We start from the raw sequence: 57,577 nt of genomic DNA on the forward strand, positions 1-57,577 counted from the left end.
GGAGATCCACTGCTCTCTTCAAAGCTGTCAGACAGAGTCGTTCGCGTCTGCACAGGCCTCTGCTGCTTTAGCTGAGCCCTGTCCCCAGAGGTGGAGTCTACAGAGACAGGCAGGTTTCCTTGAGCTGCTGTGAGCTCCACCCAGTTCGAGCTTCCCAGTGGCTTTGTTTACCTACTTAAGCCTCAGCGATGGCGGGCGCCCCTCCCCCAGCCTCGCTGCTGCCTTGTGGTTAGATTGCCGCAGACTGCTGTGTTAGCAAGGAGGGAGGCTCCGTGGGCGTGGAACCCTCCTGGCCAGGTGTGGGATATATTCTCCTGGTGTGCCAGTGCACTTACAGCGCAGTATTGGGGTGGGAGTTACCCGATTTTCCAGGTGTTGTGTGTCTCAGTTCCCCTGGCTAGGAAAAGGGACTCCCTTCCCCCTTGTGCTTCCTTGGTGAGGCGATGCCTCGCCCTGCTTCAGCTCTCGCTGGTCAGGCTGCAGCAGCTGACCAGCACCGATTGTCCGGCACTCCCGAATGAGATGACCCCAGTACCTCAGTTGAAATTGCAGAAATCACTGGTCTTCTGTGTCGCTCGCACTGGGAGATGAAGACTGGAGCTGTTCCTATTCGGCCATCTTGCTCCACCCCCCTAGTTTTTTGTATTTTTTAGTAGAGACGGGGTTTCACCGTGTTAGCCAGGATGGTCTCGATCTCCTGACTTCGTGATCCACCCGTCTCAGCCTCCCAAAGTGCTGGGATTACAGGCTTGAGCCACCGCGCCCGGCCAATTTTGAATTTAAATGGAAAAATTATGAAAATAATTTAACATATTTTAATATTTATAAAACAGAGTACATCAAAATATGTTATATAAAATCTAATTATACATATATGAAAACTAAGCACAGATATATGAAAATTTATTGTAAATTCCTCCTATGTTTACATTGCCTATATGTAATGCTACAAAAAAGACAATTTTAAAGAGAATATATGTAATGAATATTATCTGGGATAATTAAGAAGATGAGGCTAGGTAATTTTATGTCAGCTTTCTTAAATGAGAGATCCTCTAGGAAATAGATTGGTATAGACTTTTTTGGTTGTTTGAATACACTTTAAACTGTGAGATGTACCCATCACAAGTCTTTAATTCAATGAGTTTAACTGCCACCCCAAACAAGAAAAATTATGTTTCCATTGCTAAGGAAGTTTCCTTATGTATCTATCCTATTGCTAATGTATCTGTTGCTAGACCTCCATGCCTCAAGAAGGCAATAACTTTCTAATTTTTACAGCCATATATTAGTTTTTGTTTACTGGAACATCAATTAAATAGAATCATGCATAATATACCCCTTTGTGTGTAGCCTCTTTCACTCCATATGGCACAGAGTTTCAGCCATATTGCTGCATGTATTAGTAGTCTGTTTCTTTCTGTTTGTAAGAAATATACCACTGAATGAAAATGCCACATTTTGTTTACCCATGACACTTTGATAAACATATTTTCTAAAATTTTGGGCTATAATAAATAAAGTTGCTATGAACCTTCTTCTATATTGTTTTCCTGTGGGTATATTTTTTAGATGACTAATGATGCTGAGAATTTTTTAAGTTTTTTTCTGTGTTGCCTTTTCCATATCATTGTCTATTTGAACCTGTTACATATTTTCTTTTGCCATCTTTTTGGTTTCAAAGAAATAATGTAACATTAGAACAATAGTAGCGTATTTTAAAATCAGAGATAATTAAGTTTAATTAAATACAATTTATTATTTATCTTATTTTGTAGTTAGTACTTTTTGAATCCTATGTAGGTAGTCTTAGCCTACCCAAAATGTATTACAATATCAGATGTGTTTTGTGGGGGAAGTCATGGGCTCTAGTTTTTATATTTATGTAAACAATTTTTGTAAAATTAATTTGATTATATGGAACACAATAAGGGCTAGACTTCATTTTTTCCCATACTGACTTTCAGATATCCCAGCACTATCTGTAACAACAACAACAACAAAGACTTTATATTTCTCATTGAATTAACCTGACACATTGGTGAGTCACCAAAACCTTATTTTCTGCTTGTAATGGTTTTAGCGTCTTTTTAAAGGTAGCGTGAGTCTCCAATTTTGTTTTCCTTTAAAAACTCTTTGTCTATTCCAGATACCTTACATTTTACTTTAATTTTAGAATAATATTATAGGTTTCTTTTAGGAAACATGGTAAAGTTTTGTTTGGGAAAGTATCATTCTAAAAATCCATTTGGGAGAATAAACATCTTTACAAAATTGAATACTTCAGTCCATAAAGATAGTATATCTCTCCATTTTTAAGATCTTTTTCTACTTTGCTCTGCAATATTTTGTAGTTTTCAGCATAGAATTCCTGTACATATCCTATTATACTTATTCTTCATATGTGACTTCTGATGCTATTTTAAAATGACATTTTATTTCATTTTTATAGTGCTAACTTCTCATATATAGATGTAACAGTAACTTTTGCTTGTTAATTTTCCATTTTGCTATCTTGCTAAATTCACTTAATCCTAGTAGGAATTTTATACACTCCATATAATTTTCTACATATATAATCACATTGTTTGTGAATGATAGCAGTTCTACTTTCTTCCTTTTACACATTAGTTCTTTAATATTGTTTTTTTTCCTCATGGCTTTGCTAAAATTTTTGGTAATATGTAGAAGTGGTGAGAGAAATATCCCTGTCTTATTTTTGAGCTTGGGTGGAAAGCATTCAAATTTTTAATACTCAGTACAATGTGGTTAGACTATTTTTGTAGATGTATTTTGTTGGATTGAGGATGTTTCAATTTCTTTTTGGGTTTTAAAGGGTTTTTATCAATTTTTTAAAGGATTTTTTCTGTATCTGTCAACATATCTTTCTTTCTTTAATCATATCTTGTTAAGTGTATGTTATTCTTTATACATTTGTGAATTCTGTTTGCTTGTGTTGTGTTCACAATTTTTACAGACTTATTAATGAAGCCTATTCATCTGTAATTTCCTTCTTCAGGTTTTGGTATCAATGTTTCACTAGCTTCATAAAATGAATTAGGAAGTGTTTTTATCATTCTCTGATTTTGGAAAGAGTTTCAAAATAAATTAAAAAATAAAAAGTTACAATGGAGAAATAAGCAGAGGACTTGAACTTGGAGTCCACGGAAAAAGTAAAATAAATGATCATTACTAACTGACGATATTTTAGCTTTATTAAGTGAGAAAATATATTTTATACTATCAAAACTGGTAAAAATTAAAAAGTGTAGCATTATCAACTGTTGAGAATGTATATCAATAGGAACTTTATATATTAGTGATGTGTGCAAATATTGGTACAACATTTTTTGTTTTAATTGTGGCATTATTTAGTAAATTTGAGAATGCATCTAATTTATTAATGCAGTTTCATAGCCCAACAAATTTTGAGTGTCTAAGCCCACTATTTTTCTTCTGGTGGCTTCCTGGCAAGCACTACTGAGTTATACCAGGTAGTATTTTCCACTATAACGAACTAGAAATTGATAATAGGACACAGGCTAAGAAAACCATGCCCAATAACTCTTCCTTTCTTGAAAAAAAAAGCGTGTCTCTGTCATTTGAAGAGTACTGAGCAGTGTTGTGTATCTTTATTAAACTTTTCTCTGTCAATGTGCTATAGCTAGCCTTATTATACTTTTGGGAGTCAGGTAATGGGACCCTCCTGAATTTGTATTGAAAGTGGCCTTTTCTTTGTTTTGTTTCACATGAAAATGATCTGCAGCACAAGTAGCCATCCAGCAATCCCTAGAAATTTTAGACATTTCTCAATCCCTTTTATAGAAATGTCAATGACAATCTCACAGCAAATCTTTATGGCTTGGAACAGTGCAGATTGCAGATAAGGTACAGAGTGCATTTTGCATCAGTGGGGTGGCAAAAAAGGTAAGACTTACTTTTTCTCCAGTAAAACTGTTAATTTACTGTAATGCCACATGAAAACTAACTACTCCTAGTACATAAGTGATTGATCCTCATTAACTGCAAAGTATTAACAAAACCTTGATCACACCAGGGAATAAATTGATACTTTCCCAACCATAAACACTGATATGTTGAATCTTGCCACCAGATTGCTATTTTATACAGCTGCAACATCAGGCTTACTCTAGCTTCCTAATCACACCAGGGTTGCTACTTTAACTAAATACCCTGAACTACATGGATACAGATAGAGGGAAGGTCCTATCATGTTACATTGCTATTGTTTCTTTCTTGATCACGGGAAAAGCAGAGGAAAGTAGATATTTGCATAACAACATACCATAAAGGATCTCTACCTCAAAATCAGAGTCCCTTCCTGGAGTCTAATATCTGTCCTTGTTAGCTCTGTGTGAATGAATGTAGGTTAAATTGACACTAAGGAGCCTGTACACTGGCTCTTGATCCAGTCTTCAAGAATTGTTGCCAACACAGTCTGTGCCATTTCTCTAGGTTCTGCTTGACCATTTCTATACTTTTTTTAAAAAAAGGTTCATGCTATTTAATATTATATAGCAGTTAAAATGAATGAGCCAGAGCTATATAAATAAACATACATGGATCGTACAACACCTATCTGTGGACAAAATCCAACTCACAAATAAATGTCTACAGTGGTATATGATCATGGTTTGAATGTTTGTCCCCTCCCAACCTCATGATGAAATGTAATTGCCATTGTAACAATATTAAGACATGGGACCTTTAAGAGGGGATTAGGCCGTGAGGGCTCTGTCCTCATAAATGAATTCATGTTATTATCTCTGGAGTGTGTTCCTTATGCAAAAGCTAGTTGGGGTTTCCTCCTCCTCCCCTCTCACCTTCCTTGCCTTTCTGTCTTCCATCATGTGAGGACGCAGCACTGAAGCATCATCTTAAAAGCAGAGGGCAGCCCTCCGCCCTCCTCATACACTGAATCCGCTGGTGCACTGATCTTTGACTTCTCAGCCTCAAGAAATGTGAGACATAAATTTCTATTATTTACAAATTATCTAGTCTCAGGAATTCTTTCATAGCAGCAAAAATGGAAGAAGGCACATACCTTTATAGGAATGTCACAAAAAATGTGGTATTTAATCTCAAAGAAAAAGCAATAATTTTTAAAAATTAATTATATAAAAGCGGGATAATGTTCATGCTGTCACACCAACACCTGAGAATGAAAATAAAATGTAAAGCTAGCCGGGCGCGGTGGCTCACGCCTGTAATCCCAGCACTTTGGGAGGCCGAGGTGGGCGGATCATGAGGTCAGGAGATCGAGACCACAGGGAAACCCCGTCTCTACTTAAAATACAAAAAATTAGCCGGGCGCGGTGGCGGGCGCCTGTACTCCCAGCTACTTGGGAGGCTGAGGCAGGAGAATGGCGTGAACCCGGAAGGCGGAGCTTGCAGTGAGCCGAGATCGCGCCACTGCACTCCAGCCTGGGTGACAGAGCTAGACTCCGTCTCAAAAAAAAAAAAAAAAAAAAGTACAGCTGTAGACAAAGGTCTCATGTACAAACAAAAATTTCTACATAAAATAACAAATAAAGTGATGCATTAGAGAAATGATGGACCACAATCACTTAAGCTTAAAGAAAAACGAATCCTTTAAGTTCAAAGGTGGAACAGATACATTTTCTTCTAAATGAATATAAGCATTTATAAAGAAACCCTAGCTAATGAGGAATCTTAATGGATGTATTTCATTGTGAGTCTAACTAGGGGTTAGAATTTGGAGAATGTTGTGGAAAGATAAGCATATATCCTGGTTTCCTATAACTTCTCAATAAAGCAAAATTATTTCTTGCAGCGTTAATGGAGAATTGAAACACATTTTTGTTGTGGGTTTCAGTGGTTTCAAGATTAGGATCCAAAGAACCTCAAACAAAATTCACTATAAGCCAGTAACACATTTACATTTACAACATATATTTGCTGTAATATTTAAGTTGTTGTATTGTAATCTAATTTCATAACCCATCTTTACAATAAGGTCTACAGACCTTAAATGATTTAGAGAACAATTTTGTGTAAAGAGCAAAAAATCTCTCTTACAAAGTAGAACTTTCATGTTGCCAAACCCAAAAATTTCAGTAAAAGAGGATTTTTTTTTCATTGACTCTGTATTTAAAAAGACCAAATATATTTTTGTCCAGGAGTTTAAGAATAGTTTAATATTAGAACATATATACTTATCATTCTTTACCATATGGGTCACTGGGAACTCAGCACAATCTCTCTGTGGAGGTACAAATAACAACAGCAGCAACAAACTTTAAAACACTCAAATTTCCAATAATACAATAATTAATTAGAGCAATTCATACAGTGAAATGCTATGTAGCTGCTCATTTACATTATATGTCTGAAAAAAGGGGGAAATACAAAAAATATAATGTAGAGGGAAAAAGCATTAGGAGATTAAAAGAAGAAAAGAGCACAAAACACACACAGTATAGGATGAGAAAAACTTTATAAAAACATTTATGTTTACATGAAGCATTTAATATCTTAAGGATTTTTAAAGTTGCTATTTCCAGATAAAGATATATATTTGATACTTAAATATCAGTAAAATTTAGATTTTAAGTTCAGTGTGATGAATTTTAACTTCATACTGAATTTAAAATCTTAAGGATTTTTAAGTTGCCATTTCTCCATAAGGATATATATTTGATTTATATATGTATATCTTTATGCAGAAATGGCAACCTTAAGGATTTTTTAAAATCTGCCATTTCTCATAAAGATATGTATTTGATATATCTACCTATCTTTATGCAGAAATGCCAACTTTAAAAATTCTTGATATTAAATAGTTTAAATATCAAAGATTTAAGTATTAAATATATTTTTATCCAGAAATGCCAACTTTAAAAATCCTTAGGATTATTTAAGAATCTTAAATCCTTAAGAATATTTAAATTATATACTCTTCTACATTGTGTAAGTTTGTATATTTTGTTATTGTTTTAAAATCTAAAAACGCACTGTCCTTTTAAGACTCTTATATAACATGTACATATAAACTTGAAAGATATGTGTTTCTATAAAAATAGAAGAAAGGCCACAGTATAGTTGATTGAAAATAAAAGATGAAGAAACACCGTCAAGGAGTGTTCAGAGCATGACATGGTATTCCTGCTGTGCTGATCTGACTGCAGTTTTACTTTCAGTCAATGTCTCCACAGGGATGCACCCAGTGATGAAGAATTTGCTCTACGTGGGGCATTCTGCTTTCCTGCTTTCTAGGTGCTGTGCATAATCTATCAAACCTTTGGTACAAGATCAATGTGAATAGCAAGGCACAAAATTCTACTCTGTTTTTTTCTATTGACAGAAAAAAATATATATTTACACCTCAGGAAAGTATTATTATTTTTGAAATGCTGTAACCCTTGTCTTGGCCCTGGTGATGAGATGTTACTGCTTTGGATTTTATAAACTACCATATCGATTGAAGCTGATGTCTTTCAAAGTAACAATTTTCATAGATGATTAAAGAACAATTTATTTGATTTGGTTTTGGACAGTTTGTGATTTTCTTTGTTTTTTTTTTAATAATTAAGAAATAATAAACTGGATGAAGACCTCATTATTCATTACTCAGCCACTTAACATATTTAATGCCATGATTAAAATTAACAGTGAAAGACAATTGTCCCATTTTGCCTTCTTTATCATAAAACCTCTTTATATTATGAGAAAGAAATCTCAAAAACTCTCATTTTTTTCTAAAATGAATCAAAAGAATTCATTTTCTTACATGAGTAAACAAAGAGGAGAAAGAAAAGAGATGACTGAAGCAATAGCCCAGTGGAACTGTGGCTTCAGGGCCTGAAGAGCAATAAAAATGGCCCATGTACACAGGTGATAAAAGCCTTTTTCATTCACCTTACCTAAACAGCATTGCACTTTGGATAACATCAACCAAAGAAGCTAACACTTGGCAAGTTCTAGGTACCATATGTCCTGAAAGAATAAGGATTTGCAAATAATACATATGCATTTAAATGAGTATTGAGTATTTACTATGTGCCAGATACAATAGTAAGTGCTTTGAATAAGACATTTCATTTAATTTTCCAAATGACCCTAGAATATTACATTATCATCTCCATTTTATAGAAGGGAAAAGTAAGGTCTAGGTAATCTTAGTACATTACAGAAAATACACAAAGAATTTATGGCAGAGCTAGGAATCAATTGTAGGTTCATGTGAGTCCCAAGTCCTTTTTCTTAACCAACCACTTACATTATTAAAACAACAAAACAACAAAAAAGAAATCTTTTTGCCAATATCCTTAATAAACATATATGCAAAAATCTTCAACAAAATACTAGCAAACCAAATCCAGCAGCATATCACAAAGCTACCACCACGATCAAGTAGGCTTTATTTCCGGGATGCAAAGTTAGTTCAACATATGCAAATCAATAAGTGTGATTCATTACATAAACAGAACTACAGAAAAAATAATTATTTCAATAGATGCAGAAAAGGCTTCCAATAAAATTCAACATCCTTCATTTTAAAAACTCTCAACAAACTAGATACTGAAGGAAAATACTTCAAAATAATAAGAGCCATCTATGACAAACCCACAGTCATCATCACATTGAATAGGCAAAAAGCTAGAAGTATTCCCCTTGATAATCAGAACAAGACGAGGATGTTCTCTCTCACCACTCCATTTCCACATAGTACTAGAAATCCTGCCAGAGTGATCAGGCAAGAGAAATAAATAAAAGACATCTAAACAAGAAGAGAGGAAATTAAACTACCCCTTTTTGCAGAAAATATGTTTCTATATCTAGAAATAGTGTCTGTCCCAAAACCTTTTTTTCTAGTAAACAACTTCAGCAAAATTTCAGAATACAAAATCAATGTACATGCATGAGCAGCATTCCTATACACCAATCATATCTAAGCCAAGAGCCAAATTAGAAATGAAATAGCCATTAAAACAGTAAAATACCTAAGTACAGCTAACCAGAGAAGTGAAGGACCTCTGCAATGAGAATTATAAAACATCTCTGCTCAAAGAAATCAGCGATAACACAAACAAATGGAAAAACATTCCATGCTCATGAATAGGAAGAATCAATATAGTCAAAATGACCATACCGCTCAAAGCAATTTACAGATTCAATGTTATCCCTCTCAAACTACCAAAGACATTTATTTTTGTTTTTGTTGCATTTGCTCTTGGGTCCTTGGAAATAATCAGCAGAGTGAACAGACAACCCACAGAATAGGAGAAAATATTCACAAACTATGCATCTGACAAAGGACTAGAATCCAGAATCTACAAGGAACTCAAACAAATCAGCAAGAAGTAAACAGATAATTACATCAAAAAGTGGGCAAAAGACATGAATAGACATTTCTCAAAAGAAGGTATACAAACAGACAACAAATATATGAAAAAAAAAAAAACATCACTAATCAGGGAAATGCAAATTAAAACCACAATGAGATACTATCTTCTGAAAGAATGATTGTAATTAAAAAGCCAAAAAAATCAATAAATGTTGACATGGATGTGGTGAAAATGGACCACTTTTATACTGCCAGTGGGAATGTAAACTAGTAAAACCACTAGAGAAAACAGTATGGAGACTCCTTAAAGAACTAAAAGTAGATCTATAATTCATTCCAGCCATCCCACTACTTTGTATCTACCTAGAGGAAAAGAAATTATATGAAAAAGACACATGAACACACATGTTTATAGCAGCACAATTTGCATTTGCAAAGATATGCAAACAAACTAAGGGCACATCAACTAATATGTGGATAAAAATGTGGCACATACAAACCATGCAATATTACTCAGCCATAAAAAGGAATAAAATAATGTCTTTTCAGCAACTTGGATGGAGCTGTAGACCATTATTCTAACTGAAGTAATTCAGGTGTGGAAAACCAAATACCATATATTCTCACTTATAAGTGAGTGAGCTAAGGTATGAGAACACAAAGATATACAGAGTAATATATTGGACCTGGGGACTCCGGGTGGGGGAGGTTAGCAGGGAAATGTGGGATAAAAGACTACAAATCGGGTACAGTGTACACTGCTCAGGGAATGGGTGCACTGAAATCTCAGAATTCACCATTAAAGAACTCATCCATGTAACTTAAACCACCTGCATCCCCCAAAAAACTATTGAAATAAAAATAAGAAAATCAGTAAATTGAAACTCAAGAATACCTACCAATGACATTCTGCACGGTTTTAGAAAAATATTTTAAAATTCATATAGAACCAAAAAGAGCCCAAATAGCCAAGGCAATTCTTAGCAAAATGGACAAAGTTGGAAGCATCATGGTACCCAGCTTTACAGTCTGCTAGAAGGCTATAATAACCAAAACAGCATGGTACTAGTACAAAAACAGAGACACAGACCAATGGAACAAAATAGAGAGGGCAGAAATAATGCTGTACCCCTACAATCATTTGATTTTTGACAAATTCAGCAAAAACAATGGGGAAAGGACTCTCCTCAATAAATGTTGCTAGGATACCTGGCTAATCATATGCAGGAGACTGAAACTAGACCCTTTCCTTATGCCATATACAAAAACTAACTCAAGATGGATTAAAAATTTTAACATAAAACATAAAACTATACATATCCAGGAAGATAACCTTGGATAGATCATTCTGGACAGAGAACCTGGAAACAATTTCATGACAAAGATGCCAAAAACAATTGCAAAAAACCCCCAAAAATATTACGAAATGGAACCTAATTAAACTAAAGAGTTTCTGCACAGCAAAGGAAACTATCAACAGAGTAAAGGACATACAGAATGGGGGAACATATTTGCAAAGTATGCATCCAAAAACGTTCTGATATCCAAAACCTCTAAGGAATGTCAGCAAGTCATCAAGCAAAAAACAGACAACCCCCAAAAAGGGGGCAAAGGACATCAGCAGGCACTTCTCAAAAGAATACATACACAGGGCCGATAAGCATGTGAAAAAATGTTCAACATCACTAATTATTAGATAAATGCAAATCAAAATCATGATGAGAAGCCATCTCATACCACCTAGAATGGCTAGTATTAAAAAGTCAGAAAATAACAGATGCTGGTGTGCTTGTGGAGGAAAGGAAATGCTTATACACTGCTGGTAGGAATGTACATTAGTTCAGCCATTGTGGAAAACAGAATGGTGATTCCCCAAAGAACTTAAAACAGAATTAGTGTTCAACCTAGCAATTCCATTATTGGGTATATATTCAAAGGAATATAAATCTTTCTGCCATAAAGATACATGCACATGTATGTTTATTGCAGCACCATTCACAATAGCAAAAACATGGAATCAACCTAAATGCACATGAACGGTAGACTAGATAAAGAAAATATAGTACATATCCACCACCATGTACTGTGCAGCCATAAATAGAATAAGATCATATTTTTGGCAGCAACACAGATGGAGTTGGAGGCCATTATCCTAAGCAAACTAATGCAGGAACAAAAAAACCAAATACCGCATATTCTCACTTATAAGAAAGAACTAAGCAACAGGAACACATGAACACGAAGAGGGGCATAACGGAGATCAGAGCCTGCTTGAGGGTGGAGGGTATGAGGAGGGAGAGAGTAAAAAAAACTACCTATCAGCTAGTATAATTATTACCTGGGTGATGAAATAATCTGTATATCAACCCTCATGACACACAGTTTACCTGTATAACAAACCTGCACATGTACCCTGGAACCTAAAATAAAAGTTAAAAAAATAAAAATAAAAATAAAGTGAAAGGATTAAACTGTTACGTGCAGGTAGTCATTGTTTAGTGAAATAATGTTTAATAAAATTATTCCTTAGACATGCTTACTTATTATTTATACTGAGTTCAAACATGCTAAATTAATTGTAGTGTTTTATTTTTGCCAATACAGCATGACTCTATCAATAAAGATATTTTTTAAAAGCCTCAGGAGATGGCATACATCATTTCTTTAATATCCTGATATTATTGGTTTGGGTAAAATGTACACTTAAAATGGAGACTAACATTTCACTGTAAATACTAAAAAATATTGTTGAATGAGACTTAATAGTAAAAAATAACACCAGTGATTACGAGAAAAAATGTATTTAAACTCACATGTAACTACCCACATGTATAAATTAAAATTAGGAGCTAAGTATTAAATAAATAATGGGGCTACTTTTGACAAATATTGCATGATAGAAGATGACTACTTTATGTTTACTTTTATATCTCAAATATGAAGATAGTGACTTTGCAGTGACATCAGGAATGTATCAAATTTTCTAAGGACATAGATTAATCCGTTTGTTTATACAATCCTGTAATACATGGGCTCGGATAACGAATCCTAGAATAAACACAGGCACAATTTGATAAATTGATTCTGTTCAAGTATGTTCAGTATGTTGAATAGGCTCTTTCTCACTGGTTCATACTTCTACTAACTGTTGGGTGGTGCTTCTGTCTCTCTATTCTATCGTATTGTTCTCTGCCAGGTTATCTGTTAAATATCTGTACACTGTGATGAAGTAGGTTTGGAGAATCTAATCTAATATGAACAGTGACTGTCATCTGGGACAGGGGAGCATTTAGTGTCCAAGAATCACGTTTTCTTGAATCTGACTGTGGTTTCTGAGAAGATGGAGGAAAGAAAACCCACTTCAGGGTTTCGGGGCAGCCATGAAAACTCATGCTAAACAGACCGAGGGTAACTTTACAGCTTTAATTAACAGGTTTTGGAATGCGATTAAGCATAGAGGTTTTACTCATAATATTCCTATAATCCTAGAGTAGCAAAGACAGAAGATGCTCTACTTATGAATATATGCCTTTAATAGAACCAGAGCACAATTTGTTGTTTCACGACTCACGAAACAGAGGAAATCTTTTCCTCTCTACATTCTCAGCCTTTGCCTATGTTTTGGCCTAAGATAAGCCTGTACTTTCCATAAAATAAAAAATACAATTCTATTTTGGTTTCCTCTCTTATTTTACCCCCACCATTATGCACCACAACTAAATTGACTGCGTATCTTATTCATTTTGTTCGTTTGTTTGTTTGAGATGGAGTTTCACTCTTGTCTCCCAGGCTGGAGTGCAATGGTATGATCTCGGCTCACTGCAACCTCTGCCTCCTGAGTTCAAGTGGTTCTCCTGCCTCAGCCTCCCTAGTAGCTGGGATTACAGGTGCGCACCACCATGCCTGGCTGATTTTTGTATTTTTATTAGTGACAGGATTTCATCATGTTGGCCAGGCTGGTCTTGAACTCCTGACCTCAAGTGATCCACCTGCCTTGGTCTCCCAAAGTGCCGGGATTACAGGCATGAGCCACTGCACCCAGCTTTATTCATGTCTGAATCTGAGCGTTCAACTCAGTGCCTGGCATTCAGTAAGTATTTGATGAAGGCTTCCATTCAATTCATTTTCTGGTGATCAGCTCAATAGGCATTTGATAAATTCTTACTGAAGCAATATATGGTATTGTATATATACAAAATATAGATAAAACAAAGTAACTTCAATTACCTAAAGATGTCTTATTTGTGTTATTTTAGTTTATTTTATTAGATTTTGATGATTATCCTTGTTTTTCTGGAAATTTCATAATTGGATATTTATTCATTAACTTGGTTCTAATTTTGTTAAGTCATATTTTTTCATTAGTAAGCAGACAGCATTTAAAAGAATAGACATTACTCATGGTCTTAAGATCAAATTTTATAATCCAATTTATTCATAAAATACCTGTGCCCAGTAATTATTTTGAGTAGTATTTATTTAAAATATTTTTGATGAATGATATGATGCTCCCAGTCTAAATTAAGTCTCAAAACAACATAGTGTTAAATGCTTCAACTTCCTTATTTTACAAATTTGTTTTCACTATATTAGGCCTTTCCAACCTTTATATGTTTTTAGAATAATCAATTTTTACAAAATCGCTACTGAGATTTGGTTGAGACCTTGTGTAATTATAAAAATCCTTTTGGAGAAAATAGACATACTAAATATGAAATGATAAAATGATAAAATTTATGAACACAGTATACCTTTTCATTTACTTAGTTTTTCTAAAATTTTACTTATGAATTCTTGTTTTTTATTGTAATCTTGTATTTTTTTGTTAAATTTTTTCCTATTTTGTTTTAATAAAATTGTAAGATGTGTTTTTTATTTTTAATTGTGTTTGCTAATATATAATTGGATTATTTGAACAGTGCATTTTCAGAGATGATGGTTAATGATCAATTGCAAATACTAATTTTGCAACACTATAGTGTATTTGTACAAGAATATTTGCCAAACTAATTCAGTGAGGATCTAATTGAATTATTGATACTGAGATCTGAAATAATGTAAAAACAATTGTATTAGTTCATTCTGACACTGCTATCAAGAATTGCCTGAGACTGCATAATTTACAAAGACAAATCATTTTAATTGACAAAACAGTTTAATTGACTCACAGTTTTGCATGGCTGGAGAGGCCTCAGAAAATTTATACTCATGGCGGAAGGGGAAGCAGGCATGTCTTATGTGGTGGCAGGCGAAAGAGAGAGTGTGTATAGCAGGAACTGTCAAACACTTATAAAACAACATGTAAAACAATTAGAGAACAGATGGTTTTTTAAAAAACAAATTGGCAGGTGATGGCTATGTACTTAATATATCTTTGGTTTAAGAAGACTGGAATAATGATTAGAGGCCAAAGAATCCCCAAAATGTAAATTGCCATTTGGATTCTACACGATTTATTTTCTTTGTCTTAGTATGTTTGAGATGCTTGTCTGGCTTAAAAGCTTTGAGGCTCTTGTTGGAGGTTGTTTATTTGTTTTTGTTTGAAAGAACCTGAAGGGTGGGAGAGCTTAGGCACTCTCAGATTCTGATTAGTTGTACGATTTTTTTTTTTTTTCTTACTTGATGTTAACTGAAGTTTTGCTGAATTACATGCTATGATTATCAAAGACTTCTTCCAAGTGGGAGTCCTGCCTGGAGATGATTCAGAAACTGGAGGAGGTATCACAGAATCAAGATGGATGGCTTTAAAAGCTGCAAGGATATGAGATGAAATGTATAGCTTCTAACTCTCTTAGCCTGGCCTACTGTACTAGACTGGAGAGGTGTCTGAAGAAAAGTGAGTATAAACTGCATATCACTAATTTTATCATTTGGCAAATGATAAGGCTCTTGAGCATTTACAGTCATGTTCAAGTTTGCTTCAGAAAATGTACTCTTAGCCACATCCATTGTTAGTGTGGGCCTGATGCAAAAGGCTGGTCTTCCAAACCATAGTTGCTTTCTTATTGCAAGTCATATGTAAAGCTTTCATCCAGATATGTGAAGCCCTGACACATGTCTTGGATTGCACCTTCGCTGGGGATCTCCGTATGTTGTGGCTATATTCATTCTCTCCTGGCATGGTCTGTTGGTCTGGGAAGGCTGCTGGAAGGTTGTAGCATTTGAGGAGGAATTTGTTTCCAGGGTGTTTTGGTATATTTATCAGTATGTGTGCATTTTTCCTCCTTGACTTTTGGTGGTGGTTATAGTAAATTGCAAGCTGAAGTTCTAATTGTTGGATCTTTTCATCTTTTGTGTTTATTTTATCTTTAACTCATTTTATTTCATTTAATAAATCTTCATTCTCATATACTTCATCACCAACTTCTGGTTCTGTACTAGATGGCAATGATATCTGAGTATCATTCCATGAACCATTTCCTTCATGCTGATGCAGGAGGTGTTTCAGCTTGAGTAACTAAGCTTTTACAAAGGTCCAATCCTGAACCATGTGTTGGAGGGTCATCTCATTCAGCATCACTGCATTTTCTGGTATGTCTACAAACATTATCTGAAGCTGGAAAAGGGGTGTCTCTCCATAGCTTTCAAAATGACCCAAAGAAGGTTCACTATAGGGAGAGCCTCCGCTCACATTACTTTTTCCATGGTAATCATAGCGGTTAGGATGACTGAGATGGTAGTGTTCTTGTCTACGCAACTTCTAGGGTGGCCTTTTCCAAAATTCTTCCTGAGGCTGCTGAACACTTCTGTCTGGTCAGTCAAAGCAGTTCATATTTTCATGCTTCACATTTTCAAGATGTGTATCATAAGGCCATCATCCTCAAATTCACATAATTCAAGATTATTCAAAATATCTATGCTGTTCATTTCATAGGACTCATAACTCCCAATTGGATAGACATTTCCAGTGGGTTCCAAGCCCTCTTCTTTCCACATGTATGTTCCATTACAGCTATCACATGGAGAGTCCAAATGAAGAACCAACTCTAAAATCTGTGTCTGGTAAAATCAAATTATTCCTAGAAGTATGTTTTGTATATTCACTCATGTTAGAGATGTTTATATCTATTTATCAGTTTCACTGAATGATTTTTCATTTTCCTTGAGAGAATCAGATATATTCTGGGGTGGTACATATTTTTCTTCTTTACATATTACATATATGTAATATGTATATTTACATATTTTTCTTCTTTGAGATAAATTTCCTCTAGAGTTATTCAAGTTCTGTTGAAGTCTTTTGCACCTATTAAATATTCTCTGAAGTCTTCACTTAAATCATTGTTATCAGAAGATGATAAAGGAGACAAGGAAATATTATTCACACCTTCACTCAGGTATCTATTTTAGCACCATGGTTCATGGTCTGTTCATTTTCTGTTCTATAACTTTCATTTCCATTTTATTATTGGTCCTCATTAGAAGCTTTATCCTTAGCCCAAACTGTAGCATAATCTTCTACACATATGTCAGACGCAGGTGGATTTTTATTTCCATTAATTGTGATCCATCAAAGTCCCAGAAACTTGAGGTCAGCTCGATTTCAGTAGAAAGAGATGAACCATCCAATAACCTAAAGTGAAAGTTGCACCTGGGCCATTGTAAAGCCAATTTCTTTACACCAGCAGCATAAGATCTAATAAATCCTTACCCCAAATGTTCACTCTCATTTCATATTTCTTATTGCTGATAGTTTCTTGTTAGCATACATGAGTGCAGAGGTACTCTAATGGATAGCTGTTAGTACTTACAAGACTGTAATATCTATAGCTCTAATGAAGGAGCGTGATGTGGTTATAGATGAAGGTGCAAGAAATGAACTCTGAATGGAATGTGAACAGTTGTGGGACCTTACCATTTTTTGTCACTACTAATATGCATAATATTGTCTGAGGATTGAGCTAAGCTTTTTCTAAAACTACTTCTAGGAGCACAAGAGTTTGCTCTAGGTCTTTATGTGCTATTGAAATTCAGTGGGTTTCCATAAAATCCATTCAATGGTGATTCTGGAGCACTGACTGAAGAATATAACATTCTTCCTAATAATGTGCCTTTGAAGAATTTACCCAAGTTAGATGGTCCAGAAAAAGTCCTTTGGTTTAACTCCTCTGCAGATGACACATAGTGGATGACTTTGCTAACTTTGATGTGTATAAAGAAACAGTTTTCAAATCTCCCTTTATCCTTTCTTTTTTTTTCAGACATTACTTGAATAGGAACATGTTTTTCAGGATCAATTAATTAATGGTGAATTTTGAGTCTTGTTAGGCTCTTCAGTACCTTGTGTACTAAGTCAGTATTTATTTGCTTTTCTCCAATTAAATGAATGGGATGATGGACAATCAGAGCCATTGTTCATTATGTAACTTTTGATGTTACTACTCTTAGAAGTTCATAATATATGAACAGGTTTCCCATTTGACATTGGCTGCACTGTACTTCTGAGAGATTTTGTTCAATACTTTGGTAACTTGGAATCCGAAAATGTCTTGATCAGTGTTTCTCCATCCATTACCTATGAGGTGCATTTTTTCTTAGAATTTAACATAATGTATAGGGGTGAAACACCAACATTCCAATATAAGATCACAAAGGATCTGTGCATCAATAATTTCCACACTGCTAAGGTGTAGTCTAGAAACGGCAACCCTAACCGGACGAGTAGCCTACCAAGATGAATTTGCAGTTATTGAAATAGAAACTCAAGCTTAGACAGGAAGGATCGCCTCAAAGGAGTTATTCTTTTCTTAAATTGGTCAAGAAAGTAGGTGCATTTAAATACACGTGTGCGCACACACACACACACAGATATACACACATATATCTACACACATAGATATAGAAAAGAGAAGGAGATTTGAATCCACAGCAACTGCGGGATCCACCCGTTTTATCTCAGGGTGTATTCTAGAGTATGTCTTTGTTTGGGCCGGTGCGAGGTCGTGCTGCCTCCTTTGCTGCAGCCCAGCTGCGGGTTGCCTAGCAACCTGCTATTGTTGCCTATCATGTTCAGGAGAACATTTGTTCCCGAATTATCATAACGTAATCATAATATGTGATCGAGATTAAATGCCAGGAGAACACAGGATTCCATTCTGTGTTTTCGGTCCGATGCATGTCTTAAGCCTTTCGTCAGACTGATTTATTTTACAAAGTAAGATTAAGTTCGAGGAATCTTAAGTATGGCTGAGTTCCAATACATGCACTTCACAGTCCTGTAAACTGTTTTCTAGGAGTGCTGTAACAACCTTCCACAAGCGGAGTGCCTTCAAATAAAAGTATTGCCTCACAGTTCTGGAGGCTAAAATTTCGAAAGCAAAGTATTGGCAAGGTTTGTTTCTTCTGGTGGCAAGGAGGGGGGATCTTTTCCATGCTACTCTCCTAGTTTCAAGAAGTTGTCAGCAATTATTGGCATTGCTTGACTGATAGACACATCATGCCAACCTGTGTCTCTATCACCACAATAAGATAGTGTTCTCCTCCTGTGTCTATCTGTTTCCAAATTTTCCTCTTTTTATAAGGACAGAAGTCATTAGATTAGGGCTCACCCCAATCCTTTATTGCCTCATTTTAACCTTATTTCATCGGCAAAGAACCTATTTCCAAATAAGGTCACATTCACAAGTACGGAGGCTTAGGTCTTAGACATAGCTTTTTGGAGACACTCTTCAATCCATAACACCTGAGGCCTCCTTGTACCTCAGGTTTCATGTGTACAGAATTGGGATAATGATCAAACCTACTGCACATAGTTGTAAGGAACAAATGAGTATATTAGTGTAATCTTCTAGATGTAGTCTCACATATATTAAACTATAACTAACACTAATTTGCTTTTCTTCCACTTTCAACTACATCCCTTTGGTCTACTTTTCATCTGCTTTTGGTTTCCCTAGGAACATAATCCCCTGATATCCCATTCTATGATTTTATTACATAAATGATCAGTTACATAAACAATCAATTGGTTGGTTTTTACCCAACCAAACTTTGCTTGAGGCTTAGATAACCTCTTTGTATAGGTAGAATTGCTTTCAGTGAGTATGAGGTACAGCAGTGTTGTCATGGAGTATCATGTTCAAATTGATAAATATTGTCTAGCTAACTGTTCAAATTTGTATAAATAGAATATGATGTATTAGATTTTAAAATAATACAAACATGTTTGGGTATGATTATGTTGAGAGAAAGGATATGTGTATCATCTGAACCAAGAAGCATCTCTTATTTTCCATTGTAATTTGATTCTGATCAAAGTACTTCATAAACACAATTCTCATTTTCATTTTGCAGTCCTTGAGAATTTAATAATTTGTTGCAACTATATTGCTAATAGTTTTAGTTTTGTAATATGTTCAACTTAGAGCATATTATGTAAGAATCAATTGCTTGGTTTTTAACTTTTAATTTTGAAATAATTTTAAATCTTTAAAAATGTTATAAAAAGTACAACTTAAAGTATAATAAAAAAAGAAAAAAGTAAAGGTTCAGCAGAAATTATGGTAAATGAAACAATTGGAAAAGCAGTGTTAAGCCCTTTTTAATTATTTAAATTAATTAAATCAGACTTTCTGCTAAAAAAAAAAATAGGTATGGAAAGAATAGGGTGCTCACATGTAGTCTTCACCCAGCTTTCTCTGACATTAACCTCTTCATGACTAATGCGATAGTCCCAACTAAGAAATTAATGTTGGCACAGTACTATTAAGTAATTATACAATTAGTTCGAATATCATCAGCTTTTCTTTTACAGTATTGTATGTCTGTCCTAAGATCCAATTCAGAATTCCTCATAGGATTTACTCATGTCACTTCAGTGTCCTCCAAATGACGGTTCCTCGAGTCTTTTCTTGTTTTTCATGACTTTGCTATTTCTTAATAATACTAGTAATTTTTTTTATTAAATATCTGTGAATTTTGGTTTATCTGATGTCTCATTAAGTTGAGATCATGCACTTTTGGCAAAAATACTGTAGAAGTGATATACCCAATGTACTGTATCATGTCAGGAATTATGATTTTCGGATTTTATTATTGGTGACATAAATATTATTTAGGATGGTGTCTACCAGCATTCTCTACCATAAAGGTACCATGTTTTCCTTTAGAATTGATAAATATTTTTGTGGAGATACTTTGAGACATTGTAAATATCCTCTCTGTTCATCAGTGGTTTTGGCCTGGGTGATTATTGTTGTGAGTTTCTAACGATGACTTTCTTTTCCCTAATTCCTTCTACATGTATTAATTGTACATAACTTTCAGGGAGCAGCTATCCCTTCTCCTTCATTTATTTACTTATTCAGTTTTTCATTTATATCCATATGGGCATATTTCAAAATCTGAGTTAGTATGTGGAGTGACACAGGCCCTAAGGATACTGATTTCAGTTTATATTATTACTGGAAACAAACATCAAAGCAAAATTATGTGAAGTAGAAATAGTGTGAATCTTTTAAGGAGCATCTTTAACGAGCTAGATGTGATAAATTCAACCTAAATAATTCATTTAATGATATTTTTTACACATAATAAAGTTACATTTAAAAGGATGCCATTATTTTACTGTATTTTGTTAAATCCAAGAGGTTTATTGCTGAGCTGTCTGGAAAATGATTAATAGAGGGTTCACCTTAAGGAATAAGAATGATATCTTCTTGTTAAATCTTGCAGAGTGTGGAGGAAAGAGGGCTATATCAAGCTTTTACAGTTTTCCACAGAATCTACTTCACCCAATGAGTAGATTACAAACGGTGAGGTCAAAAGAAATGTTGGAGAATATATGGCCCACTAAAAACTGCTTACTGTGGAGCCCTTGCTCTCAGTATGTTACCTGAAACTTCAGAAATCAAACCCTTCTAGAGGCTCTCAGTTAATTCTTGATTTATCTGTTTCCACTCGTACTAATTTGATCTTTGAAATGGAAAGTATCCCAATAATTAAAAGTATTGTAATGTTCAGGACCTTCATAGATGTATTCAAAAACAATGAAATATTAAGAATAAATGGTTAAATTATTTGATATCTTCCCAGTTAGAATGAAAGTCAAATTGTATAATGGTAAAATAAAGGTAATACTTTACATTTGCCAACGCATCAGATTTTGTAATGAACAATGCCATGAAGGATACATGATAATCTTACACTAATGTACTATTACAATACTTAGAAAATATTTTGTGGTTATTCTAAAATTATTTTCAGAGTAAAAATTGTATAAAGTAGAAAACTGGTTTCTATTGTCTGAACAATCATGACAAACTCATTCTAGAAATTTCAACTCTAAATTGTCTGATAAAGTGGTTTCTCATCATTATTGCGTTACTAAGTGGACACAATTTTGAGATGTTCTACAATCTTCTAGTTCAACATTTTTGTTTCTAATATATTTTTAAATTTTTAGGGTATTTTTGTATTTACGCAAAAATTGCAGAGATATTACAGAGAGTTCCCATATACCGCTACCCAGTGTCCGCTATTGTTAACATATTACATTGCTATGGTTCATTGTCACCACTAAGGAACCAAGATTAATATAATGTATTATTAATTAAATCACAGTTTATTCAGATTTCACTAGTTTTTACCCAGTATCTTTTTCCTGTTTCATGATCTCATCCAAGATCCCACATTATATTTAGTTATTATGTCTCTTTAATATCCTTTGTTTCATGACAGTTTCTTAGGCTTTGCTTGCTTTTGATGACCTTGACAGTTTTCAGGGATATGGTTTAGACAGTTTGGAGAATGGCGTCAGTTTGACCGTCTTATTTTTTTAATGGTTAAATTGTGGTTATGAGTTATTCGGAGGATGACTACAGAGGTGAAGTCATTTTACCACGTTATATCAAGGGTAAATGTTATCAACGTGACTGTCAACATGAAGGTATTAACCTTGATTATGTGGTTGAGATAGCATTCATTTGCTTGTACTTTGATTGGGTCTTAATCAATTGAACACATAGATTTGGAAACAACCAACATCTTAATAATCTTGGGTCTTCCAATCCATGAAAAAGACAGCCCCTTTCATTTATTTGGCCCTTTAATTTTTCTCAGTTCTAGTTTGGAATTTTCCATGTAGAGATATCGAACATTCAATATATTCAGAGAAATTTGATTTTTATGCTATTGTAAATAATATGTAAGAATTAATTTTCTAATTGTAGCAAGGGCATAGAATAAAATCATTTTTGTGTATTTACTTTGTATTCAGTGATCTTGCCAAATTGACTTGCTAGTAAAAATATATTAATACCTGGTAGACTACTGAGATTGAGAACATTTTTATTCATATTTTTGCTTATTGAATAACTTCTTTGTAAAAATTGCTGAGATATGATTGACATACAAAAAGCTGTACATATTTAATGTATACAAATGATGACTTTAGAAATAAGTATACACCTGTGAAATCATCAGCACAATTTCACAAATGTATCTATCACTTCCAAAAATTTCCTCTCACTCTCTTTTTTATTATTTTTGTGATAAGAATACAACATAAGATTTAATCTCTTACCAAACATTTATGTATATGATATAGTACTGGTAAATATAGGGACTACTATCTACAGTAGATTTCTAGGATTTATTCATCTTGCGTAACTGAAGTTTTGCACTTTTTGATCAACACCTACCTGTTTTCCCCTCCCCTCAGCTTCTGGCACCTGCTATTTTACTCTCTTGCTTCTATGGGTTTGACTGTTTTAGATTCCGCATGTAAGTAGAATCATGTGGCAATTGTCCTTCTTATTCTGACTTTCTTCAGTTAGTATAATGTCATTCACATTCATCCATATTGTCACAAATGATAGTATTTCTGTCTTTTAAAGATTTGAATAAGGTGCCATTTATGTAAACAGCACATTTTCTTTTCCCATTCATCCATCAATGAACATTTAGGTTGCTTCTGTGTTTTGGCTATTGTATATAATACTGCAGTGAACATGGAAGCAGATATCTCTTCAAGATATGTATTTTCAAGATGAAATTAAATCTCATATATATACATATATGTGTGTGTGTGTGTGTGTGTGTGTGTGTCCAGAAGTAGAATCTCTGGATGATATAGTAGCTCTACTTTCAATTATTTGAAGACTCTCCATACTGTTTCCATAGTGACTGAACCAATTTACACTTCCATAAACAGTGCACGAGGATTTCCTTTATATCCTTAGCAACTATTTTTTACAATAGTTATCTTAACAGCTATGAGTTGATATCTCATTGTGGTTTTGATTTGAACTTTCCTGATGATTAGTAATGTGGAGACCCTTTTTACATACCCATTGGTCATTCGTATGCTTTCCTTAGAGAAGCATCTATTTAAATCTTTTACCTAGTTTTAAATTGTGATACTTTTTGCTACTCAGTTATAGGAGTCCCTTTTGTATTTTAGATATTAACTCCTTTTTTTGGCTTGCAAAGATATTCTCTTCTTTCATAGGTTATCTCTTTGTTGATTCCTTTGCTGTGCAAAAAGTATTTTGGTTTCATGTAATTACACATGCATTTTTGCTACAGTTGCCTCTGCTTTTGTTATCATGTTCAAGAAACTGTTGCAAAGGCCAATGTAGAGTAGCATTTTTCCCGTGTTTTCTTCTAGGAATTTTACAATTTTATGTCTTACATTTAAGTTTTTAATCCATATTTGAGTTGATTTTTTGTGTATGGTATAAGTGTCCAATTTCACCCTTTTGCCTGTAGGCATTCAGTTTTCTACACCAGTGTTTCTTGATGAGACTATTCTTTCCCCATTGTGTATTCTTGGTTTCCTAGTGGAAGGTAAGTTGATTGTATATGCAAGAGTTTATTTCTGGGCTCTCTATTCTGTTTCATTGGACTATATATCTGCCAATTTAAATAAACATATGTACTTTTTCGTAAATATCTTGTAATTACCAGTGGGCACATTTTTTTTTCCTGTGGGGGTAATTTTGTAAAAGAATACTCTGTACACACACACACAAACATACATACACACACACACACACACACATAAATGGACATTGTGTTTCTTTTTTAGTCAATGTTATTTTGATGTCTCTAGGAACCGTAGTGGTATTTTCTCTTTCACTCCAAATATTGTCAGTTTTTAGTTTTTCTCTTTTCTCTTGATGAGTCTTGATGTAGACTTATCAAGTTTAATATCTTTTTTCCATAACTAATTCGTGACATTTCAAATTTTTGTTGCCTTTTACTGTTTCATTAATTTCTTATGTCTGTTACGTTATTTCTTCTACTTACTTTGCATACTTTGGCCATATTTTCTAGTGTCTTGCAGTTGCAACATAAATCACTGTTATTAAACATATCTCTTTTCTTATACAAGCTTTTAAATCTAATATTCTCTCATAGTTCTGCTTTAACTGAATTTTACCAATATTAATATGTTAAATTTTCTTGTCACTTAATTTAAAATATTTTCTTATTCCCTTTACGTGTTTTTTGTCTTATGGGTTATTTAGAAGTTGTTTTTATTTTCTTAATTCTCGAATATTAGATATTCTTTAGCTCTCCTAATGCTATTGACACCTAAACTTATCTCCATTTTAATCATACATCAGGCTACATAATTTCAATTTTTGGAAATAAATGGAAACATATGATTTGGTCAATATTGGTTAATAATACTTATCACATGAAAAGAACATGTGTCTGAAAGTTGTTGATTTAAATTCTATAAATATTCACTCAGGCAAAGTTGCTTTGTAGAACTGCTGACATCTTCTATACCCTTCATTCCTCCTGGACTACCTTTAAAATAACTAAAGGAAAAGAATATGTTTTTTACTCTTTTTCTATAGATATATATATATATATAATTATTATAGCTGACAGGTTTATTTTTGTCCAAAACTTGTCTGCATGTCTGAGAACTAAAAGTTTGTGTAAAGGCGGGGCACAGTGGCTCATGCCTGTAATCCCAGCACTTTGGGAGGCCGAGGCGGGCGGATCATGAGGTCAGGAGATGGAGACCACCCTGGCTAACACGGTGAAACCCCGTCTCTACTAAAAATACAAAAATTTAGCCGGACGCAGTGGGGGCACCTGTAGTCCCAGCTACTCCGGAGGCTGAGGAAGGAGAATGGCTTGAACTGGGGAGGCGGAGTTGGCAGTGAGCTGAGATCCAGCCACACTGCACTCCAACCTGGGCGGCAGAGAGGCAGAGAGAGACTCCATCTCAAAAAAAAAAAAAAAAAAAAAAGTTTGTGTAAGGAGTTTAGCTCAGACATTTGCTTTTTCTCTAATTTTGTATAACTTCAATCCAAACTCTAATTTATTCAGGGATTCGTGATGTATACAAGATTACAGAAAAATGTTTCGAAGTCTGAATTTACAAAGAGCTTTTCTCCTTTGTAAAGAATTGATTTTGGTTCTAGTTTAATGTTTAGAGATTGATATCAATAGAGGAACTAAATCAGGTGTTGCTGGGGGTCTGAGGCTACATTGATGTGACTGCTCAAACACATTTCCCTCCCTCGAAAACATTAGTATTGTAGCCACATATGTGTCTAATATAAAATTGATTTGTGTAGTCTGGGTTTAGTGTGTTTATTTCTGTTTCCTCTCACACCCAAAAGGTTTTTTCTCTTAAGGTCTAAAATAGAAAGGCAATGTAGTTTCAAAGTGTGTTACCATATATATGCACATTCTATATGTCTAGTCTTGTTTATACAATCCTTACAACAACATTATTGGGTGGATAAACAATCCTGCAGTTGCAATTGAGAAACAAAAGCTCACAAATATTAGGTAACTTACCTCAATTCCCACAGCTAATTCTAGAAGTCATTTATTTATGCATCACCAGAGTTTTTTGGATGACAGCAAAAAGAAAATTTGAAAAATAAGTTACTCTTGATGATGTCTTCGCTAATTGAATTGAATAAAAAGCTACGAATATTTTTGAACTTAAGGGAAATTGAAAATGCCTAAAAGAAAGAGGAAAGCTTCTAATTCTTTCTGAATAATTTAGGTTCACATTATTCTAGACACAGATCAAGTCACGGCTTCAAATTCTTTAATTAGTATATGTGAGTACACACACATGCAGGTTTGTGTATGTGGTTGGTTGAGTTTAGACTGATATTATTTCAAAGGAACATACTCTTTGAACCTTAAAAGAAACAACAGAAAATATTTTGGAAGGAACACTTCAGGTTTTATGTGGCTAATGCTCTGTGATAATAATAAGAATCATCTGCTAGCACCAAATAAAATTAACTACAACTTTTCAGACCAGAAGTCAGAAAAGAATCAAAACATGGAAATCCTTCTCTTTGTTAAAAGAAGGATCATGCTCAGTTGCATTTCCCAATCAACCCCTTTGCAAGAGAGCTGGCTAGCTTCAATTTTATTAGTACCATTAATAACCATGGCATGTCAGACAGGCTCTCAGCTATAGACTGATCTCCTGGGTGACTAGATGCCTATATTTTTAGAAAGCTGTGAATGCTACTTTAATTATTTAGAAGTTGGTTGGCTCACATAACTCTATCACACTTGCACGAAGCTTCAACATATTTAGGAGGATATTTGTTCCTAAGTGTATCTTAATGTCAAATTTATTCATCAATACTTGAATTACTCTAATCAATAATTTGTTCAGCAAAAATTTCAATCCTGAAAAAATAGATTATTTTCTATTGTTAAGTGCCATGAAAAATTAAGAATAAAATGTTATTCTCAAGCAGCTAAGCACTAATTTTAGCCTCATCTGATATTATCTACTGTCACTTATTAATAGAAAATATTAAAATTCTGTATTCTAATTATGTGCATCTATAGAATTGATCAAATTGTATATTTTCAAATATGCCAAATATTTTAACTTCCATGTTACATAGACAAATGTGATCAATATCTCATGTATATATGTATAGTTATAATCTTAGCATTCTTTTAGAATGCTGCAATAATTCTGAGGAAATTAAAGGTATTTATGAAAAGAGCAACTGCTAACTTAAGTTGCTATTGAATGGTTACAATTGATCCATCAGCAATTATTTAGTAAATAACAAAAATTAAGAACCCAAAGTGATTTTTTTTTTAATTGCATTACATTGAAATGTCATATCAAGTTATATTGATTCTTTCATTTATGTGTGTGATAGTTTTAGACCATGATATGGGTCATGCAGCTTTGCTTATTCCAGTCCTGAGACTTATACGGTACACCAGATGTTGTAGAAATATAAGGACCCATCCTCACTGTGCCTTTTTCTGAATTATCCAATCCACAGTGGGTTTGAGCATGATAACATGGTGGTTTTATTTTATAATATTTAGACTTTAAACATTTATTCAGCAACATGTAGCTAGAGTGTTATGCCTTCATTTTGCCATTTTTCTCTATTTCTACTTCTAGTGATCTATTTCTGGACATAAAGAAAATGTGGTACTTAAACACAATGGAGTACTATTTAGCCATAAAAAGATTTAGATCCTGTCATTTGCAACAACATAACTTTGGTTTTAAATGAATGCCTATAGTCTGCTATTACTAGAGTCTAGAGGTCTCCATGCATTTAGAGTTAGTCTTTAGGGATATATTGTCTATAATGCTGTGTGGAGGTAAATTGTCTGAAACCAAAGGTGGATCAAAGCAAGCCCCTTACTAAATTCTTTCAAGGACTCCCCATTGTTCAAGAGATCTATTATACAACATGGTGGTTACAGTTAATAATGGAGTGTATTCTTGAAAAATGCTGTGAGAGTGGATATAAAGAGTTCTCATGACAAAACTGATAAATACGTGAGGTCATGCCTATGTTGATTAGCTAGATTTTGTCATTCCACATTGTATAAATGCTTCAAAACAACTTTTACATGGGAAATACGTACAATGTTGTCCATTTAAAAAAATAAAAATGAGTAAATGTCACAAATTTATAAGAATAAAAATTAAAGATATAGGCTGGGCACGGTGGCTCACGCCTGTAATCCCAACACTTTGGGAGGCTGAGGTGGGCTGATCACTAGGTCAGGAGATCGAGACCATCCTGGCTAACATGGTGAAACCCTGTCTCTACTAAAAATACAAAAAAATTAGCTGGGCATGGTGGTGGGTGCGGGTGCTGTAGTCCCAGCTACTCGGAAGGTTGAGGCAGGAGAATGGCGTGAACCCGGGAGGCAGAGGTTGCAGTGAGCCAAGATGGCACCACTGCACTCCAGCCTGGGTGACAGAGCGGGACTCCATCTCAAAAAAATAAATAAATAAAATAAAATAAAAATAAGTAAATAAAAGAAAAAAAAATAGAGACCATCCTCTGTAGAGAATTGACAGCATCAGGGATTGTGGTTATTAGATAATGTCCAAGTATATACAGATTTTCTGAAGATTTTCTTTCTTAGAAGGGATGAAAGATGAAGTTCCAGCTACCTTCAAAAATATACCCCAAAACAAAGCCTTGCTTAATATAGCAAGTAGCCTGAGGAGCCTGGCTTCCTTGTTTCAAGCCTGAGTATACTGGCTCCAGACAAAAGTTCCCTAGAAGGCAAATAAATCAGACAGACCAACCAATCACTGAATCTGACAGCTTTACTATGATGTCTCTCATGATTTCCAGTATATGTATCCCTGCCAGCATTTCTGGCCTTCAGAGTCTATTTGATGTGTGAAGCTGCATTTCCCCCTTACCTTCACCTAGACAGGAGGGATAGACTCAGGAATTCCATCTAATACTCCTTTTGGGCCTGGATATCCTCCTTGAACTGCTTTCCATGTCTGCTGGAAAACTCGGCCTAAGTCCTGCTTTATTTGCAGGGATCACACTAAATTCTTGTATGTGCCCAGAAGCTTCAGGATCCCTATAGTCCATCCTATCAGCTTTACCCTCACCTGGACCCTGAGTTAGCCCAGTGGCTGGTACTGACCTAACTATTCGTAGTGGGTCTTTTTGCCCCTCACCCTTTACTTCCCCCACAGGCTGAAAACATTAAAATCATTTCCTTATCTTTTCAAGGGAGCTACCTGTGCTCTTCCTGTTGGCACTCAGCACTAAGAAACTCTCAGAACCACACTGAATCTGTACTTGTGATAAGCTTCAGAGATCCTAGAATCCAAGCCGTCTGGGGACAGTACTGATGGACAGGCCTAGGGTTGAGACTGAGGTTCTATGTCCTGGTGAATATTTTGTGTCGTCAGGAAACTGCTCTTTAAAGCATGGCAGTCCTATATCTTGGACAGTTAGCATGCTAGTGGTATGAGGAATTCCTTGCTTACTGAAGCCATAGACCATGCAGCTCCCTATCTACCTTATTGGGATTTGTCAAGTCATTAGTTCATACATGTCTTCCCACTGCTGTAGAAGAGCAGGAGACTCTTTGGAGTTCATTCTTTGACCCTAAAATTAATAAATGTATGACTAACCTTTTTTTTTTTCTTTTTGTAGAAAAGAAACCCAGATGTTCTTGGAGACATGGCTGCCCTGGAACTTGGTAAACTCACATCCTTTGAGGCAAGGTGAGATATCTCTTAATTCTTTGAGTTTTATGCAAAATTCCCAGGAATTTTTGCTAACTTGTTGTCTTACACCAGAAACCTCCTTTGCTCATAACTTGCTTTTCTGTATAATAGTTTTGCTTTTACATGCAATAATTTGGATCAGAATTTATCTGTGTCATTGCTATCAACATTTGCAACAGATATTTTTCCTTTCTCTCTCTATTTCTCTCTCTCTCTCTCTCTCTCTCTGCAAGGCTGTTTAATGGAATGTAGAACATTTATTGTCATCCCCGGTAAACATAAACTGCATGACGTAGCACTCCCTATCTCCCTGTTGTGACAACCAACAGAGCCCCAAGACATTGTCAGATGTTCTCCAGGGGGCCAAATTGTTCTGTTTCAGAACCACTGACTCTGATATAGACATCTGCTCCCTGCTGAATTTCTTTCCAAGTTTCCATTTTTACACACACACACAAATATTTAATGATGGTCATAAGTTATATGAAAATACTGTAAGGGTGACAGTGAGAGGTGCATAGTACACTCCTTGGCAAACAATGGAAAGGTTACCTCTTTGCCATTGTTTTGCTCCCAAGTCCTTTTTGTGCCGTTCTCTGCCTCTTAGAGAAGTCATCTCTTCCCTGCTTCTCTTATGTAAAATTCCATGATGCTGGTCCCTTTCTTTTCTCGCTCCAGGTTCCCATCTTCCCTCCAACAGTTTAAACTCTTCTTGCTTTATATCATATAGAGCAATTGGGCTTTCCGTACTCCTTACTTCAGCCTAACACATAACTCATCTGGAGGAGTGGAGATGTCCTGCTTTTAACATAGTTCTTCTACCTGCTAGAAAAAGCATTTGGAGTTATGTGTCATAAAACAACAAACCTTTGTTTTTAATCATACCACAGTTTATTCTCTTTATTAAGATTTTCTGATTTTTTAAATCTATTTTCTAGCTTTTCACTGAAATTGCTTTTGATTGACCTTTCCATATTTTTAAAAGCAAATAATACAGTGACTTATATTGATTATATATGTTTGTATTTGCATTTGTATGTATATTTGTGTGTATTATTTTCTCATGTTAGGAGGACATAATACAGTTATAATTCTAGCAGTTTTTTTTTTTTTATTAAGAGTATAAAATGCTGAAGTTAAGCATTGCATCATTTCCTTACCATATTTTCACACATTGTGCTGCTGATTCAAATGAATTAGCTTTGGCTCAGGACACACAGCTTTCTCCTACCCAGATGGTGATGCTTTACCAGAACAGCCAGGTTTTTTTTTTTTTTTTTTTTTCTTTCTTTTTTTTTTTCAAGACAGAGTCTCGCTCTCTCGCCCAAGCTGGAATGCAGTGGTGCAATCTCAGCTCACTTCACTCCGCCTCCCGGGTTCATGCCATTCTACTGCCTCAGCCTCCGGAGTAGCTGAGACCGGAGCCCGCCACCACGCCTGGCTAATTTTTTTGTATTTTTACTAGAGACGAAGTTTCACCATGTAAGCCAGGATGGTCTCGATCTCCTGACCTCATGATCCGCCAGCCTTGGCCTCCCAAAGTGCTGGGATTACAGGCGTGAGCCACCGCGCCCAGCCCAGACAGCTCTTTCATTTGCCTTTTTTGTTTAGTTTTGTTTCCTGTATCAACAGCTTCTCTGTTGTCTCTCTTCTTCACAGAACATACAGTTTAAGCCACATCCTTCTTTCACTTCTTCCTTGACTCCAGTAGAATTCTCTGTTTTAAAAATTTCTTCACAGATTCTAGCATCTCTCATGCTTTGATACGGCATTTCAGAATAACAGTGATTAAAAGATAATATTTAAAGCATAAGGACAACAAATACACCTATTTTATAAATCAGGGATACTCAGATCACTAATTACTAAGTCATAACAACATAAATACAGAAAGTAAATTCAAGCTAAATTAAAATATAATGTTTTTAATGATTGTTTGATAAAAATGGCACTGGCTCTGACAGCCAAGTCCTTATTGTCCACTGTAAGAAGTCAAATTAAATGTCTAAATTTAATAAATCACCAAATAATAATATAAGTAGTATTCTAAAACATAAAGGTCAATAATAAATAGAACAGCAAACAGATTCCTAAAGTTCAAGCTCAAATATATAGCTCATTGTTACATTTAATAAACAGATGAGGAAATTGCCTACAGTAAGTAAGAGTTAAGAGAAACTATGGAAAAAAAGCATAAGATGTACACAGAGAGCAGATGGCGAACAATTAAGAAGTAGTATGCATGATCAGTATATTTAAGTTTGAGGTGTATGAAGAAATAAAATATCAAAATGACATAATATTTTAAAGGAAATAATGCAATCGCTAAAATATAAAATTCAATTATGCATTCAATGATAGAAAAGCTACATTTACGAGAAAAGTAGTAAATTTTGAGAAGGGTATGAGGTAGTAAGAATGCATTATGAAATAAATTTTTAAAAACGAATGCAGTTTAGACAGACAGAATCTGAAACTATGAGAGAAGTTAAGATAAATTGATTACCAAAGGAGAAGCACTAACACTATTTAATTGAATATATAACCAGAGAAAGAATAAAATGAGGATGAAAGAAATAATCTGAGACTGCTTGCAGAATTGGTTAGAAACTGTCCTCTGCTTTAAGGAGCACAATGAATTCTTAAAATTATTTTATTTTATTGTTTACTTTTATTTTTTAGACAAGTCTTGCTTTGTTGCCCAGGCTGGAGTGCAGTGGCACAACTTTGGCTCACTGAAACCTCTGCCTCCTGGGTACAAGTGATTATCCTGCCTTGGCCTCCCAGGTAGCTGGAATTATAGGCATGTGCCACCATGCTCAGCTACTTTTTTGTATTTTTAGTAGAGATAGAGTTTCTCCAGGCTGGCTAGGCTGGTCTCGAACTCCTGACCTCAGGTGATCTGCCTACCTCAGCCTCCCAAAGTGCTGGGATTGCAGGCGTGAGCCACTGTGCTTGGCTTTAAAATTCTTAAATCTATTTCCAGTGACATCATCATGAACCAAAGTATAAAAAAGCAAAAGAGAAAGCTTTAAAGCAACTGCAACATCGAAAACAAAAACACATTCTGCCTTCCTCAAAAAGCTAACTCACACAATTTTTCAATTACAATTGTGTAACAACAACAACAGAAAGCTTTCATGAGTGAAAGATGTGTTCTGGGAAGTCAGCAGTGATGGTAGGGTTTAAGATTTTTCACTTAAACCTTCTTCTTTTTTTTTTTTTTTTTTTTTTTTTTTGAGACGGAGTCTCACTCTGTTGTTACCCAGCCTGGAGTGCAGTGGTGCAACCTCGGCTTACTGCAACCTCTATCTTCTGGGTTCAAGATTCTCCTATCGCAACCTCCCATGTAGCTGGGATACAGGCATACGCCACCGCACCCGGCTAATTGTGTATTTTGTTTTTAAGTAAAGACGGGGTTTCTCCATGTTGGTCAGGCTGGTCTCAAACTCCCGACTTCAGGTGCTCCACCTGCCTCGGCCTCCCAAAGTTCTGGGATTACAGGCGTGAGCCACCATGCCTGGCCCCACTTAACCCTTAATGAGTTTCCAACAGTCTGGGGCTGCATAAAAGTCAGCCAAACACTTGAACTTGCAGGTGATATCCAGCCAGGTCCTTCTGAGCTCTGCAGCTTTCTCGATGTTCTTCAGTCCAGGGTCACAGGATACCACACTCCAGACCACTCTGACTGCTTTTGTTGAGTTTCTACCTCACTTTTGATGAGTAATCTACTTCCTGTTAGCATCTGACAGGTCTCAAAAAGAACAGTATTAATCCAGTGGGAAGTGTGTGGGAGCAGGAAGCTACCTCCAGAAGAAATGTTATCATGATTCTCAAGCTTATTTCTTCTAGGAAAAACATTTGATTAACTTTGAAAGAGAAAAAATGTGAGGCAACTGTAATCATAAATCCAAACAGTTCTTACCAATCCAGCTTTTCCCCCTACCCAAAATAATTACGCATACCATGATCATGTTGTTCACTTTTATGAAACTACTGGTTAATCTGGCCTATTGGAATACTTCACTACAAATGAAAGCCTCTAGATATTTTTTTCTCTTCAAGAGTGAAATATTTCATCTACATTTTCAATGTCTGCAAAGAAAACTCTTTTAGGGACAATTCTAAGGGCCTAGTTTTTGGAAGCATCAAATATTTGAAGGGAATAAGAAGGCTTTGACTTAATAATTGTATTTGTAGCCTTCAGGACCCAGCGTGTTATTCAACACCATGATATTGCAGCAATCACTGTTTTTACCGAGCAGTGACTGGTGAAATGTGTGTTACTTTTTGTTTTGTGTTTCAGTTATTTTCCTACCAATAGTTACATGACTTTTTTTTTTTTCCCCCTGTACTTGTTTAATAAATACGTGACAAAGTTGAGAAGCATATTACCAGGATAAACTGTATTGACCTTCCTGTCTCTCTTCTTCACTAATTAATTTTTCGTTTGGTTAGAAGACAGGAGGGTCTTAAGACCATTGTCATTATCATGAGTTGGGTTTGTAAATGTCATGGTGAAAAAATATTAATATGTCAAAGATGTCTATTTTTAAAGTTGATATTATGGTTTAACAAGCCCACCTAGTGGAATATTTTGCACCATCATTTAACCACTAATGATTCTGAAAGTATTTTATATCCAAATGATCTTAGACCTTCTCTTAATGATCATACTAACTTACAAACTCAAGACTCATCTTGGAGCACACTGACTGAATATTGATGTGTGTAGCAAAGTGTTTACTTTCTTTAAATAACTAGCTTGGTGATTGTTCTCTATATTTCTAGCAGTCTGTGTAATTGTGCTTGTTTAGAGGAAGATTTTTCACATTGATACAGGAGAGGGGCAGGGAAGTGCTGGGTAGAGAAGGGCAGGGTCCCTGGCAAGGGCTCCACCCTCAGGCCTGGGCCCATGGTCCTAAGTGAGGACAGGCACTCTTGCTTTCATGCCCAAAAGTTGCATTTTCCAAAACCATTCTGGTCTGCTGTGCCCCCCATCCTGTGCCTATACAAACCTGGAAACCCTAGTGGACACACACACAAGTGGCTGGATTTCGAGAGGCACACATTGGCGGAAGAACACACCAACAGACACCTGCAGGCTATTGACTGTGGAACAATGTGGATACTGATTGAAATTCAGCCAAGGGTAGTGGGAAGAGATCCCAGACACTGAGAGGCCCAACTCCAGGGGAAGACTGCCTTCCCACTCCATCCCCCGTCTGGCTCCCCATTAGTCTGCTGAGAGCTACTTTCACCACTCAATAAAACCTTGCGCTCATTCTCCAAGCCCATATATGATCTGATTTTTCTGGTACACTAGAGCAAGAACCCTGGGATAAAGAAACCCTTCTTTCCTTGCAATGAGGCAGAGGGTCTAACTGAACTGAATAACACAAGCTCCCTGCAGATGGCTAAGCTGAAAGAGGACACTGTAATACAGGCCCACTGGGGCTTCGAGAGCTGTAACATTCAGCTGTAGATGCTGCCATGGGGTCAGAGCCCATGATCCTCACGACTGGCCCGCCTGCACGCTCCCCTTAGGGGCTGGAGCTCTGGGACACTGAACCAGCCAGCCACAGCCCCATCACATGCCCTGCAAGGGGGATAAGGGAACGTTTCTTGTTTCAACATTTCTTTTTTATTTTTGTTTTTAGGGCGATAAGATATCTTTCCTTCTGTTTACCCCTTTTCTCCTAAAATCAATGCAGGTGAGGAGGGTAGGTAAGGAGTGTTATTTTTAACCAGTCTGTTTAGGTATACTTGGGTGGGTGGGAGGGTTGTTAAGTATATTTTTATGAATCTTGCTTAATACTGATCATTAGCTCTCAAGCCCAGTCAGCAAAATGCTTTCATTTTTCACTGTATAACAATGACCCAGTTGAGTTTTTATTTTTTCTATTCAAGAAAAGTAAGCACAGAATTGGGAGTATTAAAATGGGCATGTGGCCTCATGTTAAAATGACTAAGTCTCTTAATTTGTATTTGTCCAAGACAGTCAAGATAAGAGGGAATATGCACTACCAGATTAACTCTCCCTGGACACAGAAACTGTGCTACAAGCCAGTCTGCCCTGTTGACTGCCATATTTCTTTTTGTGCATGTGTTAAGTTCCCTCATACTTGTTTCCATTGTGCTGACTACCTTTGACAATTGTAAATAGGAAATTGCTGTAATAGTGTTGATCCCATCAATTCAGTAAATGGGTAGAAGGAAACTTTTCCCCCAAACCTTTAGGCAAAAGTTGGTTTTAGTTTGTTTTTCTCTTTTGGCTTTCGCTTGAATCTGAAATGTTACCATTGCAGGCCACATTTGACATATGACAGGCAAAGAGCAGGTGAAGAATCAATGGAAAAGTGTTGGAAAAAACAAACACTCCTGTGTTAGCTAACAGACTTCTGAACATGTCACTGCAGTTCACAGAGAAGGCTGAAGAATGTAGCAAGCAGATGTTGTATCAGCTACTATAGCCTTAAAACAAAGTTGATGTCTCTTTGGACTTTAAAATTGTTCCTGTGCTGCTTATTTTATTTCTGTTTAGCCAAGCAAACAGGATAATTTTTCCATAGAGAGAAGAAAAGATGTACTACTTAAAGAAAGGGAATTAGATTAAATCAATCACAACAGGACTAGGAATTTCCAAAATATGACTATAGAAAAAATTACCAGTACTCACAAACAATGTACATATCCATGTGAGAAGAAGCAGAGGACTGCCACCAGCTCCCAAGGAACCAAAGAAGAAGAGGAGCACACAGATCAACAGGAGTTCACTGAAAACAGTGACAGGTTACAGCGATAGGCACTGATCTCATCACAGTGAAAGATGGGGAAAAAGTATAAATTAAAGTAAGGAAGATACTACTACAAGAGATATATAGATGTTATCGAAATAAGAATAATAGATTTTATCTAAGTGGAAAATGTAACAATAAAATAAAGAGTTAAAAAGAGGTGTTCTTTATGAAAGACAAGAGAAGGCAGCCTTACAGATCAAATGATGTAAATATGAATGTTGCCCAGGAATAATTGCCGTTGAGTCAGTTTTGAAATGGCTTCACTATTGAATGTGAATCATTAAGAAAGAAATTTACAGGCATCCAGCAGAATGAGAAACTTGCATAGCAAAGGGATTATCAGAAATATATTCATGAACAATTAATTCTGGAAACCAATAAAGCCAGGTTTAAAAATATATGAGGAAAGTATATATGAGTATTATTCTCAATCAAATTTTCCCACCAAGTGTGAAGACTGTGAGACAGCATTTGGAAATATTACAACTCATGTGTTTCCATATTGAGAAAAAAATAGTAGAATGTAAAACTCAGCTAACAAACTGTGCTATCAAAGCAAATATATCAGAAGTAGAGTATCTGTGGAAAAGAAACAGAAAAGATTATGAAAGTTTCAACACTGTGAAGATACTAATTTTTGCAAAATACATCTGTAAATGTAATGTATTCTCAATTAAACTATCAAGAGACATCAGTGTGTTCATGTGTGTCTTGAGACACATGAAATAGAAAATGCTATTTTTTCTCTTTTTTTTTTTTTTGGTAGTTGCGTTATTCATAACAGCTAAATACTTGAACCGACACAAATATTTATCAATTGCTACATGACTAGATAAATGTGGTATATCCATATAATGGAATATTATTCAGATATAAAAATGAATGAATATTAATACATGCTACAATATGAATGAACATTGAAAACATTATGTTAAGTGAATGAAGCCAGACATAGAAGGCCACATACTGCATAATTCCATTTTATAGGAAATGTTTCAAATAAGCAAATCTGTGAATAATAAGCCTACTACTGGTTACCAGGGACTAGGGGTGAAAAATGACTGCTATTAGATGCAGAGATTTTTTGGGAAGTTGATGAAAATGTTTCGGAATTAGATGGGTAATGGTTATACAAGTTTGTTAATTTACTATAAACCACTGAATTGTCCACCTTAAAATGGTGATTTCTATAATAATAGTTATATCTCAATTTTAAAGTTTTGTAAGATTTAAAAAGTCCTAGATTAATTCAGTTTGAGCAGATAAATGAGAAGAAAGGGGACAGAAAGGAAAATAAAATTGGCTGGCCATTCTTGATTTTACATTTAATTTTGTGTTTTTAAAAAACATGTTGCAATATGGAGCAAATGTTTTAATGATTTCTGCCTAATGAGCCTACCAAAAAGCAGGCAATGGAAAATATTCTGAAGTTTTTAAACTATTCTGATATTTGCTTGTGCTATTTGCAAATTTCTAAAAATTTTATATTATGTCTATGAATAAAGCAAAACTTAGAAGATCCTTGAATGTCATTTTTCTTTCTCATTATTTTTTTGAGACAGAGTCTCACCTGTTGCCCAGGCTGGAGTGCAGTGGTGCAATCTCGGCTCACTTCAACTTCTGCCTCCCAGATTCAAGCAATTCTCCTGCCTCAGCCTCCTGAGTACTATGGCCATGGGTGCATCTAGTTTTATATTTTTTTGCAGAGATGGGGTTTCACCATGTTGTCCAGGCTGGTCTTAAACTCCTGGTCACTCCCCTTGGCCGCCCAAAGTGCTGGTGTTAAAAACATGAACCAGTGTGCCCGGCCTTGAATGCTATTTTCATATAATATCTGTCAATACCGAATTGTTTGTTTAGTAGGGAATATTTGATGAAAATTCTGATGAAAATGATGTAAATAATTTTTCACTATTTTTTCTCTTTCATATTCCCTTATTGATAATATGGTTATTTTTGAATTAAAGTGATATTTGTTCTGTAAAGCAAATGTGGAAATGCAAAAATAGACAGAGGGAGAAATAAATATAAAAGTGTACCACCAAAACAACAGAAATCCATCTTACCCCCTACTACAGAAAGAAATGCGTATACATATATGATATCATCTTATAACTTCTCAGTGTTTATTGTCTGGAATTTTTTACACATCCGTTTCATGAATCAGTAAGTATTCTCTTCTAATGAGGTTGTAAAGGCTGTACAGAGCCTAGCCCAATGGACTATGAATAAATTATGTAAACTAATTATTTGCTGTAGGCATTAAGATTGCCTTCAATCTTCTAATATTAATATATGTATAGAGTGGTTCTTTATGCAAATTTCTTTGTATAGATATTTTATTACATAAAGTTGCATTCCACGCATTCTCCACTATGAAGAACAGTTTGGAGGTTCCTCACAAAACTAAAAATAGAGCTACCATATGAACCAGCAATACCACTGTTGGTTGTATACCCAAATGAAAGGAAATCAGTATGTAGAAAAGATACCCGCACTCCCATGTTTCATGCAGCACCGTTCACAATAGCTAAGATTTGGAAGCAACCTAAGTGTCCATCAACAGATGAATGGATAAAGAAAATGTGGTACATATACACAATGAAGTACTATTCACTCATAGAAAAATAAGATCCAGTTATTTGCAATAACATGGATGTAATGTGAGATCATTATGTAAAGTGAAATAAGCCAGGTACAGAAAGACAAACATCACATGTTCTCACATATTTGTGGGATCTAAAAATCAAATCAAGTGAACTCATGGACGTAGACAGTAGAAGGATGGCTACCAGAGGCTGAGAAGGGTTCTCGGGGGCAGAGTGTGAAGGGGGAGGTGTGGATGGTTAATGAGTTAAAAATAATAGAAAGAATGAACAAAACCTACTATTTGATAGCACAATAGGGTGACCATAGTCAATAATAATTTAATTGTACATTTAAAAAATAACTAAAAAAGTGTAACTCGATTGTTTGTATCAAAAAAGTAAGTGTTTGAGAGGATGGAAACCCCATTCTCCATGGTGTGATTATTTCACATCGCATACCTGCATCAAAACAGCACATGTACCCCATAGATATATAGGCAGAATATGTACCCACAAAATTAAAAAATAAAGGTATACTCTATAAGTGGAATATTTTTTCTTAAAGTGAAGCAGCCTCATTGTCTGAGGTGACACCTGAGGTTCTTTGTCTCATAGCCACAGAGACCAAGGATGGGGATACACAAAGGGTGAAGTTAAGAGCAGAAATTTAATAGGTGAAAGAAAGAGAATAGCGTCTGCTACAGAGAGGGGTCCCAGAAAAATGGGTTGCCAATCTGTGGAATCCGTGATAAAACACAGGGGTTTTTATAGATGAGCTAGTGGGGAGGCGGTGTCTGATCTGCATAAGGCATGAAAAACCAATTAGGACCAGATGTGCTATCTGGATAGGACAGGAGTCTCTGGCCCCAGTCTTTTATTATGCTGGTGGGTAGCTAGGCCATGTTGCTTATTTATTTCTTACTGTACATGTGCTGACAAAAAAGAGAAAGTGGAGCGCCCATGGTGGACATGCCTGGCACCAGGTAGTCCTTTTTATCAGTGCAGATTCCAGCATCCCCCCATGCAAACTTCCAGCTTCCTTATCTATGTTTGCAGCTCCATCTTTCAGCTGCTGTTTGTTAGAAAAGAAATGTTTTCTTGGGTTGCTTTTTGTTAGAAGGGAAGTTCTGTTGAGGATGCTTTTGCCCTATCCACCTAAATAATGTATTACTATCTCCTTTATTTACCAGAAATTGGTAGGATCTTTTATAAATATTCAAACAATCAAGTCCAAATATTATACCACTTTGTAATTATTGAAATACTAGTTAATTTTTCAGTTTCTGAAATTCTTGAATATGTAACTGTTCATTTTCATATGCTTATGTAAATGATGGCTGTTACAGGCTGAATTATATATCCCCAAAATTCATACATTAAAGTCCTAACCCTCAATAGTTCAAAATGTGACTATGTTTAGGGATAAGCTCTTCAAAGTACAGGTTTATTCGAAATGAAGCTATTAGGCTGGACACAAATCAAATCTGATTGGTATCCTTAAAAAAGGAGGAAATTTGGACATACAAGGAGACGTGAAAGGTGCCTGCATCCAGAGGAAAGGTCATGTTAGCACACAATGAGCAGGTGCTCATCTGCAAGCCAGAGACCCCAGGAGACACCAAACCTGCCAAACCCCTGCCCTCAGACCTCTAGCATCCAGAACTATGATAAAATATTTTTTTTTTAAGTCACCAGGCTATGGTAGTTTGTTATGGCCACCCTAGCAAATTAACTATTACTTTTTTTATTCAACTTCCATTTTTTCATTAGAATTAGGAGTACATGTACAGATTTCTTACAAAGGTATATTGCATGATGCTGGAGTTTTGAGTATGATTGAACCCATCACTCAGGAAGAGAGGATAGTACCCAATACATAGTTTTTCAGTCCTTACATCTTCAGTCCTTACATCTTTTTCAGTCCTTACATCTCCAGTGTCTATTGTTCCCATTTTTATGTCTATGTGTACCAAATGTGTAACAATGAGAAAATGTGGTATTTGTTTTTCTGTTAGTTCACTTAGAAAAATGGCCTCCAGCATTCATGTTGTGCACAAGATATGATTTTGTTATTTTCTATGGGTGCATAGTATTCCATGGTGTGTGTGTGTGTGTACATGTATGTGTGTATATGTATATGCAAACATATGAGTGAGTGTGTGTGTGTATAAATATATAATATATTTCCTTATGCATTCCATTGTTGATGGGCACCTGGGTTGGTCCTACATCTTTGCTATTGTGAGTAGTGCTGTGATGAATATATACATGTTTCTTTTTGGTAGAATAATTTATTTTCCTTGGGGCATATACACAGTAATGGGGATCCTGGGTCCAATGATAGTTTTCTTGTAAGTTCTTTGAGAAATCTCCAAACTGCTCTCCAAAGTGGCTGAGCTAATCTACATTCCCACCGACAGTGGATAAGTGTTCCCTTTTCTCTGTAGCCCTGCCAACATCTGTTTTTATTTATTTATTTATTTATTTATTTATTTATTTATTTATTTATTTTATTTATTTATTTATTTTGACTTTTTTTTTTTTTTTTAATAGCCATCCTTACTGGTATGAGATGATATCCATTGTGGTTCTGAGTTACATTTCTTTGATAATTAGTGACAATGAGAATTTTTTCATATGTTTGTTGGCCAATTGTATGTCCTCTTTTGAGAAGTGTCTGTTCAAGGCATTTGTCCTCTTTTTAATTGGATTTTTCATTTTTTGCTTCTTGATTTAAGTGCTGGACATTAGGCCTTTGTCAGATGCATAGTTTGGGAATATTTTCTCTGATTCTCTAGGCTTTCTATTCACTTACTTTACAGTTTCTCTTACTGTGCAAAAGCTCTTTAGTTTAGTTAGGTCCCAGTTGTCATTTTCTTGTTTTAGTTGAAATTGCTTTTGAGGACTTAGCTATAAATTGTTTGCTAATGCCAACGTCAAGAAGGGTATTTTCTAGGTTTTCTACTAGGAGTTTTATAGTTTGAGGTCTGACAGACTTTAATCCATTTGGATTAATTTTTATGTATAATGATAAGTAGGAGTCCAGTTTCATTCTTTTGCATATGGATAGCCAGTTATCCCAACACTATTTATTGTACAGAAAGTCCTTTCCCTATTGTTTATTTTTGGTGACTTTGTCGAAGGTCAGATGTTTGTAGATGTGCAGCTTTATTTCTGGGTTCTGTATTCTGCTCCATTGGTCTATATGTCTGCTCTGGTACCAGTACCATGCTGGTTTGGTTATTTCAGCCTTGTAGTATAATTTGAAGTTAATAATGTCATGCTTCTGGCTTTATTCTTTTGGCTTAGAGTTGCTTAGGATGTTTGGGCTAGTTTTTGGTCCTGTAAAAATTTTAGAACAGTTTTTCTCTAACTCTGTGAAAAATACATTAGTTTGATAGTGATAACACTGAATATGTACATTTCTTTGTTCAGTCTGGTCATTTTAACAATATTGATGCCAACAGTCCACGAGCATGGAATGGTTTTCTCTTTGTTTGTGTTATCTCTAATTTCAGAAGAGTTTTGTAGTTCTCTTTGTATTTTTGTTGCTATCGTAAATGGAATTGTGTTTTTGATTTGGTGTTTGGCTTGAGAATTATTGGTGTATAGAAATGCTGCTGATATTTGTACATTGATTTTGTATCCTGAAACTTTACTATAGCAGTTTATCAGTTCAAGGAGCCTTTTGGTAATCTTTTGGGTTTTCTAAGTATAGAATCATCTTCAGCAAACAGAAGTAGTTTGTCTTTCTTTTTCTTTCTCCTTTTTGGATGCCTTTTATTTCTTTCTCTTGCCTGATTGCTCTAAGACTTCCAGTACTATACTCTTTAGGAGTGGTGACAGTGGGCATCCTTGTTTTGTTCCAGTTCTCAAGAGGAATACTTTCAGCTTTTGCCCATTCAGTGTGGTGTTGGTTGTGGGTTTGTCATAGATTACTCATGTTTTTGAGGTATATTCCTTTATTGCCTAGTTTGTTGAGGGCTTTTATTTTGAAGAGATGTTGGATTTTATTGTAAGATTTTTCTGTATCTGTTGAGATGATCATATGGTTTTTGTCTTTAATTCTATTTATATAGTGAATCACATAAATTATTGATTTGTGTATGTTGAACCTACCTTGGATCCCAGAAATAATGCCTACTTGATTGTGGTGAATTAACTCTTTGATGTGCTCCTGGATTTGAGTGGCTAGTGTTTTGTTGAGGATTTTCAAAAATCCATACAAAAGATCAATGAAACCAAAAATTGGTTCTTTGTAAGGATAAATAAAATTGATAGACTGCTAGCAAGATTAACGAAGAAAACATCCTAATAAGCACAGTAAAAATGACAAAGATTACATTGCAACTAATCTCAAAGAATAACAAATGATCCTCAGAGACGACTATAAACATATCTGTGCACAAAAAATGACAATCTAGAGAAAATGGATAAATTCCTGGAAGTATAAAACATCCCAAGATTGAATCAGGAACAAATCAAAATCCTGAACAGATTAATAATGAATTCTGAAACTGCTTCAGTAATAAAATCCTACCAAGCAAAAAAGCTCTGAAACAGATGGATCCATAGCCAAATTCTAACAGATGTACAAAGTAGAGCTTGAATCAATCCTACTTAAACTATTCTCAATATTGAGGAGGAGGGACTCCTCCCTAACTCATTCTATGAAGCCAACATAATGCTGATACCAAAACCTGGCAGAGACAGAACAAAAAAAGAAAACTGCAGGCCAATATCTCTGTCAAATATATGTGCAAAAATCCTATGATATATTTTCATTTGTATTTAATAATATAAATACACACAAACAAATAATTTTGTTAGTTAATCACTTATATTACTTATTTATGGGTGTTCATTTTTCCTATACATTTTCTTAGTTATTTATTTATGATAAAGTCAATAAATGCTATTTGGCACTTATGTTGCATTATGATAAAATTAGAGGTTGTTTTGAAGTGTAGACATTTATATTATTAAACAAGATCATGGAAACATTTTCTTTCATGGTTTAGCATACATTTTATGACATACACACATCTTTTAAAATTTTGTGTTTTGGGGGCATGCCCAAGATGGCTGAATAGGAACATCTCCAGCCTCCAGCTCCTAGTGTGAGCCACACAGAAGATGGGTGATTTCTGCATTTTCAACTAAGGTACCAGTTTCATCTCACTGGGTCATGTTGGACAGTTGGTGCTGGTCTGCGGGTGCAGCCTGACTAGCAAGAGCTGAAGCAGGGCAAGGCATCGCCTCACCTGGGAAGTGCAAGGTGGAAGGGAATTCCTTATCCTAGCCAAAGGAAATTGAGACACACAACACCTGGAAAATCGGGTAACTCCTACCCTAATACTGCGCTTTACCAAGGGTCTTAGCAAATGGCACACCAGGAGATTATATCCCACACCTGGCCCAGAGGGTCCCACACCCACGGAGCCTCTCTAATTGCTAGCACAGCAGTCTGAGATCTAACTGCAAGGTGGCGGCGAGGCTGGGGGAGGGGTGCCCGCCATAGCTGAGGCTTAAGTAGGTAAACAAAGCACCCAGGAAGCTCGAATTGGGTGGAGCCCATCACAGCTCAAGGAGGCCAGCCTGCCTCTGCAGACTCCTCCTCTGGGGACAGGTCATAGCTAAACAAAAAGCAGCAGAAACCTCAGCAGAGATAAATGCCCCTGTCTGACAGCTTTGAAGAGAGCAGTGGATCTCCCAGCAGGGAGGCTGAGATCTGAGAATGGACAGAATGCCTGCTAAGTGGGTCCCTTACCCCTGAGTAGCCTAACTGGGAGACATCCCCCACTAGGTGCAGACAGACACCTCACACCTCACACAGTGGGGTACACACCTGAGATGAAGCTTCCGGGACAAGAATCAGACAGCAACACTTACTGTTCAGCAATATTCTATCTTCTGCAGCCTCCACTGCTGATACCCAGACAAACAGGGTCTGGAGTGGACCACAAGCAAACTCCAACAGACCTACAGCTGAAGGTCCTGATTGTTGGAAGGAAAACTAACAAACAGAAAGGACACCCACAACCAAAACCCCATCAGTACATCACTATCATCAAAGACCAAAGGCAGATAAAACCACAAAGATGGGGAAAAAGCAGTGCAGAAAAGCTGGAAATTCAAAAAATCAGAGTGTATCTCCCTCTGCAAAGGAACACAGCTCATCTCCAGCAAGGGAACAAAGTTAGACAGAGAATGACTTTGACGAGTCAAGAGAAAAAGGCTTCAGTCAATCAAACTTCTCAGAGTTAAAGGAGGAACTATGTAACCAGCGCAAAGAAACTAAAAAGCTTGAAAAAAGATTTGATGGATGGCTAACTAGAATAACCAATGTACAGAAGTCCTTAAAAGAGCTGACAGAGATGAAAACCATAACACAAGAACTACGTGACAAATGCACAATCTTCAGTAACTGACTCGATCATCTGGAAGAAAGAGTATCAGCAATTGAAGATCAAATGAATGAAATGAAGTGAGAAGAGAAGTGTAGAGAAAAAAAGAGTAAAAAGAAATGAACAAAGCCTCCAAGAAATATGGGATTATGTGAAAAGACCAAATCTACATCTGATTGGTGTGCCTGAAAGTGACGGGGAAAATGGAACCAAGTTGGAAAACACTCTGCAGGATATCATAGAGGAGAACTTCCCCAACCTAGTAAGGCAGGCCAACCTTCAAATTCAGGAAATACAGAGAACAGCACAAAGACACTCCTCGAGAAGAGCAACTCCAAGACGTATAATTGTCAGATTCACCAAAGTTGAAATAAAGGAAAAAATCTTAAGGCAGCCAGAGAGAAAGGTCAGGTTACCCACAAAGGGAAGCCCATCAGACTAACAGTAGATCTCTCGGCAGAAACTCTCCAAGCCAGAACAGAGTTGGGGCCAACAGTCAACATTCTTAAAGAAAAGAATTTTAAACCCAGAATTTCATATCCAGCCAAACTAAGTTTCATATGTGAAGGAGAAATAAAATCCTTTACAGACAAGCAAATGCTTAGAGATTTTGTCACCACCAGGCATGCCCTACAAGAGACCATGAAGGAAACACTAAACATGGAAAGGAACAACTGGTACCAGCCATTGCAAAAACATGCGAAAATGTAAAGTCCGTCGATGCTAGGAAGAAACTGCATCAGCTAGCGAGCAAAATAACCAGCTAATATCATAATGGCAGGATCAAGTTCATAATAATATTAACCTTAAATGTAAATGGACTAAATGCTCCAATTAAAAGACACAGACAGGCAAATTGGATAGAGTCAAGACCCATCAGTTTGCTGTATTCAGGAGACCCATCTCACATGCAGAGACACACATAGGCTCAAAATAAAGGGATGGAGGAAGATCTACCAAACAAATGAAAAACAAAAGAAAGCAGGGGTTGCAATCCTAGTCTCTGATAAAACAGACTTTAAACCATCAAAGATCAAAAGAGACAAAGAAGGCCATTATGTAATGGTAAAGGGATCAATTCAACAGGAAGAGCTAACTATCCTAAATATATATGCACCCAATACAGGAGCACCCAGATTCATAAAGCAAGTCCTTAGAGACTTACAAAGAGATTTCGACTCCCATACAATAATAATGGGAGACTTCAACACCCCACTGTCAACATTAGAGAGATCGAGACAGAAAGTTAACAAGGATATCCAGGAATTGAACTCAACTCTGCACCAAGTGAACCTGATAGACATCGACAGAACTCTACACCCCAAATCAGCAGAGTATACATTCTTCTCAGCACCACCTCACACTTATTCCAAAATTGATGCCATAGTTGGAAGTAAAGCACTCCTCAGCAAATGTAAAAGAACAAATTATAACAAACTGTCTCTCAGACCACAGTGCAATCAAACTAGAACTCAGGACTAAGAAACTCAATCAAAACTACTCAACTACATGGAAACTGAGCAATCAGCTCCTGAATGACTACTGAGTACATAACGAAATGAAGGCAGAAATAAAGATGTTCTTTAAAACCAATGAGAACAAAGATACAACATACCAGAATCTCTGGGACACATTTAAAGCAGTGTGTAGAGGGAAATTTATAGCACTAAGTGCCCATAAGAGAAAACAGGAAAGATCTAAAATTGACACTCTAACATCACAATTCAAAGAACTAGAGAAGCAAGAGCAAACACATTCAAAAGCTAGCAGAAGGCAAGAAATAACTAAGATCAGAGCAGAACTGAAGGAGATAGAGACTCAAAAAACCTTCCAAAAATCAATGAATCCAGGAGTTGGTTTTTTGAAAAGATCAACAAAATTGATAGACCACTAGCAAGACTAATAAAGAAGAAAAGAGAGAAGAATCAAATAGACGTAATAAAAAATGGTAAAGGGGATATCACCACTGACCCCCCAGAAATACAAACTACCATCAGAGAATACTATAAACACCTCTATGCAAATAAACTAGAAAACCTAGAATAAATGGATAATTTCCTGGACACTTACACTCTCCCAAGACTAAACCAGGAAGAAACTGAATACCTGAATAGACCAATAGCAGGCTCTGAAATTGAGGCAATAATTAATACCATACCAACCAAAAACAGTCCAGGACCAGATTCACAGCCGAATTCTACACGAGGTACAAGGAGGAGCTGGTACCATTCCTTCTGAAACTCTTCCAGTCAATTGAAAAAGAATCCTCCCTAACTCATTTTATGAGGCCAACATCATCCTGATACCAAAGCCTGACAGAGATACAACAACAAAAAAAGAGAATTTTAGACCAACATCCCTAATGAACATCGATGCAAAAATCCTCAATGAAATGCTGGCAAACCGAATGCAGCAGCACATCAAAAAGCTTATCCACCATGATCAAGTGGGCTTCATCCCTGGGATGCAAGGCTGGTTCAACATATGTAAATCAATAAACGTAATCCAGCATATTAACAGAACCAAAGACAAAAACCGCATGATATCTCAATAGATGCAGAAAAAGCCTTTGACAAAATTCAACTGCCCGTCATGCTAAAGCTCTCAATAAATTCGGTATTGATGGAACGTATCTCAAAATAATAAGAGCTATTTTGACAAACCCACAGCCAATATCATACTGAATGGGCAAAAACTGGAAGCATTCCCTTGGAAAACTGGCACATGACAGAGATGCCCTCTGTCACCACTCCTATTCAACATAGTGTTGGAAGTTCTGGCTAGGGCAATCAGGCAAGAGAAAGAAATAAAGGGTATTCAGTAAGGAAAAGAAGAACTCAAATTGTCCCTGTTTGCAGATGACATGATTGTATATTTAGAAAACCCCATCGTCTCAGCCAAAAATCTCCTTAAGCTGATAAGCAACTTCAGCAAAGACTCAGGATACAAAATTAATGTGCAAAAATCACAAGCATTCTTATACACCAGTAACAGACAAACAGAGAGCCAAATCATGAATGAACTCCCATTCACAATTCAAAGAGAATAAAATACCTAGGAATCCAACTTACAAGGGATGTAAAGGACTTCTTCAAGGAGAACTACAAACCACTGCTCAGTGAAATAAAAGAAGACATAAACAAACAGAAGAACATACCATGCTCTTGGATAGGAAGAATAAATATTGTGAAAATGGCCATTTTGCCCAAGGTAATTTATAGATTCAATGCAATCCCCATTAAGCTACCGATGACGTTCTTCACAGAATTGGAAAAAAATTGCTTTAAAATTCATATGGAACCAAAAAAGAGCCTGCATTGCCAAGACAATCCTAAGCCAAAAAAACAAAGCTGGAGGCATCACACTACCTGATTTCAAACTATACTACAAGGCTACAGTAACCAAAACAGCATGGTACTGGTACCAAAACAGAGATATAGACCAATGGAACAGAGCAGAGCCCTCAGAAATAATACCACACCTCTATAGCCATCTGATCTTTGATAAACCTGAGAAAAACAAGAAATGGGGAAAGGATTCCCTATTTAATAAATTGTACTGGGAAAATTGGCTAGCCATAAGTAGCAAACTGAAACTGGATCCTTTCCTTACTCCTTATACAAAAATTAATTCAAGATAGATTAGAGACTTAAATGTTAGACCTAAAACCATGAAAACCCTAGAAGAAAACCTACATAATACCATTTGGGACATAGGTATGGGCAAGGACTTTATGTCTAAAACACCAAAAGCAATGGCAACAAAAGCCAAAATTCACAAATGGAATCTAGTTAAACTAAACAGGTTCTGCACAGCAAAAGAAACTGCCTTCATTGTGAACAGGCAACCTATAGAATGGGAGAAAATTTTTGCAATCTATTCATCTAACAAAGCACTAATATCCAGAACCTATAAAGAACTCAATCAAATTTATGAGAAAAAAACAACCCCATCAAAAAGTGGGCAAAGGATATGAACAGACACTTCTCAAAGAAGACATTCATACAGCCAACAGACACATGAAAAAATGCTCATCATCACTCGCCATCAGAGAAATGCAAATCAAAACTACAATGAGATACCATCTCACACCAGTTAGAATGGCAATCATTAAAAAATCAGGAAACAACAGGTGCTGGAGAGGATGTGGAGAAATAGGAACAGTTTTACACTGTTGGTGGGACTGTAAACTAGTTCAACCATTGTGGAAAACAGTATGGCGATTCCTCCAGGATCTAGAACTAGAAATACCATTTGACCCAGCCATCCCCTTACTGGGGATATACCCAAAGGATTCTAAGTCATGCTGCTATAAAGACACATGCACACGTATGTTTATTGTGGCACTATTCACAATAGCAAAGACTTGGAATCAACCCAAATGTCCATCAGTGACAGACTGAATTAAGAAAATGTGGCACACTGTAATCCCAGCACTTTGGGAGGCCGAGACGGGTGGATCACGAGGTCAGGAGATCGAGACCATCCTGGCTAACACGGTGAAACCCCGTCTCTACTAAAAATACAAAAGCTAGCCGGGCGAGGTGGCGGGCGCCTGTAGTCCCAGCTACTCGGGAGGCTGAGGCAGGAGAATGGCGTGAACCCGGGAGGCGGAGCTTGCAGTGAGCTGAGATCCGGCCACTGCACTCCAGTCCGGGCGACAGAGCGAGACTCCGCCTCAAAAAAAAAAAAAAAAAAAAAAGAAAAGAAAATGTGGCACATATACACCATGGAATACACTGCAGCCATATAAAAGGATGAGTTCGTGTCCTTTGTAGGGATATGGTTGTAGCTGGAAACTATCATTCTCAGCAAACTATCGCAAGAACAGAAAACCAAATATCGCATGTTCTCACTCATAGGTGGGAACTGAACAATGAGATCACTTGGACACAGAAGGGGAACATCACACACCAGGTCCTATTGTGGGGAGGGGGCATGGGGGAGGGATAGCATTAGGAGACATACCTAATGTAAATGACGAGTTAATGGGTGCAGCACACCAACATGGCACATGTGTACATATGTAACAAACCTGCACGTTGTGCACATGTACCCTAGAACTTAAAGTACAATAGAAAAAGAAAAGAAAATGAAAAAAGGAAAAGAATTCGTATGCATGCTGACATGTAAACTCAAGTATATATAATGTTTACTATTGAAACCATTTACTAAAGAAAATAAGAGACATGGTTAGCTGGATAATCAAGTATTCAAAATAAAATTAAATTTAACAATGAAAAAAATTGTCTTTTTAAATGATTTCAAGGTTTTCTTTTCATCTTAAGAAATTATTACATCCTGCACTTTTTCGGTATTTATATTGAAATAAAGATATAAGAACTTTTTCAGCTAAAGGATGATAAATTATTTCAAATGCATTTTGGAAATACTTCATAATTTTCCCACTTATTAAAAATTATAAATGTATCAGTTATTACATTTTACCTAGACTCAGAACTGTTTCTCTGCTTATATTATGGTCTAAAATTTTTATGTTTTTAAAATAAATGATAGCTTATTACCCCATTGTTACAATCTCTTCACATTTCTCTCGGTTGTTCTATACCCTTTTTCCCCTTTCAAAAGGACAACAAAATTGTTTTAAGTCCTAAAATCTATTGCTTTGAATTTTTCATGAAAAAGCATCTATTGAGATAATCACATCATTTTTGTCCTTCATTCTGTTAATGTGGTGTAGCACATTTTTTGATTTGCGTATGTTGAGCCATCCATGCATCCCAGGGATAAATACCACTTGCTCATGAGGTATGATCCTTTTAATGTCTGCAGAGTTTGGTTTTCAAGAATTCTGTTGAAGATTTTGCATCTATGTTCTGCAGCAGTAGTGCCTGTAATTCTGTAGTGGTCTTGTCTGGCTTTAGATAATGTTGGACTCATGAAATAAATGTTGAAGTGTTCCTTCCTTTTCAATTATTTGGAAGACTATAAGAAGGGTTAGCATTAATTCTTCTTTAAATGTTAGGCAGAATTCAGCAGTGAAGACATAAGGTCCTGGGTTTTTTCTCCTTAATCCTTACTTAGATTGCTCAGATTTTCTATTCATGATTCAATTTTGGCAGGTTAGATGTTTCCAAAAATTTATCCATTTCTTCTAGGTTATCCAATTTGTTGGCATATAATTTTTTTTATCAAAGTCACTTATCATCCTTTGTGTTTATTGGTATCGGTTTAATGTCCCCTCTTTCATTTACAATTTTCTTTATTTGAGTCTTCCCCCTTTTTTCTTAGTCTAGATAAAATTTGATCAGTTTTATCTTTCCAAAAACAATTCTTAGTTTCATTTATCTTTTTTGTTGTTTTTCTAGTCTCTATTTCATTTACTTGTGATCTGATCTTTTTAAAAATTTGTTATTCTAGGGTACATGTGCACAACGTGCACGTTTGTTACATATGTATATATGTGCCATGTTGTTGTGCTGTACCCATTAACTCATCATTTACATTAGGTATATCTCCTAATGCTATCCTTTCCCCCTCCCCCCTCCTCACAACAGGCCCTGGTGTGTGATATTCCCCTTCCTGTGTCCTTGTGTTCTCATTGTTCAATTCCCACCTATAAGTAAGAATATGTGGTGTTTGGTTTTCTGTCCTTGTGATAAGTTTGCTCAGAATGATGGTTTCTAGCTTCATCCATGTCTGCAAAAGACATGAACTCATCCTTTTTTATGGCTGCATAGTATTCCATGGTGTATATGGGCCACATTTTCTTAATCCAGTCTATCACTGATGGATATTTGGGTTGGTTCCAAGTCTTTGCTATTGTGAATAGTGCCACAATAAGCATACGTGTGCATGTATCTTTATAGCAGCATGATTTATAATCCTTTGGGTATATACCCATTAATGGGATGGCTGGGTTAAATTTTATTTCTATTTCTAGATCCTTGAGGAATCTCCACACTGCCTTCCACAATGGTTGAACTAGTGTATAGTCCCACCAACAGTGTAAAAGTGTTCCTATTTTCCTCTACTGACTTTGTGCTTAGTTTATTTTTCTTTTTCTGGTTTCTTGAGTTGCAAAGTTTAGTTGGTTTTTTGAGGTTTTTTTCTTAATGTGGGCATTATTTTCCAGTATAAACTTTCCTCTTAGTCCTGTTTTTATCTGTATCTTGTAAGTTTTGGCATGTTGTGTTTCCATTTTCATCTTCCTCAAGATATTTTTTTGAATTTTTTCTTGATTTATTTGATGCATTTGTTGTTCAGGAGTATACTGTTTAATTTACACAAAGTTGTGAATTTTTCAATTTTCTTCCTGTTATTGTTTTCTAGTTAACTCATGTTGTTGTCAATGAAAAAAAAGAATTGACATGATTTCAATCTTCTTAAATTTATTAAGACTTGTTTTGTGATGTAATATAGTCTATCCTGGAGAATATTCTTGTGCCCTTGAAAGACCATGTATGGGGCTGCTGATGGATGGAATGTTTTATATATGTCTGTTAGGTTCTTGTGGTATATGGTGTTGTACCAGTTAACTATTTATCTACTGATTGCTTTTGTCTGGGTGATATCTCCCTTATTGAAAGTACTTTATTGCAGACCCCTACTATTATTACACTGCTGTCTATTTCTTCCTTCAGTTCCATTGGTATTTGCTCCATACATTCAGGTGCCTGCCCAGAGATTCTAGGCAGACTGTCTGGAAGAATCTGTTAGCAGACTTGCTGCTGAAGTCCTTGGGCAGTGTGGACTAGTACCTGAGTACACAAGGATGGATATGCACCGTGGATCTGCTGAAGCAGGGGGACATGGGAACCACCTTGGAGACCGGGGCTGGTGGCAATGGGATGGGCTTGAAACCTGGGTCTGTGAGAGCCAGGAGAAAGCCAGAGTCCAAGTGTCAGCCTAGTTAGTAGTAGTGCAGATCTGGAAGCTGAGTCTGCAGGTTCTAGCCTGGAGTCTGGGGCTGTAGACGTCAGCATGGTGGAAAAGTAGGGCTGTGGAGAAGTAGGGTTGTGGAGAAGTAGGGCTGTGTTGACTGGAACCTGTCTCTAACCTGAGACCTCAGGGAACAGCTTGGCAGTTAATTAGACCTGGAACCTGGGACTACAGGGCTAAGCCTTGTTACTATTTATTCTTACCATTTCAAATAAAATAAAGATTTTTAAATATATATGAATATTATTTACAGATAAATATTTTATAATCCTCATTTCTTCCTAAATATTAAATGGTTTTGTATTCATTATATGGGTAACAAGGAAATCAGGAATTTATCAATCCCCAAATAAATTGGCTGTCTACCATAATAGATTAAATATTTTGACTATAAATTTGCCATTTTATTCAATAGTTAATTCTAAAAAAATTAGAAATGTATATTTTTCCCTGGTGATACATTTTTATCACTTATATTTCTATAGGTTTGTCAGTAAAGCTTTATAATTTTTACCACTATGAAAAGAACCTCTCTATTTGTTTAATAATCATACATGTTCACTGCGGTCTTATTGATCTTTGCAAAACAGATTACTGTATGAAATCACGTATCTCTACTTGATCATTACCATCACAGATTAATTTTAAACTCTGCATTTATACCTTACAATTTCTTAAATGAGCGAAATAGTTTGCTATTTCATATTTGTCTATTTTGTATTATTATTCCTTCATCAATGAGCCAGAGGTTTACAAATAAACAAAAAATAAACATATTTTATAAATATTCTATTATCATGTAGATTCAAAAGATGCCTACTGCCTTATTTTCCTCTAAGAATTCCTCATGGATATGTGGAAGGGTTGTGTAGAAAACTAGCTAGCTTTTCCCTCTGGACAATTAGTTAGATGGTTATATTCTTTGCCAGCATGAGTGTCAGCATGACTCAGCTCCAAGGTTGAAGACTTCCCAGATCACAGTCATCTGCCAGGTAGTATCATTCATTCCCAAAGGATGTCTGGAAGAAGTTTCAGGAACAGACTGCAAGGAAATACTCCAATTCTCTGACTGCTCAGAGCTCTACATTGGCATTGTTTTCTTTATTCACAGATGGAGCAACTGAGATTTGGCAAAAAGAATCAGTGTATTTTTCAAAAGAAAGTTTCTCTAGTTGTTAGACTATGACTCCATAAATAAATGAAGCTAATTCTAGTCCCTAAAGAAATTCAAGCTACCAAGTTGAAATAAAATAGCACTTTGCTGGAAGGTTGCTATTTCTTAAAAAAATGACTGGCTATGTTGTCGTCTTGTTTTTTCTCTTTGCATTTATTTATCCTTACAATTTTCATGATCTTTCATGTGTACCAGTATTATTAACTACTAAGGAGCTGCAATCATTAATTGATTCAGAAAAAGCAATATTAAAATATTAATGATGATTGCCGGATTCTTCATCATCTTGTTTTGAAATTTAATCTGAATATTAGGGGAGATGAATCTGCAGTCTGACGCTGATATTTTTGGTTTTTATATATGTATTATTTATTAACATGATAAGGGCATATCCATATAATTAATCCTTTGTAATATGGACTTTTACACTTAAGAATAGATTCTCAATTTTATCAGATTTTTTGGCACCAATTGTAATTTTTTTCACTTGAAGTGTTTATATAACTTATAATACAATTTATAATTTCAAATTATATTTATATTTTAACTATATGTTAGGTAGTTCTAGGACAGTATCATATTACCTTCACATATATATCTTCAGAAATGTACCAATTTGTATAAAATATTTTAATTTTTGAACTATTTTTTAAAAGTTTGTTTTCGGATAACTTTAATTACATAAAATATGTTCTGAAATATTTATGTTTTCTATGCCATTAAATGTTATGAATTATACTGTAATTATCTGCTTATGAAGCTCTGAACATATTTGCTTGCAAAGCCATCTGCCACTGAATCCTTTTTCATATTACTTGCGTAGATCTTGGAAAACTTTTAAAATTTCTTCCAATGCAATTTTATTTTTATTTTTGATTTTATATCCACTATGTCTTCCAGAAAGACTATTGATAAAATTAACTTTTTAGTTGTAAATCTAATTTTCCATTATGTTAATTTAGGAAATTTTCCCCTAAAAGTCTTTTGCATTGATCTCTACCTCAGGTAATTTTCTCAATTTTAATTGAAGCTATGTGTGTTTGTGCTTTATCCTTCATTATTTTCATGCTTCAATAACTTAGCTAATGGCTAATTGTTTTATAACTTTTATTTCACCTGCCACACCTCTCTCAAAAAAAAGTTCTAGAATTTATTTAACAATTATCATGTTTGTATTTTTAAATTTTATTTATTTGTTATGTTGGCAACTCTTTTGATTGAGGTATTTCTTCTTTCCTGTCTCAAGGTTTTTTGTTTCAGTTGTAGAGAATTGGTGTCATTTCTTCCTTAAATGTTTGATAAAATTCACCAGTGAAATCATCTGGGCTTGATGCTTTCTTCTTTAGAAACTTGTTAATTATTGATTCAATTGTTAACAGATATAGGTCTATTCGGATAATTTACCTTTCCTTTGGTAAACTTTGGCAGATTTTTTTTCAAATAATTGTCAATTTGTGGACCAAGAGTTCTTCATAATATTTCTTTACTATCTTCTTAATATACATGGGATCAGTAGAAATATGATCTTTGTGTGTGTGTGTATCTGATAGTAATAATTTTTGTCATCACTGTTCTTTTTCTACATTAGCTTGGCTAGAGCTTTATCATGTTCACTGATTTTTTTAATGGACCACTTTTATTTTCTTGACCTTGTTTATGATTTTCTGATTTCATTTTATCGATTTCTGCTTTTTTAAAATTATTATTTGCTTTATTCTGCTTGTTTCAGGTTTAGGTTTAGGTGCTTTTCTTCCTCTAGTTTCTTATAGTAGAAGCATAGATCAATGATTTTACATCCTTCCACTTTTATAGTATATGCATTCGATGCTATAAATTTTTCTTTAAGCACCACTTTTGCTGCATCCTACAAATTTTGATGGTATATTTCCCTTTTCATTAGTAAAAGATATTTCATTTTTCTTTATACTTACTCTTGACCCATATGTTATCTAGTATTGTGCTGTTTAATCTACAAATACTTAGAGATTTCTTAGCTATTTTTCTGTTATTCATTTCTATTTTAATTCCATTTTGGCCTAAGGGCATATTTTATGATTTTTTAAAAAATTTTGTTAAGTTGTATTTTATTGTACAGAATATGATCTATTTTTTCTCTATGTCCCATGTAAGCTTGAAAAGAATGTGCATTTTGGTGATGGATTAATTTTCTTCAAATGTCCATTAGAACCAGTTGGTTGATGGTGTCATTCAATTCAGCTATATGCACACTGACTTATTGCTTACTGGACCTGTGAATCACGAATAGCAGGCACTAAACTCTTCAACTATAATCATGGGTTTTTCTTTTTCTCTTCCCAATTCTATCGGTTTTTGTCTCATGTACTTTAACTTTCTGATTTTTAGGTAGATACACATTAAACATTTTTATATCCTCTTGGAGAATTGATATCTTTATTATCATGTAATGAACCTCTTTATGCCATATAATTTTGCATGTTCTGAAGTCTGTTTTGTATGAAATTAATATAGATACTTCAGCTTTCTTTTGATTAGTGTTAATATGTTTTTCCCAACCATTTTCCTTAATCTATATCTTTATATTAAAACTGTATTTCTTGGCCAGGTGCAGTGGCTCATGCCTGTAATCTCGGTACTTTGGGAAGCTGAGGTGGGCAGATTACTTGAGGTCTGGAGTTCAAGACCAGCCTGACCAAAATGGTGAAACCCTGTCTCTACTAAAAATACAAAAATTAGCCAGGCGTGGTGGTGCACACCTGTAGTGCCAGCTACTTGGGAGGCCGAGGCAGGAGAATCGCTTGAACCCAGGAGGTGGAGGTTGCAGTGAGCCAAGATTGTGCCGCTGCACTCCAGCCTGGGTGACACAGCAAGACTTCGTCTGAAAAAAGGGGAAAGGAAAGGAAAGGAAAGGAAAGGAAAGGAAAGG

At 35.5% G+C, this 57,577-nt stretch overlaps 1 pseudogene; it reads right to left on the minus strand.

The window, feature by feature from the left end:
• Positions 1-14,691: 14,691 nt before the first annotated feature.
• Positions 14,692-17,840, minus strand: LOC111535354 (annotated as a pseudogene).
• Between the last annotated feature and the right edge of the window lie 39,737 nt (positions 17,841-57,577).

This window comes from Piliocolobus tephrosceles, chromosome 14 (assembly GCF_002776525.5).
Source record: "Piliocolobus tephrosceles isolate RC106 chromosome 14, ASM277652v3, whole genome shotgun sequence".
In the NCBI taxonomy this organism is placed as follows: Eukaryota; Metazoa; Chordata; class Mammalia; order Primates; family Cercopithecidae; genus Piliocolobus; species Piliocolobus tephrosceles.